We start from the raw sequence: 72,089 nt of genomic DNA on the forward strand, positions 1-72,089 counted from the left end.
CAGGCATCAAATGTAATACATGTATTTGGATTGAAAAGTGGCCAATGAAAAAAGAAATGGTACAGATGAACGGAAGTACTCAAATTGGGGTTTTGTAATTATTGGAGTATCACTAGGATTTGTATTGGCACTACTGCTCTTCCTGATTTACACGCATGATCTAGATCAGGGGGTGCTTATTCAGCACCTAGGGAATTACACTGTCACGATCGGGATCCCTCTTAAAGGCGCGCCGACCCTTTCGTATTTTAGTTGATTATGTGCACCTGCCATCTGTTTTGTGTCTCATTATTTAAGCCTGGGGCTCCTGCTATTCCTGGCTCAGCATTGGAAGATGGACACCCAGACGCCCGCCTACCAGCGGGTCTAGAAGAGACCCGAAGGCATAGGCTTCCCCATGGCGTCCTAAGCGTGCAAGTCTGAGGCTCAGAGCGCCTGGCCTCGTTACTTTCTTTTAACTTCTTGTTCCTGTACCAGATCCCGTTCCGGCTTTTAACATTTAAAAATTTGAAAAAATTCAAGTTGAGTGCTCAACTGGGAACAAAAACTAACAGGCGTGCATGTCTGTTCAGAGCCAGGAAAGGAAACCTGGGCTTAGTATGGTTAGCAAGCTTGTCGTAGTTGCAGGTAATAAAATATAGGAGGTGAAATAAACACCGTAGTAGTAGCAGCAAAGAATTTAAGAGTGTGCAAAAATGAATGCGGCAAATGTTTAAAGCAGATAGGTGCAGGTATATTTACACAAAAACAATATTTTGTACAATTTAGAATACTACACTATAAAATAAGTATGTAAAGGACCTGCTCTTAAAGCAGTGTCTTACATTCACAGGCTAAGAGAACTGAATTGCTTTGGCTTTGAACAGTAAGGAGATGCGTTTCAACCATTCAAACTCCTCAAAGGCATTGCAGCGTCACCCCATAGATGTCACGAAACAGTTCTTTCCAGGCCCTATGCAGACGACACGATCCGGAATTGTGAAGAAACACTAGGGAAAAAGTCATGCAGGAGAGGGGATGGAGACAGGGGGCGTGTCCAAGGGGTGCAGGTGTCCAGGGAGAGTGAATCCGGGGCGAACAATCCAGGAGTAAATCCAAATGGGTAATTCAAGGCAGAAGGTAGTGTCCAAGGCCAGGGGATCCATCCAGGAATTAAAACCATGAACTGGGTCAGAACCGGCAGGGCAGGGCAGGGCGGGGCGGGGTGGGGCAGGGCAGGGCAGGGCAGGGCAGGGAATCAGGAACCGAAGGTTAAAAGCATAACGGAGCCAGACACAGCAGGACACTGGGCTCTCACGAAGCGGAATTCAATTCTGCATCTGGCTTTTAGGGGGGAACAGAAATAGTGAACAGGTGCAGGCAATGGGAGGAAACAAGGAAGGGCTGGAGCGCCCTTAAGAGGAGGGGTTTGCGATCGTGACAATAGACTTCAGAATAAACCATGAAAGGCAAATCAGAACATAAAAGTTTAAAACTAAAATGAACTGTAACCTAAACGGAGAGGGGAAAGCAATCTTTAAAAACCAACGTGTGTGTGGGACCCACTGCTTTACACAAAGGTTTATCTGGTGAAAAACAAAATATAAGAGATATAAGGCATTTAGTATGGAGTAAAATTGAACACAGTAGTTAAATCTCCATATACTTTGGCATTGCAAAAATTGAGATTACAAATGTATTACTACAAATCTGCTCTGTATCCTAATAACAATGCACAATAAAGTAAAATCATTCTGGAGATATAGACGGCTTCTTTAGAATAATTTGTTTCCTTAAAGCACAGAAAACTTGAGAAGCCTATTAAATAGACTGGTAATTGGTTTTGACTCACTAAATTGTATTGCATAAATCAAAGAATGGAAGCAATAGAAAAGGGCAGCATTCCTGCGTGTCTGCGTTATCAGTTTTGGTGTCACCTTTTGTGTGCAGTATATAATAGAAGAAAATTGGCCACCTGATTTGGCAGCACTTAAAGCAACAAAGCAAGAATATATTGTACACCAGGGGTTCAGAAGATAAGAGTACATATTACAGAGTAGCTTAAATGTATATTTTCCAAATTATTAACCCCATCTAACACTTTCTGAGTAAAGATGTATTGATACACTGCAATAAAAGACATGAAATATGTCACAGCTCTTAACGAAAGTTCTTTTTAAAAGAATTGGTGATTACTCTATGGTCAGCTGGGTACTTTGAATTCTGTCTACCTCCTAATAGCATGATGGCTAGACTAAGGAGTGTCTGCTGATTGTGTCTGTGTGTACTGTATGTGTACCCTGTGATGCATCAGCATTCCCTGAGAAACCAGGTTGCATTTAGCAGTGGTTTGGGTTGTAGATGTGTAACTGGAGGGCAATGAGTTCAGTGGGCATTTCTGTCACAATCTTGGGTAAACTAATTAACGTGGGTTGATTCACAAATGTAAGTCTAAAATTGTCAGCCACATACATTAATCAGTTTTCTATAGTCAAAACACAAGAATTAAAATCAGGGGATGTTGTGTTAAAATTGCTCCATACACTAGCTAGGCCTCATTTAGAATATTATGTACAGTACATTGTTGGTCATGACAATGCAGTGGATTACTTCAGTGAAACATGAACCAGAGGACTAGTGGAAACTACATGGAAGGTGTGTTTAAATCGGAAAACAGGAGGCACCCCTTTACCCAAAAGATTTTGGCAGTATGAATACCGATACCCTGGTTTCCTTCAGGAAATGGCTGGATGAGATCCTTGAATCAACTACCCACCTTATCTTTATACTGCCTAATTATCTACCTATCTAGTAACTACTATTACTCACAAAAAGGAAGATTACAACCAAGATTTTCCTATTTGAAGTCCCTCTTTTGGCTCTGTGTCCGATGAATTATTGGATGGATTAATCTTATTATATTAAGGTAGGACGGAAATAAATGGATATTCTCATATGGAGTTTTACACAGGCATACTGTCTGTGGAATTGTACAACCAGGTGTGGTATAATGCAGGGAGTGTCTGGTGTGGGGGGCCGAGCCCCGGATCAAGTAAGACGTGTTGCCGTGGAAACCACACCTAACGTGAATAAGTGAATGAACGGCAGATGTAGAAGTGGTTTAAAGGGGGAAAGATCCAGCAGGACTCGGGCCTTGCTGTGGCTGCAGTGGTGAGAGAACAAATGCGGAGGCATCACACTAAAGCTATCCCTTTGAAGGAGAATGCATGGGTATTTTTTTTGATTAAGCAGTTCGTGTACATCACCAATTTACCATGAAACACTGCTACGGAACCTCAACCTGAGTGGTCTATGCAGGAACATCTTTGGTTAAACTTATAGTCCAAAATGAATGACCTGCTTTGAATGGGAGGGACTCACCTGGTGTCACCTATTTATTCATGATGGAGGACAATTTGGGGGGGAAACTTTTTTACATAGGCTAAGCATAGGAGGCTAATGGACATGAAAAGCAAAAGCATCACTTTCTACTGTATATAGTAGTGTTATCTGTCTTCTCGGCAGCACGGGCATTCAGATTAAAATAAATGTGAGTCACTTCTTTGCCTCCCTGAGCCTCCGTAGGTATAAATCAGCTTTTATTTTGCACAGCCCCTCCCCCTGTTTTGGTTTTCCTTGAAACCCCTGAGTGCTGTCTCCTGATAACCTGTTTCATGAAGTAACACTGCCATTTTAACCTTTTCACGTTTTCACTGATTTCACGAGAAGTTGAGAAAAGAAGTTTTGAAAGTCACAGGGAGGCAGCAGTTTTTAGAGGGCTTGAGGATAATGAGAAAAAGAGCAGTTTCACTTCCCGCTAAAGCTGGGCACACAACCAGCTCAACACAACACAGCATGTTTGCTTATGTCTTTATGAATGCTTCCATATACATCTGTATGTTAATTCTAAATATCTGCTATATATTTGTTTGTACTTTTCATTTTCTTTGGGTTATTTTTAGGGTTTAAATAAACATGCAGTGCTGCTGTAAATGCTGTATAAAATCATTTAATTTCTTGATCAAGGGCACTGTGTGCCTGTCTTTCTGTGCCAGGGGAGAGAGGTTGTTGCTGCCGAGTTTCATTTTTGTTATTTTACTTATTCATGACCCTCAGGAGTAAAAGCAGAATGAAAATGGATGGAAATGAACCTAAATTTGCTTATTACATGAAAACTGACTTTTCTCTTTCCACCCAAGTATGTTTGACTGAAGTTCTTTCTTCTAACTGAAGGCCACTATTTTTCCTGATTAGTCCTGCTTTTGCTATAACCATAAATGGCTAAATGCATGTCTTGCAATTCCACTTTGCCCTTGTCTAAGATTTGTCTTACAAATTTTTAAGAAAGTCTATCTGTACTTTGTCACTCCACTTAGTCTTTGCTCACTGCAAGAAATTCTGTTTCACCTAAACATGACAATTTCAAAATCTTCTCCTGAACTAAGCCTAAAATCCCTTTCCTCCCAAGAAAATGACTTGAACTGAAATTATCTGTGTCATTGAAAACTTAGAGAATAAGCATTAAAATAAAAATATAATCAGAAGAACTGTTTACATTCAAAGACAAAGTGATAATCTCAAAGGGGAAAATAGGCTTTGTAGAAATGGCAAAGTCAGTAATCTTATTCACTTTGAAGGTGTATTATTCAGAGCAAAATTGCCACAGTATAGACTGCAGTATTCACTGAAAACTCAAGCACTACCAACATTATGAGGGCTTGCTGACAAAATGGCACTTTACACATAAGACTGAAACTGAGTTAACACTTAAGGAAAACCACAATTTTCCATACTGTAGATTTTGAGACAATTGTCAGTAGCTTAACACACCATGAGCAGCTCCTTATGTCTTTTTGAAGGTTTCTGTTCTGGCATTTACAGTGAAGTTAAAGGTGTGGTTTACTCATCTGAGGGTGAGACAGCTTAATGCTCATCTAGTTACCCACAAGGGCATGCCTACCTGTCATTCTGCATTTCGGAGCAGGTCCAAGGACAGATGCAATCGCAAAGTGACCTGTCCTTTAACCTGCAGTAACAAGGCTGTCTGCAGTGCCAAAGATCTAGGATTGATTCTTACTTCAGGCCCTCTACTTTCCAAATGTGGATGTACTTCAGTGGTTATTGAATTATCCCATCGCCCAATTCAGGGCCAGATGGGGTTTCTACTGTGAATATTTGTGTTGTAAAATGTTGTACTATACCATTCTAACAATTGAAATAGGAAAGTTTCAAATTTCTATTGACTATTTGTACTGTTTTAAATGATAACAGTCAGGTGAAGGTTCAGGGGAGAAGTGGCAGCTCCTCCTCTTCCTCAGTTTTTCAATTACCTCTCTCTACATTTAAATCCTGCCCACACTCACGATCAGGTCTACAACTTCGAGTTCCCTCCTTCGCCTTTGTCTTTTTTCCTCATTGCCTTTGTATCCAGGTTCCCTCTGGGGGTATGTGAAGCCCACATCCCCAAACTCAGCATGGCCGCGTCACCTCGACCCCTCCTGGGGAGGTTCTCACAGAGTGAGTCGGAGGGGACCCCCAGCCACATTGTTCTCAGCAGCTCTAACCTACTAATTCTTCTCCTCTTGGTCCCCTGAGTGCCCAGCTCCCAGTCGCTAGCCGGCGCCTCCCAAAGCGCCTCCCAGCGAGGCAAGGGAGTCTTCTTCTTCCCTTTCTATCCCATGATGCCCTGGCAGTCCAGCTCCCAATGACTCTCAATCAGGGGTGTTTATGTTTCCAGGCCCCGGAAGCTGCCGAGCCAGCAAACCCGAGCAGCACTCATGTTCCCAGTGTGGTTTGGGTACCACTTTACTAACCCCTGCTTCTTCCCAAGAATTACATCCAGTATGTCGTTGTAACGAACAGTTCTTTCCGGACCCTATGCGGACGACACAATCCGACGAAGTGGGGAAACACTGGGGAAACGTCATGCAGGAATACGGGGCTGAAGACAGGGGGGCGTGTCCAAGGTGCGCTGGTGCACGGGGGAGGTGTGGCCGAGGCGAACAATCCAAAAGAGTAGTCCTTAGAGAGAATCCAAAACACAAGGGTAAGTCCAAAACCAGGAGATCCATCAAAACGCGGAATTAAAACCAGAGGCCGGATCGGAACCGGCGGACAGGGAACAGGAACGGGAACCGAGATTAAAACCTTAACCGGACCAGGCGCTTCCAGGTCCCGGACTCGCACGGTACGGAAACCAGATGCAGAGCCCGGATGAGCGTCAACACCTGGCTTTTAAGGTGGGCTGGGAATAGGAAACAGGTGCACAGAATAAAGTCTCAAGTGAAAGGGCTGGAGCACCCTTAAGGAGGGGGGACTATAATCATGACAGTCGTGAAAGTCAAGTTAATAGCCTATGCCAAGACCTGTTTCACATCTTTCAGCTGAGGTGTCCTCTAGATCCATAGGACCTGCCATTCTGGTATTTACAAATGTGTTTTCATAAACATTAGACATTTAATATAATTAACATCCGCATTCTGTATGTCATTTATTTCAAATGTTCTTCATCCACACCCGTGGTATAGGAGGGTAATGCTCAAACCTCTATAAATACACAACAGATATATTTTTATAGTTTAATTTACTGATAGGTTTACTTTCATAGACTTGTCTGTGCCCAGGCACATTTCATTAGAATTTTGTGGTTATTGCAATTTTATTTCCATTTCCCACAAACAGCTTTCATAAGCAAATGCTTTGTGTGTTTCCATGACACACTTTTCACAGTTTTTACTCCAGGCATTTTCATCTCCAGGGGCACTATTCACACTACACTTCAAAGATACTTTTATTATTAATGATATTTTATTGTCCTGCTCTGTGATGGACTGGCATCACATAAAATGTGTAGTCTTGAATTCCACCCCTGTGCTTCTGGGATAAGCTCCAGGTTGCAACAACCTTTGCCAAGAATAAACAGCTTTCTAATAATGGATGGATTTTATTAACCTGCAAAATAAATATTTTGCATCCTGAAAGTTAATGGCAATATAGCATATTGCAAATCACACAAATGTGGACATTTAGGATGTGGTAACAAACATCAAAAGAACATAATAGACACCCCAATCTGCTTTTTAGGGTAAAATAGCTAAGGTAACCAAATCCAGCTACTGTAAGTGCTTACATTTCCACCTAAATGTGCCTAAGCACAAAAAATAGCAAGGCTTGTGTGTCCTCAAATAAAGATCAAAACTGATATAACAACTTCTTGGCTTGGTTTGTTTTCAATACTGGCATTCTCATGCAAGAGCCAGTATACTGGTGTCTTTTTCTGTAACCTTTTTCCCACCTTTGCAAATAATATTGTAACACATACGGCCGACATTGCAGGTGTTGCGAGCTGGTCTACCAGCGCGGTGATGTCACCGCCCTTCCCTGCGAATAGCAGGGACCTCAGCCGCCGGGCTGATGGGAGATTTCCCTTGAGCTCAACTGGCTGGGTCCCTGTTGAGTGACGACGGAGGCCCGGGTTTGAGTCCCCAGCGATGGGGGACCGACCTGAGGCGGGAGAGGCGAGGGTGCATACCCACGTGAACCCGAGAGCGCTACGGTATTAACCATTTTTACCATCTGCTCCTTTGAAAAATTCCACCATTCTGTCAGTCTAAACAGAAAGTTAGAATACAGGCAAGATTTCATAAGCCCAGTTCCAGAGGGCATTGGTTTTGCAGGTTTTCATTCAAGCACAACTCTTTATGATTTCATCAGACTATTTATTGGCTTAATTGCAACCGTTAAGTAGATTGTTCTAGTTCTTAAGGTTTGTAATTTAAAGATTCAAAAGTGCAGGATTTCAGTACTGGGTGTGGGGAACACCTTTTTCACAGTACAGGACAGAAAAGATCCAGCCATACCAAAAGATTTGAGCTTACAAGGAAAGAATAGTCACTGTTACACCTTATTATATACAGATGCACAATGAAAACAGTGTTCTAAATTGAACATCAACAGTTTATTTGGGCATGTATAGTGCTATTTATGTTTTAAATAGTGAGCAAATTGTTGAATGCATGAATAGTGTTGTCTTTTAGGATAACAAATGACTGAGCCGGGCACTGTGATTTCATAAAAATACTAGGTGTTCAGTGTTTGGCTTTTGAATTTACTTAGAACTGCCAACATGAATTGAAAATGAACCTGAAATAGCCACTCAGAAATGCTGTAATTAGAGATGAATTAACTAAAATTAATTGCAAACTGACAAACATGTTTTCAATAAAGCACTAAAAGCAAAAAATAAGATCATTTCCCAGCTGAGTAACCAAGTGAAAGTAGTCTGTAGTCAGCACTATTGAAAGTAACAAGTTATAGGCTTATTCCATGCTGAAAAGAGAAGAAAGAAAACATTTCAGCCGTGGAGCCTTCTTTAGGTGTGAGGGTTTTATTCAAGCACAACTCTTTATGATTTAATCGACTAATTATTGGCTTAATTGCAGCAGTTAAACAGATTTTTCTAGTTCTTCAGGTTTGTAATTTAAAGATTCAAAAGTGCAGGATCTTCTCACACCTGAAGAAGGCTCCACGGCCAAAACATTGTGTTTTCTTTCTTCTCTTTTTAGCATGGAATAAACCTATTACTTGCTCCTTTGTTGCCTACACATGCTGATGCAGCTACCCACCTGAATCATTGAAAGCAGTCCGTTTAGGATATCTGCTAGACAATGAGATGTTAGGTTTCCACCCTGAATGTCCCTTTGGACTCCCTTTGGAATTTCACCGGAACCACGCCCCCCCCGAGCAACAGTGCATCGTCAACATGCCCCCCTGTTCGTCTACCAGCCCCGAGTCTTCTTTCCCCCTGTTACGACCCCAAGTGTCTAGGGGTAAAGGGGTGTAATTTAGGATAATTCGTGGAAGCAGGTGGGTTCTGGTGAGGGACTTAGAAAGCATGACAACAAGGGTCAGTGCAAAAGTGATGATTTTAAGCTGAATAAGTGACTGGCTCACAATAGGACACAATAACACACAGGGGTAAGGAACTAGAGAAGTGACAAAGAAAAGAAAACAAACAAAATGCTGGAGCTGGTAATAAAGTGAGGGAAAGCTGACCTAACTACTGAAGAAAACCCGAAACACACAGTCTTTGGCGTCTTCAGCACCCTAGCTACCCTTCATTGACTACCCTAAACTATACAAGACAAACGGCACTTACCCGTACTAATAAGTGTTACTAATACAAAATCAACTAGGTGTGTAGAATGTACCCAACAACCTAAACTAACCCTACACACAAAAGTTCACACAAAAACACAAGTGAATTAGGAATACAAATAAGGGAAAATGACAGGAATCAACAGGAACAAAAGAACACAAAGGTTGGACATATAACACGTTAGGACAAGGTAATGGCAAAACAAGGATAAACACACAAACAAACTAAAGTACAAAGAGACAAACAGAAACCAACAAAACAACAAAAACGAAGCTATATGAAAACACACACACACAAAGCAAAACAACAAACCAACAAAGTCGAAGCAAAATCAAAAGCAAAGTGAAGTGATAACCAAAGCCAAGCAGGACCGAAGTCAAATGAAAGGCCTCTTTCTTCTGAAAACCTCCATGTTATATACTGAATAAGATGGACTCTGATTAAGTGAGAGGCTGATTGATGATTATGTCATATGGAAACAGGGGTGCAATGATGGACCATTGGGGGAGGGAGAACAATCAAAGGTCAGCAGTGTGGAACATAACAACAAAACACAGACCACACACTGGGATGTAACACTCCCGTGTTTATTGCTTATTATTTATTGCTCCCTTCCGGATTCTGCCGTCTGCATAGGGTCCTGATTAACGCTTTGTGACAGATCACACCAAGATGACGTGCAAAGATAGTAGAGAGTAACCCTAAAAGAACTGCAGCTGAAATTGCTGCCAAATGTGCTTCCACCAAAAATTGAGTTAATGGATCAGAATACTTATCATCATATTTAAATTATTTCTTGTTAGTCTATACTGACATTTACTGTAACTTATCTTACACTTCGAAGTCATCTGTCTGAGCATTCAGATTCTGTTTAAAACATTAGATTTTAAAAAGTCTGTATGCATCGTTTTGAAATTTTAGGAAGAGTTTGAATATTTGCTTTAGCACCTGCAATCATTCATTTCATGACACCTTTTTATTATATGGGTCAGCTGCTTCATGCAGTACATTTACAGTTGAAAAAGACTGCAGAACATATATTTTTAGAAATTCTGTTAATACAAGAAATAGATATTAAACATCATATAAACATCAAAAATCAAAAAAGAAAAGTGAAAAACATTTTCAGTCCTATTTTTCAGCTGAAATGGAGACTTTAATTGAACGTAATGATCGATGAGACACACTGTCCTAATTTTCCAGTGCAGTCTTTCAGAAGGTCTCACCTGTCCAGCTGACATATGGTATTCATATTTTTAGCAGGTACCATTTCCAAACCTAAAGAGCTTTCGGGGAAATTAAGAGATTAATTTAAAGGGTAATCAAGTCATTGCAGTCACAAATTTGTTTTATCTGCGGGAGACAGAAGGAAACAGAATGGCTGTAAAACACATCACTGCAATGATATTTAAACACCTGCCAGCAGAACCTATCAGTTCTCTCAGCTTTTGAAAAGTGGGCACATCAAAATGACTTATAGCAGAAGCTGGGAAAAAAAGCTGGCAGTACTGGAAGGGACATTTCTATGCAAATGTCGTTCATTGACCCGTGTGATTGACTATAAATAAATATCTTTAAAATCTTTTAAAATGCTTAGAAGCTTGTAATGTGCTTGTCACAGCTGATTGTCAGCTCTGTAGGTAAACAATATGACACATTGGAATATCAGTGTGTTAGGACTGTTTTAACACATGGGTGGAGGGCAGGAGCCAGCAGGTCTTTAGGTTGGAAACAGGACACCTTAAATAAATTCTCTTGATGTGAGTGTCATTGTGTTCTTGTCAGAAGTAGGCAATGTATTTTTTTATTATTCCCTTGTCTCGGGAGCTCAGCATCTAACAGTGCACAAATACTTCCTGACATCAAGCCACTTCCTTGTCTAATAAAAAGGGAATTACTTGTCAGGACATATTTTAGCACCAGTATTACAGCTAGTGATGAGACAACACAGAAATAATTGTTTTGCATAATATGGTTTCAAGAGAGAATAACAATTTCCCTCAAGTCATATGTCAAAATGATTTTCCCAATTTACAGTAATAAGATGTGAAATGTGGTCCAGACAACACACCGCATTTGATGGAGGACTTGACAGTACAATTTTTCCTAATCTAAAAATAAATTAAAGATGTTTTTTAGGTACCATGCAGTAAAAAAAAAACATCTGAAGTTCAGTTATCACAAAACTTTTATGGCAAATATGTTTCAGAATAACCTACTACTAATATGACGGCATCAGTGGCTATTATTCCTTCCAGCACTCAAAGAATAGTGTTGTATTTAGTAACTACTGTATGTTTTACTACTTTTACTTTTGCTTATGTGGCAGATATGTTGGCCTGTGTTCCTTCTAATCACAAAGAATTCCAAAGCTTTTTTTTTTCTTCAAAGCAAAATGTCACACATTTGTCTACTGCCCCCCAGAAATGAACAGTGCATGGATTGACAAATTGGTGAGCTGTTGAGGTATAAGACACACAAAAAATATTGCAATCTCTAAGGAATGTAGTATTCCTAAAAGACTGAACACACTTTGATTATGCAGATCTTCAGATCCTGCACAATTGTCTGCTATAACATTGCCCAGGGTGTGTAAATACAAGTGACAGAGCCATCCATTCATGACTGTTATTTTCATGTTAGCTTGTTGAGGACTGTTTGCAGATGGATTCTTTGGTTGGCAGGTAGTGTACTGGCTGTTGCAACTGCTGCCTGAAGGCAGCTACAGAGGTGAGTAATCCTGATCCATCTGCATTCATGGACACTGTCATGATTGCATATACGATTGCAATATATTGTATATGTTTACAGTGCCAACCATATTATCGCAGAAGAGCTAGTCCTGGTAGCCTGAAGCATACTCAGGATTGGACAATTACTGTGGCACAGTCTTTCTGGTTAGGAATTTGCAACTAGTTAAAAACAGAACAATTATCATTTGTTCACTTGTGGAGTTCAGGTGTTCACATATGGGATGTTCACATGTGAAAACGTAAGACAATAGGTTTTTAATTCACTTTATTTCGTCATGCAGTTTCTTAGTGGGGCAGTAAACCTACTATTTTCTTAGGTTTGTAAAATGGGTGGTGGACTTTTTGTGGTGTCAAATATCTTCAAAAATCTTCCTGTAAATATTAAAAAGCTACTAGTATTACAAAAAACAGTCTCCTTTTGTATCTGTTAAATGCAAAAGTGTTTTATTTTGCTAGTTCACTAAGTCCAAACACAAAGCAAAGCACCTAACAAAACTGCAAAGCAGAACACAGCTACAACTATTCCAGAAAAAATCTTTGTCATTGTAATTAATTGCAAGTGAGAATATCACTATATTATATCGAATAATCAACACAAAATACAGTATAATTTAGAGATAGTGGAATACTAAACATTTCCTCTGCATATTTTTCCATCCAAGTAGATTAATAATAAATCGATTCATTAATGCTGATTGTGTAGCAATCCTGTCTAGTATTTGACTGTCCCACTTAACATTTCTGAGGTAATACTCTGGGATTAACATCACTTTATTAACCCTTTACAATTTCTTGCATTAGGAATTATCTGCATTTTGTAGCAGAATATAAAGAAATGTCCTTAAAAACAGGTACGTCATGTAGTTTTTATAAGGATACCTGCAAATTACTGTGTACAAAAATCATTTTGTGCCAGCATGTTCAGCATTAGAAAATATACCTGTAACTATCATGCTGGAGTCGTTGTAGGGAAGGGTTTATTAGGTGGTCTCAGAATAAGACTTAAGTTTGAATTATACCACAAATTAAATGAATTAGAAAGGCTGCAGACAGTTGTCTATAGATAGGGCTTATTATCATCATCCCACCACAAATAAATTAATTAATTCCTTTAGGGAGGACAGCACACGTTTGACACAGATCTAGGAAAATCAGCTTTTACAAATCCTGTAGCCATCAAAGAGGACAGGGGGATGAGATAAACTATTTCATTTCTATTATAATTCTAGTTTTCCCAAGCAATTTGCTGCTGACAGTGGTTGAGGTTAAATAAAAGAAGACACTCTCAGCTTGCATTACAGGCAGGTTCTTTATTCCAAATCACAACCCACATTACAAACAAATCACTTGGACACAGTGAAGGCTTGCAGAGAGAAGCAATGGAAGTCTAATAAAAGGAAATGGACTGACCATTCTGAGCTTAGCTACATGACTAGTGTGGCAGAAGAAATCCTGCTGGTTATGATATTTCCCAATTTCAAACCAAAGTTGCAGACCTACAGTGTGTAATAAAACACTACAAAGAAGTCTTTTGTAGCAGAAGAGTAACTTTATTTTTAACCGTTTAGTTATTTTTTGCTTCAGAGATGATTTTAGACAGGATTCTAGGAACAGCTCTCATGTGTTAGCTCATGTAAACCTCCTAGTTGAGCTTTACTTTGTGTGTATTGCCCCTTTTGTTTCTTTTCTTCCATATTTTTGCCAGTGCTCTGAGTTGATCTATGACAAGGGTGCGCTGGAGCGTTTCATTCCAGCAGACTTCATGGCTCAAACTAAACTAATCAATTTCTCAGCACCTGGAACACTTTTGATATTACCATTAAAGTAGGCGTGTTGTCAATTTAGCACAGATAATTTAAAATGATCGCAGCTCGTGCTTCCCATCTTAATTGAACTAATTCAATTGCTAAGTTGATCCAAACTCATGTTGTCCAAGCCTTTACATATTGTCAAATTAAGGGTGACCAATATGTTTCCTTATCTACAGCATCAGAATTGACCACCCTAATCTATACCAAACATGTTTGATTACACTTACCTGTATGTGCTTAGGTCTATAGCTAGAAAGTGAGCAACACGTGAGCAACACTGCAAAATTCCCTGTGCTTGCTATAAATAAATTTTAGAATCCCCTATATTTTTCCAATTTGGAAAAAAAAAAACAGACATGAACTAGCTTGGATCAACTGAGATACTTCAGCCCAAAGACTTAAAAAGCCTGATCAAAGCCTGTAAGCAGTCATCTTTGGTCACAGACTAAGACTAAGCATCAGATATTCAAAAGCAAAAATAATTTTTACCACCCTAATTGGTGAAAATGGCCCTGTCCAGTCCTAGTGAAAGGTTTTTTGAGAATTTGCTTCCTTAAAATATTTGTTTTTGTTTTGTTATCAAGCAATAATGAATTATGTGGTTCTTTTTTGTATTCATGAGCATGAACACAAAATCAGATCATCTAAAAGACTGGGAATTAATGTTCTGCTACACCTAACCTCTTGTTTTGTGTATCTAATGTACTTTTCCAAGATGGTATTGTAAAAATGTAAAAGATAAATCAGTAATTAAGGTAATAGTCTGAAAAAGCATTTTAAATTCCAGCACCTATTCTGAGGTGTTACCTTGTCTTACAATAAGCTCAAATTGATAACCAAAAGTCCTGTAACATAATTAATAGCTTTGTTTAATTTTTTCTGGTCAGTAGAAAAATAAATCTTCTACTGAAGATATATTTCCAGGTCTTTGTATTTGCTGTAATGAACTTTGGATAAAGTAAATTACTTAAATTTAGTTTTAAATTTCATCCATTAGATAAAAAATCATTTGTTGCTTTTCAGTTATCTAAAGCTAAATTGTGAAATTCATGTTTGGGACGAAAGTTAAATACAAATAAATTGTGTATTATCTGTGTTGATATAATCATCACTATAATGATAAAATGAATTGCTAAAATCCCAGATCTTTGCCTTTGAGGATAATTTCAGACAATTTACCTCTTCTAAATTTTAACTATTGCAGAATACCGAAGAATACCGTAAATGAGAATACATTTTAGGCCAGTGTAGGGATAGGGTTAGAAAACCCATTAAATGTTGACTCCGGTTATAATTTTGGTTTCACTTTAAATGAAAAACATTAAGAGAGTTTGCCCAGTAGAACAGGTTTACTTTCAGCTTTTGATCTGACTCAGTTTTGGGATACAATTAATGAACAGTGCAATATGCAATACAAGCGGCCAAAAGTCTCTGGAAAAAACATTGAAAAGCAAATTATTACTCATCCTAAAGCTGACTTGGGCCCCAAAATCCAGTGCTCACCTTAAAAATTGTGTAAGTAGTGTGTGAATGCTTACCCTAAACCTACCTGGGGTGTCAACTGAGCATTTCCACGAACTCTATCTGAAGTTCTCTGGGCATAGGATTTTGACATATTCCCTAAACCAAAAGGAATGAGTGGGACGTAATCCAGACCATTGATCAAAGCTCTTGCAATTAAATTAGATTTAGTAATGCTTGGTGATGACTTTTGATCCCACTTGAGTTTCAGGAAACAACTACACAGCGGTGAACCGCATAATCCAGGCCCCAGAGAGTTTCTGAAAAAAAAAATGTTCAGATAGGACTACAAAACAACTCGTCCTAAACCTGATTTGGGCCCCATAATTCAGTGCTGAGCTTTTCTAAGTAGCGTGTGAATGCTAACCCTAACCCTAGCTGGGTTGTCAACTGAGCATTTCCCCGATCTACAGTATATCTGAACTTCTCTGGACAGAGGATTTTGACATGTTCCCCAAAGCTAACGGTACGAGTGGGACACAATCAAGACCATTGATCAAAGCACTTGCAATTCATTGAGACTTAGTAATGCTTGATGACATCTTTGTATCCAACTGAATCAGTTTCGGAATATAATTTCCACGCGGTGCACCGTGCCAACCAGGCCCCAGAGAGTTTCTGAAAAAAATTTCAGATAGTCCTACAAAACCACATGTACTAAACCTGACCTGGGCCCCAGAATCTAGCGCTGACCTTAAAAGTTGTCTAAGAAGTGTGTGAATGCTAACCTTAACCCTTCCTGGGGTGTCAACTGAATTTTACCGCAATCTATATCTGATTCTCTCTGGGCATCGGATTTTGACATGTTTCACACACTAGGGAGCGCTTCTTGACCTCTTGGCTCAGATCAGGAAGTACATGGCCTGACCGCGGCTTGACGACTGGGTTGGATGAAAGAAGGCATCGGGAGGATCAGAGGAGAGGAGTGTGACAGCGGAGCAGACCAGAAGGAAATGACCTGGAGGAGAGAAGTTGATGGCCATGAGTTCCTCTGTTGGAGTTTCCGAGATGTCGGCTGCTGAGGGAGATGCTGTTACGGAGGCGACTGGGAATCCTGCTTCCAGAGAAGTACAGATGAGGGACACAATACGTTTTATCCTGAAGGATCGTGAGAAGAAGGACTTGTTGGACAGATGGACTTTTGGAAAAGGTATATTGTTTACATTTTTGGATTTGAAGATGATGGATGTTTCCAGCTAAAGGGGTTTGGGATGTTACTTTTGCTTCTGTTGAACTTTGTGTTTTGGTTTGGAGGAAATTGGAGACTTGTAAGAATGTGGAACCATTGAATATATTTTTTGAGCCACTTTTTGATAGAGAATCTTTGTTTATTCAGTTATTTAATCATTTTGTTCTGGAGGACGAGATCTTGTTTTTTCTAAACAGATGTGTTGATGTCCAAGGTCCGGGTATCAGGATTTTAGACACAGAAGAGATCTGGACAGGCAAGAGGTCATTTTTAGTTAGTCTCCGGCCCAATGCTGCGCAGTTCAGGGGGTGTTACACCCACCAGTGTCCTTTTCTATAGGACTGAATCGGGGTTATTTGTATTATTTGGGTCAGCCGACAGGGTGTCGGAAGTGTGGGCACAAGGGCACATAGCTAAGGATTGTGTTGACATGGTGTGTTGTCGGTGTGGAAAGGTGGGGCATGGGGTCAATGAATGTACCGTGGTAATGACCTTTAATCTTAATGGGAATAATGATCATTTGTACAACAAACGCCCGAAGAGAGATAGGTCTTTTGCAGCAGTTGTTACCACAGTAGCAGCATTGGGAAGTACGGAGTTGTGTGCAGGTCAGCCTATAAGGGTAAAGGTTAGGAGACCAGAAGAGGGACTTACCATGATGGCAGATGTGGAGGGACCAGTTCTGAGCTTCCTGTCAGCTGGGGGGACAAGGAGATGGAGGAGGATGGACAGTCACCTGCGATGGAATGGACTATCCCAGAAGAGGAAACAAAAGTGGAAGGATTCAGCTAGTAGTGATTCAGAGACTGTGAAACGGCTGAAAGGAAGTGTGGAAAGTGACCTTGGGCTGACAAGTAGTAACTGATTTTCATGATTATCAGTTCCTGGAGGTGGGGAGGAGGAATGTAGTACTAAGGGAGAGTCAGTGATGGGGTCAAAGCTTGGTGGTGAGAGTGTGAGTGGAAGGGAAGAGGGGGGGACTCAAAGTAAAGGACCTGGGGAGGGTGGAGGGAAGAAAGTGGATACTGGAGGGAGGAAAAAGGAAGGTGAAAGTGTGGGAGAGTCTTTGGAGGGGTCAAAGCCTGGTGGTGTGGGTGTGGGTGTGGGTGTGAGTGGAGGGAAAGATGGGGATCCAGGAGGTAGGAAAATGGAGTCAAGTTTTGATTCGGGTATGAGTGTAGGAGTAGGGGGGATGGGGGAGATGGGGGGGGGGGGGAGTGTGTGGAAACTGGAGGTGGGATGGTTGAAGGTAGAGATGTGGAGGAGTCTGTGTCAGGGTTTTAGCCCAGAGGTGCATGTGTGGGCGTGAGTGTGAGTGAGAAGACTGGTGCTGGGGGGGTGAAAGAGAAGGGGACGAGTGAGAGTGAATCAGATAAGGAGAGTACACGAGGGAGGAGACGTGTGAAGGCGGATGCTTGTAAGTTGTTGTTTCTGGCAGAATTTATTACACTCTGTGAGTTGGAGCCTGGGAAGAACCCACATTTCCTGAAAAATTTGGATGTGGGTGATTTGGAGGTCAAGTATCTGGCGGTAGTGTTGCATGCTAGGTGGAAGGGGGGCAATTTTCTGTGTTTGTATGTCACTGGATATGCTGTGGAATGATTGGAGGAGTATGTTACTGAGGTTGTGGAAAGAGCGAGGCAATTTGTGCCGGGAAAGGTGGAGGAGGGGAAGGGGAAGTAAACTCTGTGACTGCTTTGTTTTGGACAGGGATATTTGTGTGGTGTTTGGAATAGGGGAGGGATGGGGTTTACAATGGGTTAGGAATGGGTTTGGGAATGTTTGGTGCTTGTTTGTAGGATTTGTTTATCAATAGTTTTTGGATGCGGTGGGAAGAAGTTGGTTTTGAGGATTGAGGTAGGAGGTCTTTTTTTGAATGATGGGCGGAGTTATGGTAATGAGGCAATTCTTGTGTTTTGAGACTTATTTTTGATAGTTTTGTGTTAATTGTTTAATGATGGGATAATGCTCTGTGAATTATTTTGGGGTCTTTTGTGTTTTTGTGTAATGATGGGATAATGTTTGGGTTTGCGGATTGTTTTGGATGGTTGTGTATTATTGTTTAATGCGGGACAGTGTTTGATTTCGTGTGTTTCATTTTGACAAAGTTTAGTTGAGTTCAGTTTTTAAAATTGTATTTTGTTTTGTTTATTGAAATGTGTTAATTGACGATTGTGTGACTATTGCTTTGTTTAATTTGTTTTGATACAATAAATACATTTTAAAAAAATGAGTGGGAAACAATCAAGACAATTTGATCAAAGCTCTTGCAATTAAATGAGATTCAGTAATGCTTGGTGACAACTTTGGATCCCACCGAGTCAGTTTTGGGATACAAAGACTGTGCGGTACACCACACCATCCAGGCCCCAGAGAGTTTCTGACCAATAAAATTCAGATAGGACTACAAAATAATCAGTTTTGGGACAAGCAGTCAAAAGTCTCCAAAAAATGTTGACGATAGGAACAAGTTAACACTCGTCCTAAAGCTAACTTGGCCTCCAAAGTCTAGCACTGAGCGTAAACAATTCTAAGTTGTGGAGAAATGTTAACTAAGTGGGGTTTAATTGAGCAGTTTCACAATCTGCCACTGAAATCCTCCAATCAGAAGTTTTGAAACTGTTGCTATAACCTCAAAATATGCATCTGAAACAATCCAAACCATTCATGAAAGCTCGAGGAAATGCATCTTTTATCATTTTTTAACCTTTTCGATCTGCTGAAAATCATAGACATAAAATGGAATTTAACTTTTCAGATGATTGATATTTAAACAGTTTAGGGGTTAGGGTTAGAAGAACCATTAAATGCTGACTGCAGTTATACTTTTAGTTGCACTTTAAATGACAAAATGAAGAGTGTTTACACATTAGAACAGGTTTTCTTACTGCTTTTGATCTGGCTTAGTTTTGGGATACAGTTAATCACTGCAATATTCAATACCAGCAGTGAAAATTCTCCAAACAAAAAGTTGCAAATAGGAGCAAATTAACACTCATCCTAAAACTCTCTTGGGCCCCAAAATCCAGAACTGGGCATAAACATTTTCTAAGTAGCGTTAGAGTGCTAACCCTAACCCTACAATATCTTCAGAAATGAAGTGGGAATTTAAATGTAATCAAAATTATTTTAAGAAGAATTCTTAACAAAATCATAAGTGACACTTGCATTCCTTGTATCCATTAGTTATTTTGTTATTAACTGAGTGCTGAAACCATTTTGTTTCTTCAGTGTTTTGAGACCTGAAATCTGTCTTTCTTTGGTTGTGGAGAAAAGTGGGAATGTCTGGTTATATATTGACTGATGTTGGGAATTTTAAAGGGTACACTTCCAGCTTTTAGAGCGGAATAATAAAATACCCCTGGTTATTATGAACCATTAGTGAAGTGATGTGAGAGATGTTAGTTGACACAAGATATATGGGTCCCATCTAATCCATTTGTGCTGTGCACAGGAGTGGTGTGTTTTGTCCATATTTTTATATTGCGATGTTTATGTGAGCCTTTTAAAAGATGCTGTGGAGGCTTTGGTCCAGTGAAATACCAGTCCTTTTTGAAAACAGTGAAAAGCCCCTTTCTTACAGAACTATTGTGTAACCATGGTAGCTGGGGTGGAGCTGTAACATGGTTCATATACAGGAAAGAGAAAAATAACACCTTTGACATGAACAACTAATTTACAGCAGCTATTTGTATTTGTTAGCAGTATTAACAAGATGCAGATAATGTTTTATTTTTTGTAAGTTTTGAGTTTCTAAAAATTATTTGCATTGTTAGATGCAATCTTATGATTTTCTCATTTGTTGTAGAAATATCTTTACCCGAAATGCGGCAAACATTAATACAGATGTTTTGGGGAGGAGGTCCAATGATAACACCAAAGTGTTCTGAGGTCAGATAAATGGATGGAGCGATGGGACAATTTCTCTTTCTAGCAAGGACTCTGTTCTGCACTATTCAGGAAACACAATAACACACATTAATGTGGACAAAAACATCAGAGAGAACTGGACTTGTTTCTAAATATAATGGACTGGAAAAGCATGAAAAGATAGAGGTTGCAATGTTCATAGCAGAACTGAGCTGGGAAGGGTGGAATCATATATCACCATAGTATAAAAGATCTTTATAAGTTGGCATCTTCTGATCTTGAACATGCCCTCGAGCTTAGTAAAGAATCCTATTATTTTTTTGTGTGTAGGTGTATATCTGTCATCTTCTGCAAAGAAAGCTAGTCACAGGAGTTTGCCTGTCAGACAGACTTACCTAAAAAAGACTGGTAATGCATTACCCTCCTGTCAAGTTCAATGTCCATGGCAAATCAACTGTCAGGGAGCTCAGAGAGATCTTCACCAAGTTGCTAAATGAATATGACTTTTAGCTAGAAAACATGCTCTGAGAACTCTGCTCACCCAGTCTCCTTAATATAGGACATCAGAAAAGGTTTGCACAGCTTGATGTTAAGGTTTATCCCTAACTTGCTGAACAATAAACCAGTAACACACAAGCATAGAACTAAGTAACTGAAACAGACAACAGTTAAAAAAATACACAAAGATATTAGATTTTATTATTGTGAAAACATTCTGGAAGTACAGTATGTTAAATGATCATACAAGTACAGAATTTGAAGTAGAAGTATCTTTCTGAAGTGGTGTACCAATAGTTAAAGTGATCACACATTCCTTATCATCACTACTGTAGTCATCACATGATTAAGTTCAAAATTGTAAATCTTGGCACAGAAATGTATTGATAGCTAATACAATGAAAATGTACCAGTGGGGGCGGGGTTTGATTCTCAATGATCTTTACAAATCCCTTTTGCTTTCTAACCATAGCAGGGTCACTTGTCATAGAAAAGCTTTTCCCGATGACAACTCTTCCCTCCTCAAAATGCTTCTGTGTGTCTCAAATAGGCGGGCCAATAGAGGTAATTCTTTTATTGTCTTAAAGATTGTCTTTACGGGGTCAGTTGATTAAACAAATGATGGGCAACAATTAAACAAAATAACTAAACAACTGAGAAAAGCTTCTTTTATATAGTTCCCATCTGTGAAGGGTTGTCAGTGGGCTATTTCGTAACGTTCCTCAGTGGGGAAGGTCCTTCTTGTCACGATCGTAAACCCCTCCTCTTAAGGACGCTCCAACCTTTCCTTGTTTATTCTTTATCTCCTGCCTCCGGTTCCTGCCACTGTCCTATAAAAGCCAGACGTTCCTGCCAATCTGGGCTTAGCTTTGGAAGATGGACGTCCAGAAGCCTGCCTACCTGCAAGTCTTGGAGTGACTCGATGGCATAGGCTTCACAACGGCGTCCTGACCATCTAGGTCCGGGACCGGGAGCGCATGACCATCATAACCACCTTTTATTCCCCCGACCCTTCGCCGGATCCTGCTCCGGCTTTTAACTTCGTTCGTATGTGTCAGGATGGATCACCCGGCTTAGGACATTGGCTTTCCTAGGGTATTCTAATGGACTCCCTTGGACTTGTTTGCCCTGGACAGACCCCCTGAACACCTGCGCATCTTGGACATGCCCCCTGTTATTTTTCCAGCCATTATCCTAGTCTTTATTCCCCGTGTTTTCTCACTCCCTTCTAGATTGTGCTGTCTGCATAGGGTCCTGAAAGACACTTTGTGACACTTCTGTGAAGTCCAGCCCAAGTATATTAATCATCTTTAATATACCTTTACTGCCTGGAGTGGGGACAACCACAAGGCCAGGATGCCCAGAGGCTTATTTTCTCCCATCGGAAGTTTATGTTTTCCTCTCCACCAGGCTCACATGGTCTTGTTACAGTGCCAACCTCTCTACTGCCCAACAACTGCCCAACAGATCAGTCTTCTCCTTCAAGCCAGCACCTCTATTCCCTCATTAGAGCCACCTTTTCTTTCACAGTGCAGCTGTTGCTCTCGCTATACTTGTTTAAAACACAAGAACAACAAAACACCCAGCTCACAGCAATAGTTTACAAAGCTGCTCCTCCAAAAAATGTAGGTATCTTGTCCCTTGGCATCAAACGCTTACAGTGCAGGATACGCAACACTTTTGTTCCCTACCTTTGCCACAGCTCTCAGCATCTATCCCCACTGATAAATTCTGCATGCTTTTCTAAGTGAAGCATTTCCTGACTCAAGTCAGAAATGGGACATCTTCCATTCCGTAAGCTACGTGTAGATGAGTCATGCCAAAGACTTTACACTTACAGTATGTTGTCTCTCTATCAAATACATTAGGATCTAACCGAACAACCAAAAAGAAGTTAATAACAGAAGTTTGGGAGGAAGATGAGATCCTAAACTTTTCACTCACCTACAGTACGTATTTAAGTCTCATACCCAGGTCTTTGAGTGTCTCTCTCTCTCACCCCTCCCCCTTCCCACCTACACCCTCGCAGCAGACTCCCTAGTTCAGTTTTCACAATAGTAAGGTGGAGGTTTGGGCGGCCTATCCGTACAGGTAGGCTGCTATTCCCTTGGCTAGTCCAATAACGCCAAATACTCTGATAAAATTGTATCCTTCTGTTGTATTCATTAGGATCTAACTAAACTACTGAAGAAGACTATTTTACAAACTAGCCTTTTCACAATTTAAGTGTATAGGATGCTATTTTAAAGATTTTGTACTTTGCATTTTTAGTATTGTGATTAGTCACTGTACATTTGAACCTGGATATTTTTTTCCTTCTGAATGAACATCTATGGGATGTTATTATATTTTTTTCCGGATACAATGTAAAATGACAGTGTTCATCTAATCTATTTTCAATGACAAATTATTAGCTAAAAATGACTTTTACCTCCTTGACTTCACTCTTCACAATCACAGAGGATGCTCTTTCATGTACTGTAGTTAGTGCAGACCCCAGACCTTTGCTTGCTTACTCTGTACACTAAGACCATTTTAGAGTACTACTTTTGAACTAACTTTAAAATTAGTGAGAATTAATGCAAGTGCTTTGGCACCAGTGCAATTTTCCTCTCAGGCAGAAGATTCTGACACTCTGACACACTGATACTCTAATTCAGTGTTGGTGTAGATACTCACAGGACTTACTAAGTGCTTAAGCGGTGGCTGAACAACTGACAATCCTTGGTTAAGTGCCATCAACAGTTGTTGTCATTTGTGCTGCTACTGGTCAAAACAACATGATTGAGGTTGTTTCCCATTTGGGGGGCTTTTGCTCTGTATTTGGAATTTTGCTGGGTTTCAGCTTTTCTTTAAGAAATGCAATGCAAGTCCTTTTACTTGTTGAGTCCTCTGGTAGCAGTACATAACAGTACATTGAAGAAGTTCAAGTAGGTACAGTAGCTGCGTCAGCATGCATAGGCTGCAAAGTAATGGGTTTATTCCACACTGAAATGAAAAGCAAAAATGCTTTGGATATGGAAGCTTCTTCAGGAGACTCACCGTCTTTTCTTTTACTTTCAGCATGGAATAAACCTTTACCTGTTCCATAACACTACATTGCCATTTTGAAAGTTACACACCTGCACTAACTGCATGAAGTGAGCTCTTAGGGAGAGTTAAAATGTTAGAGATAAGGTGATCCTGATGCAGTGATCCAGTGAATGTGTGTACATTTAATCCCTTGTCAGTGTATCAGGATCAAATATTGCTGATGTTAATAAAAGCAATGTAGGATTTCAAATTAAAACCTTTTTTTTCCCTTTCAATATTGGAAAGAATACAGTTTGAATTGATATATTTCATTACATCCAGTAAATCAACGCTTATTACATCATACTTTGAGACTTGAAATTAAAACTGTTCAAAATGTGAACATATTACCTCCCACATAATTATCTGAAACCTACTTCTTTGCTGTAGAATCAAGCAAACCAGACAACTTTAGAAACTGCAAGTTTTTTTTTTGGACAGTTTAATTAAAGAAATCTGCTTTTCTTGTTTTTTCTTACTTTAGTCTGATGTACCAAGCCAAAGAACATTTGATTCTCTATTGGACTGGGGTGTGAAGCTGTCTTTGTGAGATTGAGCTGTGTAATAATTACAATTAACAGCAAATAAAACAACAACAACAAAACTGTCAGCTGCACACAAAGAAAAAATGTGGTATTCCAGCAATTAAAAGTCTTTTTGTAAAGTCAGGATGTTTCATATTTTGCTTAATCACTGCCTTCGGGTAACTACGGAATTGTATAAACTAGCAAGTTTAATTGCTTTTTCTGTATTTCCTAATTCCTTTCAGACAATTTATGTGCATGTTTAAAAACCAAATGCTTGTTTGAAATGTGACTAATTCTAAAGTATATTCTCTATCTTTTCATTTCACCACGTTGACATACTAGTACAGCAAGTACTATTCGCTCCCCAGTCGGAGATTACAAAGAAGTCAAAAAAAGAACAGAGGGCTTAAAAAACTGCTTGAAAGAGTATAGAGCAATTGAGCATGACTTACAACATAGAAAAGCCACAGGCCGGTCATTGCAATACAGTGATCATGGTTTATTTTTACTCTGAACATACCGCATGCAGGTGAACAATGCAGGTGCTCCTTCTAAAAAAACAATTGAAGTTCAAGAAGGGGAAAATTAAAGCACACAGCACCACACAGTTACATTCTAGTATCAAATTGATCACATTGTAGAGCTCAGCAGGTTAAACAGAAACCAAATTGAGCCCATGAACCTTGCCGAGCCTCTGTTCTGCCCTCGTAAGCATCAAACTCCAAGTGGATGAAATTCATCCTGCCCCTTTCTGCACACAGCTTAGAGGTGCACACTGGAAGGAATGTGAATCAGTTACTGAAGTGCTCTTATCAATCAAGAAATGGCCTGCTCTGTGTCACTGAATGGCAGTCTCACACAGAACTGGGCAAGATAATCCTGCTCACCTAAACAACCGAAGATTACAGTTTATGTGGTATTCTGCCACTAAGGATAGAAAGCCTGTCATCAGGAAAAAAAGGATTTTTACATTTTGCAGCAGTGTTACACAGAACCTTTACCAAATAGTAAAATCCATCTGTAAATCTGCTCATGTTTTTCCTACAGAAAAGCTAAGTTAGTTTCCTCCTAGAATAAGGACTGATAAATGTTATATCACACACAGCATTCCAGCCTTAAACGCACCTGACTTTAACAATGGGGTCCATAGTGTTGGGAAAAATCAATTTTCTTTCCCTACACTCTTTGTACAGTATAATAATCAGATTCAGCTGCACTGCACATGTACTGTATTGTACATACAAGGCATGTATTGTCCTAGCAGCACCGACAATAACAGAGAAATGTTTTTTTTAACAGAAACTCAAGAAGATGGTCAAATCCTAATCTCGACTGCTTCTACTCTCCTATATATATACTGTATATGCTCCTGAGATATGTCTTTCTGCCTTTGTGCACTTCTTTCACACCCATCTCACCACGCCATCTACTCTCAGGCAGCTCCCTAGCTCATTCCTCGTGAACGTGCGTGTGTGGAGGTGGGGGAACAGTCAGACTGCCATTCCCTCAGCTAGGTGAGATATGCTAAAAAACTTCAAATGGCTTTCAATAATCTATCTCAATTATTAGGATCTGATCAAACACAATGTGATGTGGAGTATGTAAAAAAAAGAAATAACCTAAGATATAAACTACTAACTAGGGGCCATAAAAACAGATCCGTAAATATTATTTTTTGCATGTTACTTAAGAAGAAGATTTCAAAAAGAAGATGTTGAGTATTAATCTATGTGAAACTCCATCTGTAGGGCAGTTTCTTATGTGAAATAAAATAAATGTGGGGGAAACTTGGGAAGTTTAGAGGTTACGTTTTCACCATTAATATTTGTGAAGAGATACAGTAAGTAGCTTTCATGTAGCAGTGATGTTACCTGTTTGTGCAGCTCTGCTAAAGGTTTTCTCAAAATTGTTTTAGTTTACGTGTGCTCAAGCACAACAATAAATTCCCATGCACTCACTGGCCAAAATATTAGGACATGTCATATCAATCCAATAGGCTCTGCTAGAAACTGAACAATACGTGGTTGGTTTGGAGAGTAGGAGTTCAATCAGATCTCTCAACCAGAGCAATCCCCAGATTGTTACTCTGATGTGAATGACAGTATGTTTAAAATATTCAATAAGCATGAACACAAAGGATTGTGGAAGTCTCGAACAAGCTCCCAAAACATGGAACAACATGGAGCTATGTTGTAGAAGCTGACTGATTTATTATGATTCAATCAATCACTGGACATGATCCTTGGATCAGTTAACTACTAGCAACCAACTGAGCTTAATGGGATGAATGATCTCCTCTCATTTGTCTTATCTTTCTTTCGCTGAAAACCTAGAGGAACTGGCGGAACATGTATTTAAATCTTTCACACCACTGTCCTCTTCGCTGCCTCGTGTGAATGTATAGTGATGTCATGTCATTTTCCAAACCGTTTTATACCACACGGTGTCGCGGGAAGCCGGAGCCTACAGGGCAAGTAACGAGCGCAAGGCAGGGTGCACCCTGGACGCGGCGCCAGTCCATCTCCGTGAACGTTAGTAATAATCTCAAAAAGTCACAAACAAGGGGAGCCAATTGGCCTTTCTAGCCCATTTGGTAATTATTTGCTAATTAATCCGAAGACCTCAGCTTGCTGTTTCTTGTAAGAAACTTCACCAACATTGCTGGATAGCCTGTTCCGCACTCTCACATAGTGCATAAAGAGCCTCTCAGAAAAAGACAAAGAAGTTCAGGGAAGCAGCGCTGGTGCACAAATAGGATATCGATTTTGATTTGGAAAATGTTTTAACTCCTTGTGATATAAAATGCTATGTCTGTCAAGCATGCGCAATCCAGACCTGTTGGTTTTGGCGGGGGTGCCTAATTTTTTGTCCAATCAATGGATAAAAATGAAACATGTTAACATACCTGTAAAAATCTTTTTTGTGTGATTTTCTTTGTCATTGAATATAATAGTTGAAAACCTGATTTCAATAAAACATTGTTTAACTTACTGTAGGTGTGGTGCCATGTCATTTTCTCAGCTGTGTTACAATATATGGCACTGATATATTATTGCATTAATATATTATATTGCAACCTTAGTGCCAGACACAAAGGAGCTGGTTTCAGCAGACTGGTCAGTCACTAGTATGTGCTGACAAATTTGCCTGTGATCAAATTGCTAGTCTTCCACAGACTATAACAATCCATCCCATATTGCAACACTTCTTCATGAATGAATGGAGAATAGAAATACTATACCAGTCTGTGTATTTCAGTAAAACAAACTTTGGCTGTCATAAGGACTGTACATTGCACCTGTATTACTATCTAGCATAGTGAGAGCAATCAATCATGAATGGGTGGTTTGAAAAGAAGACACAATTGACTTGTTATTTAGTATCCTTAGCAACATGAATTACGTGAATGCAGAGAAAGTTTTGTACCTTTTAAATCCCACTTCAGTTCTTCAGTTTAATGTATGCATTATCACTTCAAAACTGTTTTAGTAAGCTTCATCCTGGTGTGCAATTCACTGATCATTTTCATTCGTGTGAACTTCAGGTTCTAGCAACATGACAGAACCTTTGCAGCTGGTTGCAGTGATGTAATGTGGTAGCAACTGGTTTCTGAGACATCACGTTTAGCTCTGTGAGAGTTAGGTGTTCATTATTCTTTATAAGGAGTACAAAATGTGTCTGGTTTTGCCATGATTATAATTATCGAAATGACGTGAAACACACTGTGATGTTGACATAACATGCAGCAAACTGAAGTACAGTAAATTAAAGATGCCAAATCTAAATTCTTGCTTTAGACTTCTGTAACAACAGTACTTTCAAAACAGGTGTTGCACATCACCAGCAAGGTGAGCCAGCAAACAACATGGAAGACAATATTCACAATTCCAGAATATTTCACAGAAGCACTGAAATAAAAAGAGGCAAAGATTTTACGTTAATCATGCTTGTCTCTCCTGAAGTGGCTGTCATACAGATTGCTCATGATTAGTTTTCTGAGCATTAAGGAATATCCTCTTTAATGCTCATAATGCTCCACCAGGGGGCAGACTATAATACTCTAGCACTTGTTTATTCAGTCTGTTAAGATTTGTTTTGAAACTGCATTGCCCAGTGTGGTGGTTTCCTGCAGGAACATAAGATGCTCCTGATGTATTTTATTACAAGTAATCAGCTACAAAGATAATAACTTGTACAGTATCTCTAAAATTTAGACAAAATGCTAAAACTTATATACCTGTATATGTTATATGTTATTATATGTCAGTGCCTTGCAAAAGTATTGAGAGTCTTGCAAATGTTTTACTTTTCAATGCTATAAAGCTTACAGTTATGATACTTTGAAGTTTAAAACGTTAGTACTAGTTATACAATCAATTTACTTCATAAATGCGAAACAAAAAAAGAACAAAGTAAACAGATAATAATATGAAAGAAAAACAGGAAAGTCGTAATGGCACAAGTATTCACACATGTTTCTGTGGCTAAACTTAATTGATTTAGTTGCACAAAATGACCTTAATGAGCCACACAATTAGATGAGTAGCCTCTGTGTGTGAGAATAGTGGTCCACATGATTTTAGAATAAATACTCCTTTCTCTGCAAGATCCCTCAGGTAGTGAATTTCAAGCACATATTTAACCAAGAAGACCAAAGAGCTTTCCAAGAAAGGCAGGGTTCAAGCTGAATAAAGGCACAGATGAGGAGAAGTGTATAAAAAATATTCCAAAGACCCTTTATAAGTCGTCGTTGAGCATGATGAAATCAATCAGCATTTATGAAATAATTGAAGCCTTGCTTGATCTAAGAAGTTTCATCAGTGGAATATATGGATTTGTTTCTAGTCACAGGTTTGATATTTTATTTCATTCACAAAATACCACAGTTAAAGCTCCGACATGTTAAAGAGCTGGGACCAAACAGAAAAATTTACAAAACAAAATGAACAAAATTAATCTTATTTTTAAGCCAATTAAGGGGTTGAATGTGTAACTGAAGGGCTCAGCTGAAACCACTGTCCTAGTTGAGCAACCAAGCAGGAAGGAAACTGGAGAGGGATGGCAATAAGAAACAACTTTGAAAGAGCTACAGAGCTTCAAAGCAGGCTTGTAAGGAATATACAAAAACATCTCTAATTCCACATGTTGTTTGAAATAAAGCACCTAAGTGATACTACAAACATGTGGTCTTGTGGCCAGACAGGACGAAATTGGAGCTTTTGGAGAATGGTGGAGGCAGAATTGTGTTATATTTCTCCAGGAACTGGTAAGATTGTCAAGATGATGTAGACATTCTGTATGGCAGAATGAGTAAAGTACCTCAAACTTTATGGGAAACACTACATCAGACCTAAAATTGGACAAAAATTAACCTTTTAGCATGACAAAGGCCAAAGTCAGAGTTACACTGGAGTGGCTTAAGAATAAGACATTGAATGTCCTTGAATGAGCCAGTCAAAATTCCGACTTGAATCATACTGAGAATCTGTGGAAAGAATTAAAATCTCCATTAGCGATTTCCAAGCAATAGGATAAGACAGAAATTGAGCAAACCTGCCAAGAAAAATGTGAATAATTGCACCAAGCCATTGAGAAAAGTAGAAAAGTTTAGATTTATCAAAGAAACCTGGCTGAAATTGCTGTTAAAGGTGTTTCAACCAAAGTTCACAGGTCTAAATAATTAAAAATACTTTATTTCAGTTTATCTTCATTAGTTTATGTTGACATTTACTGTAACTTCTGTAATTGTACCCAAAGACGTTTTCAGTTTGAATAATCACGTATTAAATGAAGTACTGTATTAAAATAAAAAAAATTATGTATCGTTTAGTAACAACAAAATGTGACATAGAAGGAAGGTTATATGAATATACTGTAAGACAAGGTATTTTCCTATCATATCTCAAGTCATATAATATCATATCAGCAGTTTATCCATCAGTAAATAAACTGATAGCATGCACAATTATTTCAATCTACCACATTTTAAGCACAGCTTTCTTCATGACAGGAACACAACCTAATCACTTATCTTTGCAGAACACTGAGTCTCTCAGGAGCTAATTAACATCTTGTCATGGAACAAATGAAGTCTAAATGAAAACTTAACAATCGTGACAGTTTCATTTAGCATTTTATTTTTGGCTTTCTTTGCATGAAAACACGTTCGTTACATAACTGAAAAAAATGACAGTTTTGGGTGATACAATCCAAAGATTTATTTTTAAACAGTTCAACACGACTTTCAAGCCAGATAATGTTAATGATGTGCCAATTACAGATGATAGATTGTGTTAATATATTGTTTATCCTGTAAAAAGAAGATGTTCATAAATAAGATGCTCATTGATTATGCCAATATTCTCTGTGCATTTAAAACCAAGAACAGAATGTCCATTTTGGCCCAAAAGGTTGTGGAAATGTGGAACAAGCTACTTAGGCTGCTGTTTATGCTGATGTTGACGTTTCTTTCAAGAAACAGCCGGACAAGATCATTGGATCAATTGGCAACTAAGTACAGTAGCAAACAAGCTACAGAGAAATTATGGCTTGACAGCCTCCTTTCATTTGTAACTATTCTTATGTCCTTGTGTTTCTGAACTTTTGAAAAAATAATTAACATCATTCATGAAGGATACCATGCCACTGATTTCTTTCTGGCAGCAATAAGAAATACTTCAACATTAACAATCAGCTACAGTATATGTACGATAAAGTGAAAGCACATGTGGGAATCAGCTAATAACAGAGAACACCTCTGGCCAGCTTAGTGCTCCAGACATGAGAGTCTGTTATGTTTACCTCTAGGAAGCTTTCGGATGAAAAAACTGTGTTCCAACCATGGCTCAAATGCAGGATGAACTCAGTTAAAATAATAGAGAAAACCCTGTTGTGTCTTCTGTTCAGAAATCACACGAGGCTTTTCCACAAGTCCCAGGTTAGTGTAACAGCACGGGAACTATTTCTAACATTCACTCTAAGCAGGTATTTACTGTATAGACCGGCCCCCACACTTATCATTTTCACCCAAAAATGTTAAACCCTGTATTTAAAGTAGTCCCAGTATTTGTAGTGTATATTTCCATGCTGTTGTGAATTAAGCTGATTTTGCCCCCAATCAAGTTGATTTTGTTAAGGTGAAGTGAAATGTAAGAAGTGCCTCTTAGAGGTTTTGTAGGGAAGTAAATGTAATATACTTGTCATACAATATATCTTTAATATGAATACAACCTGTTACATTCATAAAGCTTTGATAAAGGCCTTTGCATAGAAAAGGCTTATGACTATAAATGCACTTTTCTCTCAACATGGCAGTGTAATAATGAAAGTGGAATTAGAAAACTGGGAAGCAAACAGTGTAAATAGACATAAAATTAATTATCTTCTGGCGTATCAAAACAAAATGGGGATTTTGTTTTACTCTGCTAAGATGAAGAAAAAAACATTAGAAACTCTACAAATTCAGTAGTACTTGCTCTTTTATGCACCTTCAGTATGTTCTATGGCATATGATAAAAGTAACAAATAATGTAAATGTAATTATATAATATATACAGACATTCACTTTGATAAGAAAAGTAATTTCTTCAGCAAAGATTTATTTCCTAAAAGAGCAAATGTGGCACTTGAGCTTTCAGCCTAATTGCCACGGTGTATGATGCAGGTTTAGTCTCTGAGGAAGCTCTTGCTCTGAGATTGTGAGATTGGCTTCTCCCTGAAAAGTGTCATGAAAATAACTTGAATTAAATTTTGAAAATACTAATTTCATTTCAATGAAGAGGGTCCATACCACTCTGTAATTACCGCTAAATATTTACTGTCTCCCCCCTCACCCTCTAAAGGAAAGTACAGCATATCCAGTAACTGTTGAGAAAAAGAACCAATCATTTCTAAATTCTGTCTTCCCTTTTGGTTTGCCCATTGCATCGTGAGCACACTCTTGATTTCTCTTTTTATGGTTGCATATAGAGAGATTCACAAGAAAATAACTAATTAACTTCTCTGAACATGCCTAGTGAAGAACAGCAGAGATAAATATACTTCACCTACCATTCAGAAATAGATACTTCCGAAAGATGCTGAATCTCTAATGCACGTACTTACTGTTGTGTGCATTGTCCTGCATTGCAAGGGGCTTAGGAAAAATGTGGTCTTAGTATCCTCAGCCTCTGGTCTACATGCATAGTCCTATAAATGTGTGAAATAATAGCAGAGCTTCAAGATGGCAACAAAATCTCTAAAAATTGCTAAAGATGAGAAACTCTGCATAAAGGAATTCAGGAAATAGGGAATTATTTTTGAGATTCTTTTCTTCTGCTGTTTTTTATGTTCCTTGAGTAGATATTGACATAAACCTCCTCTCTTGTTTAATTGTTTTAGTACTTGCCTTGACATCTTTGTAATGAAGCTTTAAAACGATTAAATATTAAAATGCTGTTGTCATTTCTGGAGCACCTGGATTCGAGCGCCTTGGAACAAATTCAGAGACCTAATTTTACAATGAACTCAGTAATGAAAAGGTTAAGGAATTGAATTTGGCTGGGTTCCATGAGAACTGCTGCAACTTAATTTTAAAAATTAAAGATTACATTGTCCTTATTTGCATACTATAATAAGACTGATTCCAACTAATTTGTATGAATCCAAGCATGCAAGATCTAATTAAATCTCCTACAATTTGTATAAAATGATAGAGGGCCTAATTTTTGTTTAATGAGACTTGATGGCTAAATTCCGTTATGCTACTGTAGGTAATGGGCTTACAAATGCCACTTATTATGTTAGTTTTATTGCTCAAAATGATAAATCTGCATAAACAGTATATGTTTATTTTACTTGCATAAAAAGGACATTTGATGGGTGATGAAAATTCAATTCTAAAATCCAGTTATGTGCCTTTCAGCTCATATTAATGAGTCAAAATATATAAGTAGGGTAATTGCAACACTGTTCTAAGATTATCCTCAGCTCCAGAATGTCATTTGCATTTCAGGATTGAATAATATACGGTAGGTACTGTGCAAAAAAATCATTATTCATTTTAGACAATCAGTGTCAAACTACTTAAAACAGCAAAAGTCACACAATATTCTTTGTCTCTAAAGGCCAGAAATGCTGCTACAGTATGTACAGTATCTGTATTGCCAGATTTTCTCTGGGCCAATTATTTTTTTTAGTTCCCAGCTTTATAAGAGACATTGTCATTCATGAAGTTTTGACTTTTGCTACGGTGCTCCAATCTTGTTAGGAAGCACAACCAGTGGATACAGTGTAGTACATGCGATATTTAACCATTTATTTTGATTAACCGCTTGTTAAGGCACAAAATAAACATATGACTAAAACAGGCAAAGTAGTAAAAACATAAGATTACAAACAAGGAGAGGCAATTCAAGACGTCTGCCCCATCGTATTAAGTGATTGATCTCAGGATCTTCCATCTGTGATAAGAAAGAAACGTTTTCCTGGTAAGGGTTAGAGTAACCTGAAGGCTATCCCAGAACATATGATGTAAGGTGGGACGGCGGCCTGGACTGGACATCCAGTTCATCGCAGGGCACACACGGGGACTGTACCAAAACATCGAATAACTAAGTTAGTAGCAATTTGGAGGTGGGGAGGAAATTAGAGCGCCCAGAAAACCAGAAAACATTGAAACCTGTATGAACACAGGTAGAACATGGACACTCCACACAGATGGTATTTCACTTCAGAAACCAAAGCCAGGACACCTGGGAAGCAACTGTGCTAATTGCCTTGGCCACCGTGTTGCCCATTAAGTGATCATGCTCTAAATAAATAAAACATTTGATTGCAGGGGGGGGAGATCAGATAATCAGGTCCTCGTTTCTAATAAAATAAGTTGCCTCTAACTCTTTTTTTTTATTTCTTACATGAATACCAGCACCTTGGTTTGATTTTTGGTGCCCTTTGCCACCTACCCTTCTTAAGCTCAGCAGGTGCCCACGTTGATTCCCCTGTCATTTTCAGATGTGGTATAACCTCTCCTAAAACACTAGAAATTGAGAAACAGCCAGTGGTCACCGTCTTAGTGTAAAATTGCCCTTTAGGCTCTCTGTTATGGACTCTATGTTTTGCTGTTGAGTCTGACCTTCTCCACTGAGCTGGTCCCACAGCTCCCAGGTCTGAAAGAAATCAGAGTATCCATTAGCACAGATGTAAGTGTGGGCACTAGGAATAAGGCAAAAGCTGAAAGATAGAGAGATGCAGAACTACAGCATGGGAATAAATAAGGGGTGTAAAAGTCTATACTTGGCACAATGTTATTAAAAGACTAAGCATGATTTAAACAAAAAATAGTAGATTTACTATTTGCTAAAAAATAAGTGTTCCTCATAATGTAATTCATTTTTTTAAATGTCCAGGAAACTGGATGATTTACTCAGACTCACAAAAGAATAGTAAAATGAGACTCGACAGTGTAAAGATTATATTTCTAAAACAGGGCACCACCCATCGTTCAGGCAGCAGATGCCAATGCTCACTGGCTTTCATTTAGTTTTCTTCATTTTTACTCAAATTAATTTTTGCTTGCCATCTTAATTGGAGGTATAATGTGCACCGTTGGTCATAAAACAAAAAAAACAACAACTGCCAACGTGATTTCAAGTGAGGCCCTTTCTGAATAAGTTGCCATATTAATTTTAAGTCTCCAAAAACACAGGGGAAGTGCTAGTTGGTCTGCATAAAAACAGACCAGTTCTGTCTGTCATTATTTACTACCAATATACCTGCGTGATTACTGAATGAATCATTTGTTTTATTATCATTTGGAAGATGCCTCACAAGATACCTAATTAAGTGCCGACTGTGAAGACAGGAAGGTCTGGACACCTCATGTGCCCTCTCTCAGCATGACCCAAGTGGCAGCTCATTTAGTACAGGCTGGCATTTCTGCAACATTGTAGAGACATTTCACTTTCTTGCTCCCTTAGCATGCCTCCCTGGGCAGCAGCATCAAGTGTTTGAGTCATAGGCGAAGAGTGTATGTGTACGATGATGGCCTCAAGGCTGTCACTGCGAGACGTGAGAAGTTAAACTCAGGTAAAATTGATTTAAAAAAAATCACACTGCACCTTGTTTCGCCACTCTGCTCTGCCCCCCCTCCCTGCCCCCAGTCCTTCTGGCCCACAGCTTCTGCCAAAGGGCTGCGCAAGCTGACAGAACCTCACGGTGCTGTTACATTATACATTAAAACACTTTGAAGAACAGAGCAAAGCTAAGACATTTGAAGCACAACCTTGAAATTCGCACTTGTAGTGTCAGTTTTTATTAGAAAAAAAAAACATGAGCAATCAGACATTGCCTGTCTTTAAAAAACTGCCTGCTTATACTTATGTCGTATTTTCATTTCCTTATCAACAACACAAATAGGATTTTAGAGTCAGTGGCTTTTAGAAACTGACACTAAAGGTGATCAGAAATATTGTTGACATAGATTTGTAAATAACTTTTTTACTATAAGGTGAGTAGGCACAGTGTCTCTAAACTTTGGTTAACAAATCTGTCTTCTGTCTATTCAGAAGGCATGTCTTATTTGGAACCTGATGTACCTGGTTAGATACAGTTGTCCATCACTGCAGATTCTGTGAGGCGCTTTGGAGAACATGCACTGAATACACTGACTCAGGCTGATAAGCCCAAGGAAAAACTGACACATTTCACATGGCTTTTATATGTGTTCCTCATCGCAATCGCAGGTGCTATAATGGTATCTCTTTAAGACAAAAAGAAAAAAAAAAGATTGCAGAGTTAGTCTACTCAGTTACACAGTAATTGTAATTACCACAGTAATCATGAACAAATGTAAAGCTGCACACAATGAAGCTCAATAAAAACTTAACTCTTAGTCATAGAACAAAAGCTTGGTTATTATTGTAAATACAGTATCATAACACATGAAGCCCTTGTGTAAAAGCATGACCATGAGGTATTAAATTTCCCTAAAGTAATTGAACCAGGAAAATTATTCCCATAACCTGGAGATGCTGGGGTTCCTCCACTTTTAGGGTATTTTGCAGATGGTCATAAAATAAACAAGCAAAATCTTACAGCCCTATTAATCCTAAAAACACTATAGGTCTGACAAAAATAAGAAAATTGAAACTATGATAATAGTAAACTTAACTTTATTTATAAGAATATTGCTTGGCAAATAATTAATTACATAGCCTTTGCGTTACATCTTCAGGAGAAGATAACATTAAAACTATCTTAAAGATCAGTGTTCATACAGTACTTTTCATTCAAAGTGTTCCAGTGCTGTTTTTAGTTGGTAACCAGAAAGTTTAAAGAAAACTATATAAAACTGTTAGATTCTGACTTTTCAAAATGCTGCAGTTTTTCCCATTTTTCCAGCTTCTTGCTTTCCTTTTGTTGATTGTTTCTAAATTTATGATATGTTGTAGCTTCTTAGCTAATGAGATCTCATTTGATGGTTCTCTGCTTCATTAAACAGACCTGGTTTGAGACACTTCAATTCAATCACATATTCAAAAACATGAGGAGTCATTACTATCTAGGCTATGAATGTCAGTTTCATAGCATACTACAGTATATCTGCATAAAAGAATGCACATATTTTTAATTATCAGTACAAAAAAGAGTACTTTCATTAAGGATTGACCTGCATGTGTGCAGCATTATACAATATACACTTATTTAATGATATAATGTTTGTGACATATAACTTAAATATTTTATATGAACTTACTTGCAGTTTATGCACTCATTGATCACAAAAGCTTATTCTAGAAATTTTTCTTTCCATTAGATTCAACCAGCCATTTTGAACCAGTCATTGAAATAGAAAGAGAAAACCCACTGGGGCCCTAGAGACACATACCTTTTTCAGAGAGCTTGTAAATAATGGAGACTCATGGACAGTGCTAATGGTTTTCCTGCCAGACAAAACCTCTTTGTCTTCAGAAACCACATCCACTGTGATGTGAATTTTCAGTTTAAAAAAAAAAACCAAGACTTCTGTTATTAATATTTGAAAGAAAACAAAATACTGTATAAGGCAGGGTGACATTGCAGTTAGGTATGCTGTCTCCCAGCTCTTCGGCCCTGGGATTGATTATGAGCTGGGGAATCTTCTGTATGGAGCTTGCAAGGTGTTTTATTTGTGTTTTATGGCTTTTTACTGGTTGTTTTGGTTTCTTGCAACATTTCAATGACATGCTGGCTAGGTTAATTTGTGTCTCTAAATCATGGCTGTTCCCTGCATTGGCCGACTTAAATAAACAAGCTCTTAACCTTTTAACAATTTCAGGTTTTAGCATCTTTAGAGATAATGTTAGAATTATTAATTACTTTCTAATTTTGTAAATAGGATTCTCTTCATTGAGTGCTTGAGAGAACACCAAATTTAATTAATCTGGATCCAATTAAATTTTAATTACTTTTTAATTTTCTCATTGAACAACAGTCATGGACTACTGGACCAAAAACAATTTGAATTGATTCTTAACAGGGTAATTTTGATTACCTAGATGTTAACTCCTGCATTCCCACGCAATTAAAATTGAGCTTTACCTATGGTAAAAAGCTAGACCACAATATGGGTAATAATACTGACTCTTATTTTATTAATAAAACAATCAGAATCCTTTTTCTTTATTACTGCCCTTATTACCACAACAGGAAACTTGAAACATGACAGGTTAAAAATGTTTGCAGTGGTGGTATTTTGTCTTTGAGAGTGGATCATTACTACAACTGCCAAATGACACCAAAGGCTCTTTTAATCCGTTCTACCCCATAATCACAATCTGATTTCATTTTAGAATTTGACAAAATTGTCATTACACTGCCTGAAACTGCCATGAAGAAAGGTTTCCCAAGAACAGGGTTTAAAATTCTTCGACAGTTTCTCCCATCCTGTACAATTCAGCATTATTACCGCCTGTGTCAGCGACCCAGGGGAATAAATACCTCCAGTCCACAACTATCATCTGTAATAGAAACATAATTTCAAGCAAGCTTAATCATTGTAGAGCTCTGTTTGAGATGGAACTATATTTCATGCTAAAATATTTTCATGTAAAGGAAACAGACTAAGGAATTTAATAAATCATGGTAATGTCAGTGCAATTTTCTTTCAGGTTTTAAGTAATTGTTTCTGAAAGCATGTATAGTGCTTCCAAGCTTAAATTGCATACTCTTCATAACAAACAACCCTGCTCTCCAACATTGAAGTTTCTAAGAAAAGATGTATTGCTCCCCTTAACAGTGATCCAGTTTAAATGGCTTTTATTACAATTGGCTTAAACTGGTTATATATCTTCTGACTAAGAGTCTAAGCCTTGAGATGTTAAGGTGTGTGTGTGTGGTATTGCATTTTGAATAGCTTAAGTCTATGAAAGCCGATTATCTTGAAATTAAATTACACAGCAAATCACATACTGTTCCCAGAGGATTTAATGTTGCTTTCCTTCAAAAACATTTCCATATGCCCATAAGGAAAATTATTTCTGTTTGTCCCAGTCTGAAAAACAACCCAAAATACATTCTCAGTATACTGTAGATTTTCTGCAACAGTTCATAGACAAGAAATGAGAAATGCTTCTTAATGATGCAAGTTCATTTCCCAGTGTTGATCCTGCTGGAAGCTCCTCTTAATTAGCACCCAGCTCTCCGAATGTTCTTAGCAATATATTTTTTTATGATTTAAGGAAAAAAAGAAAACTAAAGTACTTCAGTTCGAAAGAATAACCAATTTATTTTTGTAGCGGAGTAACCAATATTGTTCAAGGTCTCTAAGAAACACAAATGTAAGGAGATTTTGTTTCACTTTTTCTTTCTCAAATACTGTATACCTTTCTTCCAAAGAGTGTGCTTTGTTTTTGTACAAGTACAACTACAGGTGTGAATAACTATGGAATTCAGGTAAGAGTTATTTTGTCTGTGTGGAAAAAGCAGAGCCAAACTAAACTAGGTGTGACTTTTAGAATTTCCGCAATGACTAAAAGATTTCTATTAACCAAATGTAATATGAAGATAATATTCGACAGGCACTGTGATGTGGCAGTTGGTATTGCTGCTTCACAGCTCTTCGGACCATTATTCACCATTAGAATCTCACCATTGATTCTCTGTAGGTTAGGGGTGTGGTACTGTACATCTGATCCTTAATGGCTGCTGATTAAGCAGGTTTTATAGAGATCTCTTTAAATCTCCAGATTGTTAAGAACAAGCTTCAACTTGTCCAATCATAAAATGAATTAGATCAATTAAAAAATGGCTCAGAAGTCTTATGGCCGTCCAGAGTGCATTTGTGCACCAATGCTTTGGTCTCTTTCCATTAGAATGTAGAGAGTGTGCATCCTCCTCATTTTAGCAGTTTGTAACATCGTTTTTTTCTCAGATATGGTCATTGTAGCTCTGAGGTTCCATTTTCTATCCAAAACACAAATAAAAAGCCAATAAAATGCATCACTATTTGCAAAGTACTTGTGTGGCAATAAATTAATAATCTCACCACTATGTAGAGAATGTGATACACCCTTTAAGCCTTTGAAAAGTGAATTGCCATTCAAAGTGTTTTTTCCCTTTTAGTTTAATATTTTTTTGCAAAGATTTGCAAAGATTTGTGATTCAGTTCTGTATACGTAAATAGATTCATTTGGTTTTTAAATACAAATTTTAGCCACTGATGACACAAAAGTATTTATTAATGTGACAACCAAGTAGTATGGCTGTCAGTTACCAATAACCTGTACCAGGACCTCAAAGCTGAGCATTCAGATCGAAAACAGCTGCATAAAACATAGACAAGGGTATTGTAGGGCTTTTTTGATTAATTGCATCCATACTTCCCTTAACTTCAATAGACTGTTGCTGAACTCTGTAGTACAGTTTCCCAAGGGATTTGCAGGCTTTATTCTAGTGAGAAGTTTTTTTTTTTGTAATTAAGAAGTACTAAAAGAACTGAACCTAGAAAAATATTGCAATGGCTCTTTGTATAGTTTTTTTTATTCATATTTTGCTGCTACAATTTGGTATTTACAAGAGAGCTCTCTAAATGTTTAAAGTGACACTTAAATGACAAAAATATTCTCCGTCGAGTTAATAAAATTTTTATGTTGCCAATGATACTGTATTGCATACGGCCGACATTACTGGTTGTGCGAGCCGGCTTACCAGCACGGTGACGTCACCGCCCTTCCCTGTGAATAGCAGGGACTGCAGCCATCGGGCTGTCAGGAGATTTCCCTTTAACTCAGCTGGCTGGGTCCCTGTTGAGTGACGCCCAAGGCCCGGGTTCGAGTCCCCAGCGGTGGGGGGGCTGACCTGAGGCGGCAGCAGCGAGGGTGCATACCCACGTGAACCCGAGAGCGCAAAAATATTATCAATATATTAGCACGTTTAGTATAGTGCAAAATTCCACAATACCGTTATACACAAAGGAAATTGAAATAAATACATGAATTGAAATGAAAACAAACACAAATAAGGACAGGTCTACATCACAAACTGTTAGCCTACTGTTGCTTTGCCAAGCCAGAAACCTCTTTTCTTTGATGCAAGTCTAATCTGGGCATGAAATCCTAGTCGGCAATGAACGGCAAGTGAATATGCAATAAATGTGATCGCTTTCTCTGAAAGCTGCTCTTGTAGATCGTTAGCAATCTCGTCCACTCGAGTATTTCTAGTGAGACTGATGTTTGCAAAAGCAGACTCTGGCTCTGGACACACTACTTTACTGACTTTTAACAGGCACCACTTTAGAAAATTGCCTTCACAGAATGGTCTCCCTGATTTAGCTGTTTCTTCAGCCGTGATAAAACTTGCCTTGACCACAGTTACGTGTTACTAGCAAGATGACGTTTTTTCTACTACTAGATTCATGGTGATATCTGTGTAAACGTAGCCAATCTAATTCGTTTTAGTCCAGAGGGGAGGGGAGGACGTTAATACTCAGTTGTTGCATGATGCGATTGGAGCCGAGGACTCGTGGGAATTGGAGTTCCTGCTGGAACTCATACAGTAGACCGAAAGAAGTCTTGCAAGGGCCGGATTAAAACTGATGGTGGGCCGAATGCGGTCCGCGGGTCATGAGTTTGGCACATGTGTCCTAGGCCATGGACGCTAGGTATGAATGAAGATGTCTGGATCTAGTGCTGACAGATTACATGTGCTTGCACTCATGGGGCAGGGGTTCCTGGGGGGACAGCCAAATGGAGAATAGGAGGGAGGAGAGAGACAAAACAGGAACCCAGATATTAAACATTGAAGAGCACTTGGGGTTTTTAGGAAATCACGTGACTCAATCATTCTTTTTTTGTAATTCCAAAACAAAAACTAACCTACCTGCATTAATTATGTAACATGTAAATAACCTTATCTACAGTACAGTATGTGTTCAATGATCTGTGGGTATAAAACTTTAAAATGTTGTCTGTTGCATTTTCATTGTGCATTTTCATCAGTATATTTTTATTTTGTACTCCACACTTTGGAATTATCAAATATCTCCATGTGACAATATGAGATACCTGGATACTTTTCTTTGTGCCCAAAAGATGTCAACTGGAGGATCAGGGTATCTTTCACTGACAGAATTGCAAGCCTGTAGATGTTGCTATTGCACAAAAACCCATGATGGTTCTGGGCCACTTATTCCAGCTCTGCTCCCAAAGCACTCAATCTGTGTTGTGCTGCTTCTTAGTGAATCCTGGTCATAATAAACTAGTTATATGATGACTCAGACTCAGACAAGTGACATTTGGTAAAGACAGTTCAGCCTGCACTCTCAGTAATTACCTTTTCTACTTAAGTCACTTGAAAGCCTGCTTACCTCTTTTTAAAATATAAATGTACCTGTCCCTGGAGGTTATACTGAGGGCAGTGAAGCATTAGACAAGGCTTTGAGGAAAGCAATTATACAAACAGAACTGAAGAGTTTAGAAAGTAGGTTGAAAGTATTTATAGAACTTGATATAGAAAGAAATTAAATGTTTTAAAAATCCTAAAATAGGTAGAAAGAGTCAAAGCGTAGTGGTGTTTCAGAGATCACAAAATAGGATTATAGAATCAAAAAGAGAAATGTGACAGATTATGTTGTTTTACTGTAGAGTACTTTACTTATGAGATATAATACAGTATGTAGCAGATCTACAGACTCAGGTTAGGATTCTTCCAAAACAAATTAGATATAGGTTTAATTTTTGATTGATTCTCTTGGAAGGACAATGCACTTACAATGTAAGTATTTATGGGCATAAGAATTTTGAATATTGGACCCACAAATTCCATGAATTTAACAACTGCATTTAGTGGTTAATCACAAAGGTTTGGAATTGGTAAACCAAAATTAATTTAGAAATTAATAAATTCCCTTTTCATGCTCTAGAGAATAATACGGTGGCTATCATAGGTTTTCACCCCCTGGACCTTTTCACATTTTACTGTGTTACGATATACTGTAGAATCAAAATGTATTAATATGGGATTTTTACTGTTGATTGACACAAAACACTCTGTAATGTCTAAGTCAAAACAAAATTCTACAGATCCTTCTAAATTAATTATAAATATAAACCAGAAAATAAGTGATTGCATGAGTATTCAACCCCTTTACCATGACACACCAAAACAGGCTCTGGTGCAACCAAAGATCTTTAGAAGTCACATAAATTCATAAATGGAGTCCACTTGTGAGCAATTGGAGTATTTCACATGAGTTCAGGATAAATATGCCTGTCTCTGGAAGATCCCACAGGGAGTTGATAAGTATAGCTACCAACAAAACTATATCATGAAGACAAAGGAATTTTCAAAGTAAATTGTGGGATAGGGTTAGCAAAAAGCACCACTCAGAGGAATGGTATAACAAAATTTCCAAAGCATTACATATCCTCCTAAACACAGTAAAGTCCATTATTAAGAAATATAGAAAATATGGCACAACTGTGAAATAGTGAAGAACAGAGTATGAGTTTCCAAGAGAGAAGAGCACTAGCCAGGGAGGCCACAAAGAGTCCCATGAGAACTCTAGAGGAATTCCAGTCTTCCATGGCTTCATTGTAGAAACCATGCATTTGACAACTGCCTCACAAATTTGGGCTTCATGGGAGAGTGACAAAAAATCACGTCAAATCTCGACTACACTTTTCCAGAAGGCATATGGGAGACTCTGAGACAAAATGAAAGAAGATTCTATGGTTGGATGAGACCAAAATTGACCTTTTGGACTCAATGGTAGGCATTATGTTTGGCACAAGCATAATGTTGAACATCATACTGAGAGCACCATCGCTACTGTGAACGATGATTGTGTGCTTGGCTGCATCAGGGCCTGGAACAGCTGTGAAGAAGGAAAATGGATGCAGCAAAGTACAGAGAAATTCTGGAGGAAAACATGCTGCAGTCTGATAGAGTCATGGGATTTGGGAGCAGCTTCATGTTCCAGTAGGACAGTGACCCAAAACAAACAGCCAAAGCCATGCTGTAGGAGTTAAAAAACAAAAAACATCCATGTTCTGGAGTGGTCCATTCAAAGCCCCGACCTCAATCCAGTCAAGAATCAATAGTAAGATTCTTGAAAATTGCTGTTCACCAACAGTTCCCATCCACCCTGAGCGAGTTTGAGCACAGTTTCCAAGAAGAATGGGTAAAAATTGTAGTGTCCAAACGTTTCAAAGCTAGTAGAGACTTATTCAAGAAGACTTACTGTATGGCTGTGATTTCTGTCAAACACGCCTCTACCAAATATTGTATCATTACCTATGCAGTCAGATAGACATTATACAGTGTTTTATGTCAATCAATAGCAAACACTCATGGTTAAATACATTCTGATTCCATCTTTACATTATAAAATGTAAAAAAGTCCAGGGGGTAAATTTTGATAGCCACTATAAGTTTAGTCAAGTCTAGGCAAGTCTAAACAAAACGTGATTGCTTAATGCGAAAATACATTGTAAGGCAAGCTTGACTTGTTAAGCCTTCTAAAATTTAAATCACCTCAAAGTTATTTCAGAAAATAAATGCCACGATCATTAAGTAAAAACCTTCAGTAAACCAATGAACGAATGGAGCATTGTTTCGGAATACTTTTGCATGATGCCATGCAGCAAATATTATATGTTGCTCCATTCCCTGATGGAAAAAGCAGCTGGGTTCTTATACTATTAAGTGTACACAGCCAATGTTCAGGAGAGCAAAAAAAACCCATTAGAATCTATTTACGTAGACTGAAGGCAAACATGGAATTAGCCCTCAAGGACACAGAGCTATTAAAACTCCATTATTTACCTACTTGATAAAACAGAGTGCAAATGAACCTACCTGTAAACATTTAAAATCACTGTAGCAGAAGTTGCAGCAATTGATTTTTAACGTTCAAGTTATTTTTATAGAAGCATTCATCTGAACTGACAGGACTGCTCAGTAAAGTCAAACCGTATTTATTTTTCATGTTCCTCTTTTGTTGTAACGCGTTGGTTTTGTTCTCTCTCTATGTGCCTTTCCATTTAAGGATATTTTTCTAGCAAATTTTAAAAATTCAGTTTCGCTCTCTAAAGAGACATTGCCTTTTGCCGGTTGGAAACCGGCGTTTGGACGGTAAGTACGCAAAAATGAATGCAACCTGAACAAGATGCAGTGATCCTGTATGAGGAATTTGCTTCTACACAGACATTGTGATGGGTGAAAATGGAAGATGAAAGCTCTGCCCTCTGACACTGTTGTGTAAGAGCAACATTTGGTCTATGTGGACAGACCTTCCAAAGTGATTGTGTATCCAGGTAAGCTTTGAAGCTTTGGGTAAAGCAGTACTGAGTCAATGATTTCTGGCGTTTCTGTTTCTGTGATCTATTTTCATGTAACTGTGGGTCACAGCATGGGTTAGAGGCAGGTGTGACCAACCTGAGCATCTTATCCTGGCATGTGTGCCACCATCTAGAGTGAGTTGAAGAATTGCAAGACACAACTGTTCACAGGGGAGATTTCTACCACAAAGATGGGCTTGGAGAATGCAAGGAGCTGTCATTTAGTACCCCTCTCTAGAAAACCCTAAGAACACATCATTTAAGGTATACTTCTATACCACAAGTTATTCATGTCACTGAACTGGATATCTCACTCAAAAAAGGATTGCACTAAAAATTAGTACTTAAACTATAGCCCCAGAGAACAAACTTCTTAGTCAAATCAAACAGGGTAACATTGTAGAATTATAGAATTACTTAAGGGGCCCAGAATCAACTCATTAATATTCACTGCATTATAATTACAAATGTGCAATTTCCAAGTACATAGTCTATATACAGTATATATTAATTATTACCACAATTAAGTTATTTGTATGTTTTATTTAAACCCCTTGGAATTTGTGATCACTACTGCAGAAACCTAAAATAGAAAATAAATGAACAAGTAACACTATCAGTATCTATAGCAGCAAGACCTGTCCTCAAATGAATTAATCTAGCTTGACTCAGAGGAGACTGCTGGCATTTTCTTTCTAATATAACAACATTTTGAATTTGAAAGTGCTGTAGACAGCCCACACTTCTGCAGGGGAGAAAAATTACAGCATACATAGAATAGACTGAACACAAAATGTGGTCAGAATGTCATAACAGACATGCAGTATTGTGGTGAGCAGAGCTTACACAATATGTTTCACTAAATAGTAAACAACAATTTGGCTGGTGATCACTTGAAGTGAAGCCCTTGTCCCCCAGCCGAAGAGGATGTTATACACTCTTGGATCAGCAGGCCCTTAAACACCAGATGCAGGTTTTTAAAACCTTATTCAAAACCTTTGTTGATCTTAATGAATAATTCAGCGGACGCAAGATCCATTTATCATCTATAAAGGACAAATGAGATGAAAACCAATACTTCACAATCTTAGTAATCACGTAGGTCCGAGTGTGGCCAAACACCTGAACTAGATATTTTTTTTTTTTGTGAACTGTGGGGGATTGCAGAGAACCAAGATTTTGATGGACTCTGGATCTTACTAGGCATTAGAAAATCAGACCAGCCTTTCCTAGTCCAAGTCCTTATAACACCATTATTTTCTGATATTTTATCTGAATTTTATCTGAGCTTTTTCAGAATTTCAGTTGAGAATTTCATTTGGACTAATTATTAAACAGACCTGTGTAATTGTCTTCAGTGTGCTCTTTAACTATTACATGTTTTTCTTTTAACAATTTTTAAATGGTGCTCATTCAACATGAACAGGTGAGCTGTAGAATTTTGGAAAAGTAAAGAAGAACTAAGAGAAATAAATGAATGAAATATGATTTCATATATATATATTTAAATATATATATTAATTTTGTGGAGTAACCAAAAAGTTGTGTTTCTCTTTGAGTGTGTAAACACACGAGAATGAGGCAACACTCTGAGATGGTGTGTTTGGGAACTGCAAGTGGTTTGAGTTATTGTAAGTTTGACGGACAAAAAATAAACAAACATAAAAACATCTTAGAGTGGCAGAGCAAAAGATCAGTGTTGTAGTGTCAATAATTCATGCCATGGATGAGGCAACTATACACATTGAGGTACACACTGAAATAAGTTTTGTTTCTAATATTAATATTAATAATAATAACATTCTCTTACGTCACGTGTATGGGGAGAAGAAGGCAATGTGCCACAAAATTGATATATTTATGTAGAAAATTTGGGAAAAACTGTATTATGTAACAGAATGGTGATGGTCTGCTATCATGGAGAATCGCCTATTTTTGGAGACTTTTTTTTCTTTGGTAAAAACAAACCTCACATGTATGTCCTTAAGAATCATTTTAAGCATGGTATTTCTCACTTTTACCTTAACTGCTTTACTGCTGTGAATTGTGCACTAAAAGAGGAAGGTTAGAAATATATCCATGGCAACCCTTCTTCCATCAGAAAACATTCTGACCCTCATTTCCACAAATACATACAGTATGTAGCGGGTATTATGTCCACAAGGTCTCATGCAGCCATTCCATCCTAATCCTCTCACTGATGGAAAAGGATATCATTTCAGTGTCCGGCAATAATGACAGGGAACATCGGCACAACTGAGACTACTTAAAGCAAGTCATGATGATGAACCAGATAGAGAGGTCAATTTACACATTTGAGAAGCTTGTAAAGGGATTACATTTGTAAATTTATATAACTCAGGATTCTCTTGTGTGTCAAAGGGGGCAAATGCATTGTGTAGCACCTCTATAGGCCTGTTACACTGAGATAAGACTAATGCTTGACATTCTCAGGCTGCAACAGCATTGAGATCATTATTTTACACCTCAAGGATTCACTTTTAATATTCAGTGTAGATGGAATTCATGAGCAGATAAAGAGAGCTGTAGACAAGCAGTGAATAAACTATTCTGAAATGCCATTCCCTTGGTGACCTTTGAATGAGGCACCCAATCTGTGTGCATCTGTGCAATTATAAAAACTGGGATTCACTGAAATGATCTTGACTGAAAGTTGAGCTCAGCATGGGTTATCAAAAATTGCTTTACTTACATTCTTGGCAAACAAAAATTCTACATGATTAACCAGGTCCATAGAATTATGATTTATTACGTTTATTACGTTGTTAAATATGATGAAATGAATAGACAGACTATGGCTTATTTCTGAACTTAAAAAAAAACTCAGACAAGATTTGAAAATTAGAATGCCCCTTTTTACCAGACAAAACTAAAAGCATTGAACACATTTCTACTACATGTGTTTTAAAAGTGTATTATGCATAATTATTTTTTCAAAATATTCAAGATAAAATATACTGTATGTCTTTAACACACAAAATCACTGCAGTCTAAACAATGAAGTAAAGAATTTCAGTTCCCTGCATGCAGTCTGCAGAGGTTGCAGATGCAGAGGAAAGTTCAGGGATGACATTCACAGCTGCAGATTAGCAATATACTGTATGTGGTAGACTACAGTTTGTGTAGTCTACCACCAGGGTAGTCTACTACTCTGGATGCCCCATTGTCTCAGCATGCAATTGTCCAACCACACTCATCTCTGCTTTTCCTGACAGCCTTATGAAACAGATGGTTGAAATGCTTCCTTCATATATCAAGGAAACTAACCATGCCCTCCAACTTTTCAATGATTTCCAATTTCAGGGTCCAGAATGCTACATTGTTACCATGGATATCACGTCTCTCTACACTGTCATTCCCCACAGTGATGGTCTTAAAGCCCTCAAGCACATGCTAGAGAAACATAAAGTGCTTGATCCACCCACCCAGTGCAGGGGTGCCCAACCAGTCGATCGCGATCGACCAGTCAATCCCGGAGTGCTTGCCAGGCGATCGATCACAAGAATGTTTGGCAAAAAATAAATGGGCTATTTGACTGTTTCTTCAGATCTTCAGATTCAGATCTGTGCATGTAATGTCATACACTTTACTGCCCTTGTGTGTGTTTAACGCTTGTGGAATGGGTATTAAAAGTCTCTTTCCTGAGTGCTGGCTGACACTGAAAAAAAGACTACAGTAGCTCCGTAAATAAAGAGTGTTGTGTGTGCTACCCAAGAACGGTCTCTTGGTTATTGCCACACGAACCCCAGTTTCACTACAGTGCATAGTGGAGCAAAACAGACTGGCCGTGACACATTCTCCAACAGTTTGATAAGTTTAATTGCCTATTTGATAGTTGAACTGTTTGAGCAAAAATGATTAAACAAAGAGAGTGAAAACTTACCATTACCACAAGCATGATTTTTTTTGGACTTTTCACATTAAAATCTGCAATGCTAGCCTCTACTTGAAAAAGGGAAAAATAGAACAACATTTCAAAACTGCACTCAAAATGTATGATGTGGACATTCCTGCTAATAATAAGTTACGGAAAAGAAAAGTGGAAAAATTAAGATCTCAACTAGCAACAGTCGGTTTTCACGAGGCCTAATACAAAAGGGAAAGCGGCAATCATCGCATCGTTCCGTGTGAGCTACTTCCTGGCTAAACACAAAAAGTCATTCAAGGATCAAGAAGTAATTTAAAAAAAGCATTTGCCGAGGCTGCTGACCTGTTGTTTGGAGTTTTCAAAAACAAACATTTTTGGTGAGGTTCAGGCAACTGTTGCCTGAAATCAAAGAGTTTCTCAAGTCGTCTAAACATGGTGAATATGCTCTTTTAGAGGATGACCAGAGACTTTTGGATTTCGCGTTCCTCACAGACTTGACTGAACCGCTGGATGAGCTGAATGTCGAGCTGCAGGAACAAAATAAAAATGTCATCGACATGATCAGCAGTGTCAACGCTTTAAAAAAAAAGTGTTCTCAAGTAAGCTTCTCAGTGCCAGTGCTCACATTAAGGTAGGATATTCTTTTTTCTAAAATGGGAAAGATTACTTGTTCACTGTAGCATGAGTCATCTTGCTTATATTTGCTGTCATTTTAGTGATGGGTATCGTTATTGTACTGATGTGCCCACAGTCTGTTTTTCCTTTATCAGAGCTTCAAATTCACATTGGTAGATTGCGCTGGACTGGCAAATTAAAAAATAGGTCTTGAATTAAAAAAGGTTGGACACCTCTGCTCGATTGTGTCTTGTGGAATTGTTGAATTGTTTCTCACACTCAATGTCTTAATAACCTTTTTTTATCAGCAGGTTAGTGGATTTGCCATGGGCACCAGGGCAGGACCTAGCTATGCCAATATTTTTGTCTGCTCAGTAGAAGAATGCTTCTTTGCTTCCTATACTGGCTTTATCCCTGGCCTCTACAAGCAATACATCGATGAAAAACTAATTATGTCATGCTTTGCATTGTGTTTTGCATGCAGTGCAGAGGGAATACACTGCCCTCCAAAAGTATTGAGCAGTTAAGCCTCAACTATGATTTTCACTGTGGACTCTAATCTAAAAACAATCATTTCTTATGAAAAAAAAACATGACTGGTAAGTACAACTCCTAAGAATTTTATTTTATAATGAAGTAATTTCAGTTCTACCCTCTTGAGTCAATTAAACAACTACCATCTACCAGTCACACTGTGACATCAGTGTTTGGTGGCTGTGGATGGAGAAGATGTATAGTGAAGACAGCCTTCAGGACTAGTGATGGTTTTCATTTTTTGCTTGATTCATTTAGTATAAAATATGATGGTGACAAGTGTGAAAATCTGATGGCACAATTGTTTGCTCATTGTAAGTAAGGGTAAGGAGGGGCATGAAGTGAGTTTTCCAGGAAGATTTTACAGAAAGGATTGGGAGAGCAGGTTATTAACGGTAACTGACTGTTTTTTGACATTCTGTATGAGGAGAAATAGTAAGTTAGTTTTAATTCTGTGAACATGATGGAGAAATGTTTGATGGATTTTCAGGAGCAAAGGCAGAAAGGCATATTAGGAAACTTTTGTTAGGTTTCTCAGATAACACTGAATTGTTATCTTATCTAACAACAATAGAACTGTAATTGTTAAATTGTATAAAGAAACAATGGGTGAGAAAGATGTAATTACGTGGGCAATTATGTGGCTCTGTGCAAAAGACCTATGTAAAAGTTTCTGATAAAGAGGGGATTTGGATTGGTTCCTGGAGATTTTGAAAAATTATAATTTAAATTGCATGTGAATGCTACAGTCTGTGGTGAGTGGTGACACATCTTCCGTCTCACATTGTACTAGAGCAGGGGCTGCAGGATGCATGCCATTATTGGCAGGCAAAGGGGATATTTAATGGTACATGCAATGAAAGCAGCACGTGCAATACAATTCTACTAAGCCACAAAGAAACTAAGTTAAAAAACAATAGAAACTATGCCTGACTGCAATGCACTTCTGTGTTCCATTGGTGTAAACTTGGTTTATTTGCTGCATTATTTTTAGAGGGGTTAGCCTATTGTTTTCAGAGAAAAGCTCACAATCGCAAAGATAATATTTTTAATATTAAAGTGTTAAGTCTCGTCACGGTCGTCATCCCTCCTCTAGAGGGCGCTCCGACATTTTATTATTAGTTTCATTATTACGTGCACCTGTCTCCTGTTTAACCTGTCACTACAGTGTATAAGATATGGGCCTCCTAAGCTCTGCGCTCAGCATCTGTTCTCTCATGCTTTATTAGCTACTGACTTTTCCCTCTTTCTCACACTTGAAGAAGGCTCCACAGCGGAAACGCTGTGTTTCGTTTCTTCTCTTTTCAGCATGGAATAAACCTTTACTTGTCCCCTTACTAAATATTAACTCCATTGGATTGGTTCATAGCAGTATTGGAAGTTCAGGAGAGTGATGTCTCCTTCCTTCTTTGGATATGCATGTAATTTTATTTATTAAATACTTTTGTAAAATGAAAACTGTTGCTGAAATATATTGCCAGGAAGTATTTAAATAAACACTAAGTTTTGAACAATTACAATATGTAATTGAGGTGCAGGCCTTGCTAATACAAAATGTAAATAGAAAGTGACCCATCCTTTCATTTTCTAATTGCTTCATCCAATTTATGGATCACTAGGGAGTTTATCCTGGAGAACAACAGACGCAAGATAGGATACAACCTGGATGGGACACCAGTCTATCACAGGGCACACACAGACACCTGCAAACACTCACACCTGGGCCCAATTTTGTCAGAAGCCAATTAACCTACCACTAGCAGCATGTGTAGGCTGCAAAGAAACAGTTAAAGGTTTATTCCATACCAAAAGAAGAAAAAAACCTTTACCTCTTGACACCTGAAGAAGGCTCCACAACCGAAACACTGCGTCTCTTTTCTTTTCCTTTCAGGAGTAAACCTTTACCTGTTCCTTCACACCCACAGAAACTGATGTACAAAAATGTTCGTTCTAAACGTGCTGATTTGAGTACCTTCTTTAATGCTAAGGAATAAAGTTTAATATCTGGAAATATCTTGTAAATCCTCCTGATACATACGTATTCTAATAAGCAACTCGCCTAGGTCATCAGAAGCCTTCCTTCCTTACATACAGTAACCCTAAACAAACACTCCCCCAGCTGCTATCCAACTTCTCCAATGGCCTTCAGATCACACCATGAATTCCTCTTCTCACCTCTTCCACACTTTCATAATTCTGCATTGGTGGTTTGGGTTCCCGCTTGGTTCTTTTGGGGGTCCTGGTCTCCTTGTTTTGTGGCCGGGAGGTCATCCCTCAGCCAAGTGTGTTAAGCCAAAATTGTGCTCCATAATCCTTTCATGGCGCCTTAATCTTGGTTGTTGCCATTCCTTGTGAAATGGAGTTTATAACGAAAGATTGGGAGGGATGACAACAACCAAGTCCAACCAGACTCAGTTGTAAGTAATTAGTAATAGCTCCTGACATCCATTCCTTTCCCAAAACACTATAAATACCTATGAGATCCCTATCTCTCTCTCCTGACATCCATTCCTTTCCCAAAACACTATAAATACCTACGAGATCCCTATCTCTCTCTCTTATATGTCTTTTGCATCCCACCTCCACCTCTGCAGCTGCCCCTTTGTCACCCTGCATGGGGGTCCTGGTCTCCTGGTCCTCTGGCCAGGAGGTCAGCCCTCAGCCAAGCGGGTTAAGCCAAAATTTTGCTCCATAATCCTTTCATGACGCTTTAATCTTGGGTGTTGTCATTCCTAGTGAATGCTCCAGAATGCTAAATTTAACTCAGCCATATTGAGCGTCAGTTGGTGTTTAATGCACCATGTGCTCATTTGCATTTCAATGTGTAAATGCAAAAATCTGCAATGGTTTCATAATAGCCTTGCCAATATCAATGAAGAGTAACCACTAAAGAAAAAATAGGTCAGAGTGTATAATATAAACATGTTCTGTATATAATCAAAAATAAAATACCGTATGTTCCAATTTGGATCTGAACTTATTTCTATTTTAAAGTGAAACGTACAGTACCTGTTTTTATCTTAATCAGGAATTTCAGCCTTGTACTTTTAGAAGCTCTGTGCACTAGGTAATATCGTTTTAATGTATTAAATTTTTAACTGCAAGCTCTATATACAGTATAATGATTTTTTCAGTGTTTCTTTGTTATTTGATGTAGCATGAAATGATTTAAAGCACTTTCAATGCTGATACTGTGAAGATACTGTGAAAGTGACCTATCGAAAGGTTGATTGTATTGGTATTACAATACTAAGGATTTTTTGTGTAAATATTGAAAGTTATTTTAAACATTTTAATATCTGTATTAAGTTCTTCTTTATCCTCACAGTAACTTACTCAAAGTAGTGCCTAATGTCAGCATCAGTCCAGGCTCTTTTATGTCAAACCCCTTCTTTAACCCCATTTTGCTACATTTTAACAACACTTAAAATATGCAAGGAGTCATTAGCAAAGTAGGAACATACATATTTGTTGAAAAATATATCTATTTACTCTGATTCATTTTTAAGACCAAAAACTAACATGAAAAGCAAGCTGCTGAGAACTTATTATAAATTTGATAAATTTAATTTAATCTGCCAAAAAAATCCAGATGTTTTCTTTTTTCCTTTTTCAGTTCACTTTATGAATTTGTGAAAACCATCTTCACTTTTTCAAATTATATCTGAAATTTGTTTGACCTAATCTATTAATCTGAAAGAATAAAATCTTTACAATGTACATAATGTACATCTGAAGTAATCAAACACTTATATTACTTAAATCAGCCAAAATATGACTATACATTTTTCTATAACTGCTAGAATTGTTAGGTCACAAACCCAATCATTTTCAGAAGGCTTTCACTTTCCTTAAAGCAACTTGTCATAACTCATGATGGCACCTAAGGTCCTATAAGCACAGACTGGAGGGCCAAATGTCTTGAGTCGTAGACTGATATGAATTCAATATATGATCAACTTACTATAAATGTAACCTCAGTTCTAGTCAAATTTAGGACATTTTGGGGTTAAATCTGAAATCATGAACCTGGCACAATGGCTTAGTGTTTTACCCTGTCTGCCTAAATTTACCTGAAACACCTTTATCAATACTTCAAATAATATGCAAATGCAGCATATTTTCCCGAGTTTAGTCACTTCAGTGTTTAATACCTGCAGGTTTCAGTTAATCACGGTGGAGTTCAGGGCTGAAGGTGTATTGTAGAATGTAGTTTGATGTTTCATGTCTTGACACTTCTGTCTCCAACTAACCCCTCTTTCTCATACCCTTTTACTGTTCCTAGCTGTGTTTTGTACACCAGCTGCTGGTCATCATGTGGAGGTTTCTGCTTAATGAGTGGTCTATCGATCTGGTTTCTACTCAAATTAGACTGATATCTAAAGTAGCAAAGTGAAGTAGATATACTGTACCTACAGCTGTATAAACATTGCAGTGTCCATTTTATCTGATGTGGAGGGATCACAGTTGTTGAGCTGTGGTCAGACATCTGAGGGCAGCACATTAACACTCCAGAAACTGAAAAAGAATCATTGTGCATTCAGTGTGTGTTGATAGAAAAAACAGTGTTACCTGTAGTGCGCTGATTTCTCTCACTTTAAGGAGAACTCATGAAGATGGAACGCATCTACTCCCAGAGATATTAGATCAGTAATGTCTTGGGTGAAACAGGCAGTATGATTATTCTGTGGAACTGAAAACTCAAATCAGTTTTTACAAAGAAGTGAGTTACACTGACTGTTGCTGTGTCAAGTTGTTGAGATATGAAAGATGGTTTAAGGTTTAAAATTTGACTGATGGCCAAATGAGATCCGTCAGTGGGAAAGAGAAAGGTTAGGAAATATTTAGGGAGGGGAGGGTAGAAACACTGGTTTGATCTGGTCATGGCCAGACAGCACATTCCCACCTGCTAGGAAGAATAATGTTTATGACGTGGATCCTCCACACTGATGTTCTCTTAGAGGAGCATCCCGCTATCCAACCCAGATACTCTTTCTAAGTAAAGGTGCTTTCATTAAATAAGCATTACAATTGTCTACAATTAAAGACATTCAGTGGGCGATGGCAAACAAAAATATATGTAACAAAAATATTTTTTGAGTCAAATACTGTACATTGATCTGCTAATCTAGTACCAGTGGTACTCATACTGCATGAGATGTACAGTACTTGCCCACTGTTAACAATATGCAGCATTTTAGTGTCAGGAAACATACTGTTTAATATGTTAATAATATGTAAAATAAAATATTTTTTCCTACTTTTGTTTTTGGTGTATTATACCAAAACAAATGCCAAGAACTTTCATTTTGATGTCTGTCTCTCCTTTTTAACTATTCTTTGCATGTGATTCCTCATTTTAACAAAAAAAATATAGGGCTTCAGAATTTCTGGTCCTTAAGTCTTAGTTTTTAATTTACAGTACATGATTTTCTTTAATCTGAATTTTCTGCTCAGGAACATTTCAAAGTACAGCATGATATGAATTTCTTTTTATAGATGTGAAAAGTCTTTAAGCCTGTGAATCTACTTAAGACCATTTTTATTACTTCTTTGCTTGAATGCAAGTTGAGAATAATAAAAGAAAATTAAATATGTCTGTTTGAAATCCAACACAACTACAAAACAAGGTTTCCATCTGATATTAATTTGACATTTCAAAAGAAATGGAATTGTGTTGAAAGGCTGAGAGGCTTTAAAAATACAACAAATATGCATTGGAACTAATATCATTTGTATAGCTCTAAAGGTACATATATTTAAAAGAACTTGCAATGTTTACTTTAGTTACTGGGTGATCTGTCAAGTGTAAGAGGATGGTAAGTAGAGAAAAGGTGGCAGTTAATGTCAAAATACATTCCCATACATGACTCCAGGAAGCTGTGGGAACTACCTGCAATACTCTGTCACCCGGCCAATTCGTGGAAGACAATTGGTTGGGCGACTTTTAAAACAAATTATCAGAAGGTGCAGTAGGGTGTCTTAAACAGCAACATTGAGAGGCAGCTTTAGGTAAAACAGACACACTAAACAGCAGTAAGATACAGAGGTGGTGCTCTTTTATCTACAGTGCAAGGGAAATAAGCCAACACCACACAAAAGAAGAAAAGCCTATGTTCCTCTTTAAGCTACTAACTAGACTTCAAGGGTTCCTCACTATCAGTAGCACTCCCCTAAAAACTCATGTTCTGAAAATTTGCTCAGTCAGTTGCTTCCTTGCTTCTCTCCCTCTGGAGCAATTTGAATATCAGAGAATTCGCCCTATGTTTCCTGATGGCAGATGTTGACTGATGGCGGAATCACCAGCTTCCTGGTTTTTGAAAGTATCACCGAAACAAATATCTTCCATCAGTAGGTCACGTGAGGACTGAGGATGGCAGGTCACTTCCCACAGCTTCCTGGAGAATGTAGATCAGGTAAATCATCTTTAAATACACTGCCTTCTCACAAACACATAAGCTACGTGGCTGTACTCACAAATACGTACTGTACCCGACTTTATAGCGCTCAGATTTTTGTTCTGTGATTTTGATTATTATTGTCTCTTCACTGTACACACATGCATATATACAGTACATACAGTACATTGAACACGTTATGGCACCTTTAACCCTGGTGTATAACACCAGCTCATGTCAATCACTTGGTAATGTCAATGTCAATGTCAAGTCAATCACTTCCTTTTCTTATGAAAAATTAGATTAAGCAGGGACAAAAAGGGAACGTGCAAATCAGTCTATAAATTGTGCAATGTGTGCTCCCCTAAACAAAAAAGTAACACTGCAAAAATCCTTGTCTACTTCCAAGTGATCACATCTGGTGATGAGGAAAAGGATAGGTTTCCAACTTTGCCCTGGCTGACTTGTGCTAAAAGATCATTTTAGAGGATTTCACAATGCTAATGTTCTGAAAAATCAATCTTTATGATGAACATACAGGAGACTGGGGCCATTGCATGCAGATACTGTACATGATTTCATCGTGGACAATAAACATACAGACATCTGTAATGTGTGTGTTAGGAAGGTATACAAATTATTTAAAAAAATTCTCCCAATTGTGCAGCACCTTTAAACTTAACATGAATATCGGTTCTCCAGGTGAATCCATTACCTATGTTGAACATCATACAAATAAGTGAGCAATGAAGCAACATGACATGCAATATGATTGGCTTGCGTGCAGAGAAAATGACAGGGATGCTTTCTTGCATGAAACGCTATTGATTTTTAAGTGATTTTCCCTCACTGTAGAGCACTATGTTTTTCTCTAGATCTGCAGCTAACCAACAGCCTGCATCCACTTGTGCAAAAAAAGCTCGCTTCTCACTGAGATTTTCATTCCATGCATGAAGCACAAAAGGCTCATTATTATGTAACATCTGATAAGGCATATGCTTAAGGGCCAGATACATGTTGGTTTAAAGATTCTGAGTTCATCAATTGCCGCTAGAAAAGGAAACCTTACTGAGGATAAGCAACGTCGAACGTTGATTAAACAAAGTGTAGGGCAAACACAATAGCAGACCAGTTTAATTAAGCCAATTACACCTGCTGAAAACAATACAGCAGATTTATATTACCTGTGCCATGTGAATGGTACAAATCTAATCCTATTGTTACATTGCAATTGAAAGGCAAAAAGCCTCTAATGGAGGTGCTTCAGCTGCAGGGATTTGGTTATCTCGACAAAGGCAGTCAGCCAATGAACTAAAACACAAACCATCACAACATAAAAAATACTACACTGGTGAGGTCATTCAAGTCAAAAATGTTTCTGTAGATAATGCAAATAGCTCAGTTGTATGTTCTGATCATTAAGGGGAACGGGTTAAGTTTTTTGGACTAAGACTGGGAACAAAATGATGCATATGCAATTGTCCAGTGTATCATGGAGAACCTCCAACTGGACTTTATCCAGTAAAAGATACAATTAATTTAAGAAGCATTGGATCCCCATAATATAAGGAACATAAGTTTTGGAAATAATTTTCTTATTTTTGGAAATGATTATTATCTTATTGTTTCTTGCATAACTTACTCACTGAAGTCGCACTACGGCACATGTTGCAGAGGAACAACCACCAGAGGTGATTGGGATGCTTTTGATGTGGTTAAAAGTATGTGGGGATGTGTTATGATGCACTTGAAGAACTTGTGCTCTCTTGAGAAGCATCCCCAGTGGGATTTGGAGATATACTGTCACACCACATAGAAGTTGACCAATTAGAGGGCACAGTCATAGGTCAATTGGCAGATATCTCCAGGATACTCAATACTTCACTTGGAAGTGAAGGGGGATGTGACTGTGCTGATTTCTGACTAGCTCTGTCATTTCCTCAGCCAGGCAAGTTATCGCCAGAGTACTTAGCATGCTGTGCCCATATCCGTCACCTTATTTTGACATTATTAGAATTTGACTGAACAACTGAAGATAGTGTGGAGTTGTGATTGGGGGTTCAAATGCAGGGCTGATAGTGTAGAAATCTGACTCTGGATTAGGATCATTAATACAGAACTGGCTTGAGTACAGATACCTGGTGAATGTCACATGTCAGAAATAACTGTTGTACATGACACCTCAGAAAGGCAGGGAGAACATTATCAGGAATAGCCACTGTGCCATATAGTATGCTGGTAAAGATCACTCTGAGCCAGCAGCCATATCACTCCGCAACTCACAACTGGCAACCCATTGAAGCTAAGCAGGTGTGAGCCTGGTCAGTACCTGGGTGGGAGACCTCCTGGAAAAAACTAAGGTTGCTGCTCGAAGAGGTGTTAGTGGGGCCAGCATGGGGTGCTCATGCTGTGGGTCCTGATGCCGCAGTAAAATGACAGGTACATTATACTGTAAAAAGGCGCCGTCCTTTGGATGAGACATACAGAGAGACTGACTCTCTGTTGTCATTAAAAATCCCAGGGCGTTTCTTGAAATGAGTAGGGGTGTAACCCCAGTGTCCTGGCCAAATTTACCACTCATGGCCTCCTAATAATCACCATGTCACGATTGTAGTCCCTCCCCCTTAAGGGCGCTCCGGCTCTTTCACTTTTGAGTTGATTTTGTGCACCTGCTCCCAGTTCCTGCCTCCTTAAAAGCCAGACATTCACTCTGTTCCTCTGCATTGGTTCCCATACCAAGCGAGTCTCGGATCTGAGGGCCTGATCCCATTACCCCCTTGTTCCCCCCGACCCTCCACCGGATCCCACTCCGGTTTTTAATCCTGTTTGTCTTTGTCTCGGATGGACTGCCTGGCCTTGGACTTTTGCCTCGTCTTGGATTTCCCTTTGAATTCCGTTTTGGATTGTTTGCCCCGGACTCACCCCCCTCAACACCTGCGCACCTTGGACACACCCTCTGTTTTCATTCCCGACTCCTGCATGCTTTTTTCCCTGTGTTTTTCTCACTCTGCCCCAGATTGTCTCGTCTGCATAGGGTCTGGAAAGAACGCTTTCATTACACCCCATCTATAAATTGGCTTCATCACTCTGTTCTCCTCCCCACTGATAGCTGATGTGTGGTGAGTGTTCTGGTGCATTATGGCTGCCTTCACATTATGCAGGTGGGGGCTGCACACTGGTGGTGGTGGAGGGGGAGTCCCCATTATCTGTAAAGTACTTTGAGTGAAGTGTCCAGAAAAGTGCTATAAAGTATAAGTGTAAGCAATTATTATTATTAATTACGCATAACACCCCATTCACGGTAATAACATAGGGATATCATGGCTGTATCTGGACTATAAAACTCTCTGTAACACTGCTGAACGTTCAGGGCACTGTGTCCTTGGATGTGTCTTCTCCCAGTGATCTCCAGAAATAGTCTATTTCATTAGAAAATAAATCGCATCTCAAACATTCACTGAACCGTCTCCTTGCATACTGTACCTACAGTAGAATGTCAATTATTTTTGCTTTTCTTTTATATAATAAATGCATTTGACACTTTTGAACTATAAGCCTCATTCATTTTTGTGTCTGGACTTGAGAAAAATAAATTAGGGCAGATTGAGGGAAAATTCAGTTTCATCTACTGTATAAGGGATAAGAACATCTGCATCATCATAATAGCATCTGGAAACTATGATCATCAGTGGCCCAGCTGACATATTCCTTTTCATATGGTCTTTGAATTCTTCATAACTGAGTTTTAAGAGGTAAAAGGTCATGAGTGAAGACATTCTTTGATTTTATGTCTTTGTTTTCCTACAACTGTTGCATTATAAACATGACCCTGTTTGCACTCTGTAAGGATTAAGGACCTTTGCATAAATATGTTGTCCTAGTCTTGTCCTAACCTTTTCTAGTCTTTGTATACATTCAACAAAAATGTATTTTGAATATATTTTGATAAATCTAATAAAGAGGCCCAGCCATGTGACCAGTCTATCTACAGTACTTCTGAAGAAGATAATCACATGCATCAGAATTGTTTACATAGTGCAACAAGATTCAGATCCATATTTTTACTGGTTTTTAGTACATCTTCACATAGGTAATCTTCATCATGTGTTTTCATTTCCACATTTGCTATAGATCCATTTGAGCTTTGGTCCTACTGTATGTTTTTCTGTAACCCAGTGTACCAGTGAGATATAATGTAATATCCAAAGGAACAAGTAATAGGTTTATTCCATGGTGAAAAAAAGAAGAAAGAAAACACAACGTTTCGGCCGTGGAGCCTTCTTCAGGTGTGAGCATTGACCATCTCTTATTAAAGCAGTGCTATATAACATTTTTCTGTTGCTACATTTTTCCAAACTTATATTTAGGTATGTAATTGTTTATTAATTAGTGTTATTACGAATCGAGGAAATATCATTTAAGAATGCATGGCCATGTGCTCACAATGTTTATGTGAATGTCTTCTTTGTAGTTCAGTCCTGAAAATAGTTTTGAAATCCATACGGTAATGCCAGAGAAAAGACGACTTGTGAATATTTTTATTCACACCTGAAGAAGGCTCCACGGCCGAAACGTTGTGTTTTCTTTCTTGTTTAATTCAGCATGGAATAAACCTCTTACTTGTTCCTTTGCAGCCTACGCATCCTGACGCAGCTCCCCACCTGAAATAATGTAATATGTGCAACTTGCCATGAATGGTGTTAATAGAAAACATAACCTACTTTTTATATACTGAGTTTTCTTCAGAAGAATCATTCACGTTTTTTAGCAAATCCAAGATGAAAGCGACACGACAAGGCCCTCTACAGTATTTGCTTTTAGAGTAGAACAGTTTTCTAAATTCCACAAATTATGTAAAAAATGTAACATGTCTGCCAAACCATGTAACTTGTGTATTTTCATGTGGAAATTTCCCTTTTATGTCTTTTCATAACCCTTTACAATCAGACTGAATTTCAGGAAGGTTTGTCAGGGAGTTGTTTTAATAATACTGGATGAAAAAAATCAGGTAATATCAGATTAGAATTCCAGTACTTCATTACTTGGCTCTCCAACAATAATAAAGATGTTGAAATAGTCGAGGAAGGTTTTTTAGTGCTTTACTGGTAATAGTGGTAGTTCTTAGGAATACATTTCTGCCTTCACTACATAGAAATTGCTATCTGGCACAAAATAATATTCTTTGGTGCTGTTAAACTGATATGGCCTAACTTTCACAAAGCCATCTTGAATCCTTGAAAACATTCACATACTCATTTGGTCATTAAGAAGTACATGCTAATTAAGACATATAAAATGTTTACACCTCATTGTGATTTACTGAAGAAAAAATTGGTTTACTTAATTAGTTTTTGAGAATCCTCCTTCAGACTTCTGTGGGGGGTGGGCAAAAAATGCAATAAAAAATATTCACAAGTTGTCTTTTCTCTGGCATTACCATATGGATTTCAAAACTATTTTCAGGGCTGAACTGCAAAGAAGACATTCACATAAAAAAACACTGTGAGTACATGGCCATACATTCTTAAATGATATTTCCTCAATTCTTAATAACACTAATTAATAACAAATTACATACCTAAATATAAGTTTGGAAAAATGTAACAACAGAAAAATGTTATATAGCACTGCTTTAATAAGAGAGGGTCAATCACTTAATCCAAATAGTAACAGTAAAAGAGGAATGAAGAATAACATCCCACTAATTGAAAAACAAGTCAGCAGCTAAATATATAAGGTTTACACTTAATAGAGTGCACAACAGGATCTTTTGTTTCAATTAAAACCCTAAGGAATTCTTGATTTCTTCAATAATTGTTTGGTGAAATAGACAGCAAAACAAACAGCCATACCCACTGGAGCAATAAAGAACAAGAAGTAATGTCTTCATTATGTCTATTGATTGTCCTGCCTTGTAGAAGGCTCTTCAAACGTAACCTGAAATTGAGTTCTGTAATGAAGCAGCATCTTACCTGTCAACAATGTCCTCTCTGGTTACTGTTGGAGTAGATGTGAAATAATTGCATACACAAGGTATGGCAGGAAACAGTTTTTAAACAACTGAGTAGGGAGCTGCATCAGCATGTGCAGGCTGCAAAGGAACAGGTAAAACTTTATTCCATGCTGAAAGGAAAAGCAAAGAGACACAGGATTTTAGCTGTGGAGCCCTTTCAGGTGTGGAAGAAGGCTCCACAGTTGAAATTCGGTCTCTTTTCTTTTCCTGTCAGCATGGAATAAACCCTTACCTGTTCCTCTGCAGCTTTTAAACAATAATGACCAGCAATTACAAAACAAACACGAAAAAACAGATTGAAAATGACAACACAAGCTTTCGCTGTGATCATTAACAAAGGACTCCTGCCTCACGGTGTCCTTAACCATAATGCCAAAGAAACAAACAGTTCTTCGTTGGCGCTGAATTCAAATGTTTGCGGAAGGTTCTCAGCCAAAATCACTTCAAAATTCACTTCTGAAAGTTTATTTTCTTCTTTATAAGGTCACTTATGAATATCAAAGTTCAGATTAGCATAATTTCATTCTTCTTATGAATTACAAGGTACAATTCTTCATGTTAAGATTAGCAAAAATGTGCATACCAAATGTTCTTATACCGAGGTATGAGTGTATTATTTTCTTTGTCATAGGTTGTGGATCTCAGCTCTTAGTAACTGGCTAGGGTGCCAGTCTGTAAGAACAGGACTTGTGTGGAGACCCTTCCTGAAATCTGGAAGAAGTCCAACTCAAACATGAAGACACGTTTAAGGATTCAGAAGCTGGAGAAAGCATATTCCAGCAATGAACCACCATACCACTGTCTTCGAGCAGACCACTATCTCCTGAAGAGTGCCTGACCCCACCTTGCAGGTTGCAGTAGGCAGCTAAATGCATGTCCACAGCACAGCACATGCCATCTTCATACACACTGCCTCAAGACGGGCCATCCCTGCCTCCCTACTCATTACCACACAGGAATTGGGAGCTGTTGCTCCTGTTGTCTCTCTCCCTGTTGTCGGGAAGCACCATCTACAAGGACCATGTCAAAACAAAATTCACCAATGTCAAGGCCACATAAAACTCTCCCAGATACACCTTTTATCCATCAATCAAGGAGAAGGAGAAATTGCACAGTACAGTATGTGTAATGCATTGGAATAGATAGGAAAGCAAGAGCAGACTGATATGCTGCTCTTCTGTTTCAGAACATGTCACTTTTGAAACCCACTGGAGGTGGACAACATTTGTGAATTTTGACGGCTCCGGGGACTAAAGAGCCTTACCTTCTAATCTTTGGGAAAGCATTAGAGAGATGGTAAATCGGAGATTCACAAAGCTTACATCATATGATTGGACATGGATTCATGATCGGATAAACAAGCTGCTCAGAACGAAGATTTAGTAATTTGTGAAACAAACAGTTTGTGTGACAGTATTTTTTGTTAATGAAAATGAAAAAAAATCTTTTCATGTTTATTTCTGTTTCTTTCTATCATTTAGATTGTATAATTAACATTAAGACAAAATAGAAACCATTGCCTCTCTCATAAAGCAAGCAAAGAATGACCTGTTAGAGCCATTTTCCACTAATGTATGGCAGAACCGGTCACATTCTTTAGCTCTCCATACATCAATTTGATACAAACAAGGACCCTATAACCAAATTTCCCACTACTTTTTGATGTTTCCATGAAAATGAAAATGTTTGCTAAAGTTCCCTTTTCTTTTTAGTTACACAGCCTAACCAAAGTGTGATGCTGATGGTCTAAATTAAAATTATCTGTTTATCTCACCATAATAAAATGATATTTCCTAATTTATTTGTACTTCAACTGACATTAGGACAAATTTAAATTTAAATGCATATGTAAACCTGAAAAAACACGTTGCATTCACAACAAGTTATGTTTTATATATGCAGCTAAATAATTTCGCTCTGTGAAAGAGCCCTACTCTTATTATTAATATTATTTTAATATTTATCATACTGTGATATATTAAATAATAATACAACTGTCAGAATACTATACATATTATAAGTTATTATTTGACATTCAGAAACTTATTTTTATATTCAGCTACCAAAAGTTTCCTTGAGGTACATGATTCCATATTAATATTCCATATTAAGTGGATTTAAAGACGTATAGTAAGGAAACAGATTAAATGAAACAGTTGTATCACTAACATCTAACGCACTACAAATGCCAACTAAAGGTATCAATCGTCTTTGGCCAGATAATCACACAGCTGAATTACACAGTGGCATCAGCAATACCATTTAACTCCCTGCCACAGTTCTTTTCAAATAGTTTGCAAACAACAAGCTTCTTCTTATTCTAACATTCAGAAATATTTATTCACAAAAATACTGTGAATGACAAATGCACCTTAAAGACCAGGGGAATAAAGATAGGAAGATGAATCAAGGTGCCTTTAAGATTTACATGTATGCTGAACAATTTAACTGTTAGATTGCAAGGTTCATTTCAATGTAATAGAATATCTGCCTTTAGACAATACAGACTGAGAATCAAGATTTTCACTAGCATGAATTTGGTGAATTACAAGTAATAAATTCAAGGTGTATTTCATTAATCCAGTTAGAGATGTCTAAGTTTTTTTTTTTTACTTTTATCAAATTATCTATACTGAAATAGGAAACAAAAAAATTATTTATATTTTTTTAATAAAAAGTTATTCCTTATTGTATCTAATAGTGGTTGCTCTAATAAGGATTGAAAGGTGATTAATAATAATGAATACTATAATAATTATTACTATAAAGATGTCCTAATATGCTTTCATAAAAATACTTGTTTAAAGCTAAAAACAAAACATTATTTGAACTTTATTTTACCTGGAAACTTGACAACAGGTCACATAACAATGGTTTAATAAAAGCTGTGCACTGAAAACTAGAGACTATAGACCTGAACTAGACTAGAGAACTGAACTGAAGTGAAACATTCTACTGTACAGTATATACCCCTCTCTTCACTTCTCAGGAATAGGCTCTGCTCTCCTATACTGTATCTACAGTATATCGGTTTGATGTGATAAACATCTGTACAGATAAAACTGGAAATGGGTGCAGTTTACATAACTACTGTATAGAGGATGTACTGTGCAATATATCATTGATTACTTGTCCCTGTAGTGGCCCACTCACTAGAAGGATTACAAAACCTAAAGATTTGTCTGGATTGAAACACTTTGTAATGTAATTTGATGTGATTTTTTTACATCATTCTCTTTGTGTTTTTCCAAGGCATGCATATTCTGCGATCTGATTTGAACACATTCCTTGGACTTGACCATTTCACAGAAATTGTGAGTAGTTTTTGGAATTTCATAAACTCAGCTTTTGTGTCCTGATTGAACTCTTACAATGAACATTCCATGTTGGTTGTCTATACAGTTCTTCTTTTTTTGTTATAGGTGCATTTGACAACCTTGATTTAGTACAATCATTCTGGACATTTTGGACTTTTCCCTTTCTTTCATTTATTTTGCTGGAAAATAGAAAGAAACAGAATTTACCTTTCATCTTATTTTCTTTTGTTCCATTTAGTTTTGAGACTCCTTCTAGAGAAGCTCAGGTTTTAACTTGTTCTGTTGTACATTTGTGCTGTAAAGCTGTTAGATTTGCTCTGAAATGGTTACACTTATTTCACATAAATGCTAAGGTGAAAAGATAACTTGAATGAAATGTCTGAAGAAGCATGCAGCAGTAAAGCACTGTTTCTATTATTCTACATCTGAAAAAAATTCCAATGAGAACAAAATAAAAAAAGAAAGTTTAAATGAATTCTTTACAAAATATCATGCTCCTCCATCATCAAAGACTTTTTTCCTTAATGTAATTTGCATTTTCTGAAACTAAGTAGGTTAAATAGATTCTGTTGGTTTGGAGTCCCAGGCAAGATTAACATTTTGAAACACTGGTTGCTAAGAAACCCCGGTGAACCACAGTCAACTGCCAGCAAGACAATTCCTGATAGTTTTTAATTATGCTGCCTGAATGTGATTATTTGTGGATAATTTTAAAAATAAATATGTGAGAGAGGGTTTAGTTTTCAAAATGTCACATATGCATATGTGCTCTGACACAAATATATAGTTTTCGCCTTCTGATAAGGCACTGCTATAATCAGTTCTAACACAGATTTCAGAATGAACCAATATACTGGATTTTTCTACCAGTGCATAAAGGAAACAACAGCATAAAAAGGAGTATTTCATGAGGCAATAAAAAGTGATCTAGTCACAAAACAACATATAAAAAACAGATAATCAGAAAATAAGCAGAAACTTCTTATGCAAGGAAGAAGCAAATACTCCTGTACTGACATCTGTAAATGTAAGCAGATGGCTGTTTTAGACTTTTCTGTCACTTACGCAGAAAATCCCCAAAAAGCATCAAGCTGCTGTCATCAAGATGTGAGAAACAAGATAACAAAAACTCATCTGCTTTGTGACGCTTGCTTCTCAATTTTAGCAAACAGGGTGGATAAATCCATAGAAGACAGATGTGGAGTCTTATGATGAGACAGTGTGTCAGAAGGGTATTCCCAGATCTGTGCATCACCACCGAAGATGTCTTAAGGACCTATGAATTAATCATACCAACATTTGAAGATATTATGTACTGTACTTAATTTTGCCAACATGGTTTGCCTTTTGGCCTTGAAATTAGCAATAACTTCTCTTAAACTAAATCATGTAAGAAAAGTAACAATATTAAAGAGCACTGTAAATGAAAAAATGTTTCAAGGTTGTTACCTGAAATAGTACACAATTTCTAAAGCAACTTTAAGCAATATTTTGCCATCCATCCATTTTCTAACTGCTTTATCCAATACAGGGTTGCAGGAGAAACTGAGCCTATTCCAATAAGCAATGGGTACAAGACAGGATACATGGGATGAGATGGGATGACAGTCAATCTTAGTGCAGGCACCCACAGACACATAGTCATACCAGGAATAATTTTCACAGACGCCAGTTAATCTACCTGTATGTCTTTGAATGGTAGGAAGAAACCCAGGTGAACTTGCCAGTGGCACTAGAATGGAACCCAGTATTTATTAGCAAATGATTCAGACACAAAATAATAGTTAATTGGCTCTGAATTAAATTGAGTAACTGGGAAAAGAGGTGGCAAATGACTGCAAATTCTGAAACCATGCAAGCCTGCCAGTTTGGTCAACAAACTGGACTTGCAATTACACAGAAGAAAATAAATGAATATCTTTAATGTTTTTGCAACACAATTAAAATTTATGGTTGCCCTAATAACCTGGTTACCTTTGTTAAGCAAGTAGCCAGGTTTTTGATCTGAACAATTGTTTTGTAATCAATGCAGTTCTGTCTGCAAACATAAATAGAAACAACTGAGCTTAAGTGTGATTGTATGATGTAGGAGTTGTGTGAATTTACTGGCACACTTTATCAATTGTAACAGTAACTTGCGTGAGCTTTTCTTGGCTCAAAAGAAAAGAATAACAAGCAGTCTGGACATGGATTTAAAAAACACAATATACAGTAAATTTACTAATACAGACAAACTGCATATTAAAATAGCAAAGTGGGCACATTAAACAATCTGCCTAGATACAAAATAGCAGATAATTTATCTGAGGGTTACCAAGATGATGTCACGATTCTAATCCCTCCTTTTAAGGGTGCGCCGGCTCTTTCATATTTTAGTTGATTTTGTGTACCTGCCTCCTACCCAGCTCCTCCTTATATAAGCCAGATGCTCACACTATTCTGGGCTCTGCATTGGAAGATGGATGCCCGGAGGCGCGGAAGCCTGCCTACCAACAAGTCGCCCTACTGTACATCCGGGGCATGAGGGCATAGACCTCCTATTGGCATCCTAAACCCCCTGAGTGCGGGGTTCAGAGCGGCTGGCCTCGCGATCCTGTTTTATTCCCCGTCCCTGTACTGGATACCATTCCGGTTTTTAAACCTTGTCTTGTCTTTGTCTTGTTTGGATTACCCGGCTCTAGACTTTTGAACTACACCCTGGATTTCCCTTTGGACTCCCTTGGACGTGTACACCAGGACCACATGCCCCCGAGCACCAGTGCACAGTGGTCACGTCCTCCTGTTCGTCAACCTGCCCAGTTCCTCGCCGTCTCCTCCCCGTGTTCATTTCACTTACTTCCGGATTATACCATCTGCATAGGGTCCTGACCAACACATCGTAACAGATGATGCAGATATCAGGATTGGGAAGATCAAATACTGTATATGAATTACGCTTTTAGTATAGCATCGTTTATAACTAACTCGTTAATCAGTCTAATGTAAATACTCAACATTCAGATACTCAGATAAGCAAATATTTGCACTCAAATAAATTAAATTGATGTCACCCATGTGTCAAGGATAGTAATTAAATTCTCCTGATCAATAATGTTAAATACTGAATTATATTTATCCATTAACAGTGGATATATAATTCCTGTGCAGAAAGAGAAAGAGATGGCTGACAAGGCCTGTCTAATATTTGTCCTATCCATTCTTTTCTGTCCCAATACCAATCCTGTCCTAGTGTGGTGTCAGAATATTAGGGAGAGAGAGAAGGTTCTGCTGTAACCTTGCGCTAGCAGTCAGCTCTCTTCAGTAGGACCTCCTGCTAAAGATCTTTAGCATTGAGCTGAATGAGGATAACGTTTGTGAAGAATACGTGGTAGTATTTGGTTGCAAGGTCTTGCTGCAGGCTAAGCCTTGGGCAGAATTTTGAAATACAGAATTGCATAGAAAAACATGATTGTGTAGGGTTGTCTCCTAACTCAGCACTTCAGCATAGCAGTAGTAGCAGTTGTCACGTGGTGTTGTTGTCAGCTGGCCAAGTTTTGAACAGAGAGAAGCAAGTTGAGAGAGAAACAAACGCTTTTTTAACAAACGTTTTGTAACTAAAGGAAATGCAATTGGTGATCCATCAAGATGTTACCAGGTGAAGTGCATTTCCTAGAGGTTCCCAATTGGGCGGTTATCTTTTGGATGACATGACCTTAAGACCACGGCCCAGATGAACCTATGGCTCTGCACTGAGAGTTACTGCTTATCAAGAAGATTAATCTTCCCTGCATTCCAAAACTCAGGAATCAATAGGCTTTTCTGTGGCCAAAGCCACAGAGAGAGCTTCACTAAAACATCACAGCAATACTTAATTATGTAGTTTATTAATAAACATTACTGCTACGATGACCACGAAATAGTACATTTTACATTCCAGAAGGACACAAAGATATCAAAGCTGACCCAGTTCCAGCAGAATTATCACTGGCATCCGGTACTTTAATAACTTCAATAAGGGAATCCTTGTTACTTTTGATTGACATAACCTGCAAGTCCATCAGTGTCTATCTGGGATGGCATGGGTGTAGGGGAGCTTGGGTGCTGTCAAAACACAAGCCGTAAAAACTGTGGTCACAGGTCACACATTTAATTAATATGCACCTGAGTGGTCACACAGCACCCCTGCAGAAAGGAAAGAGACACTTAAACCATGTTTAGTTACACTACATTAAAAATCACACTCCATCAATTGAGTTGGTGTGGTGTACCTATTAGGGAAGCAAGTATTTCACTGGGATGCCCAACCATTTAATTAATATGAACTTTTGACAGCAATTAGACACACTTGACATTGTGATAATGGCTTTATGCCTTGTGTTATTGATTAAATCTATGGAGTATCTCATAATCTTTTTCTGTAAAATTAAAACTGCCCTCAATTATTTAGGTGTACCGAGGAATGAACTTTTGCCTTTTCAGTCCCTGAAAATATAAATATTGCACAACGAGATATATAGTCTTATTTTTCTAAAACAATTGACAGGTACATCTAAATTAGGCTAAACAAGACAGATACTACAGTATATCTGCAAACTGCAGACAAAAGAATACCAAGGAGGATCAAATGAATGGGTTATAAAATCAAGGAATGGGGGAACACTTTCATTAAAGACCCGTCTTAAGCTTTTCTCCCTCTGTATATGCCCTCTCATTGTTCCGCTCTGCTGAAATTCACAATCATTGGCAAGTCTACCCAGCAGACCGTGTTAAATCTACTTTTTAATTTAAATCCAAGGATTCGTACCAATTTTCCTATTCAATTTAATAAACCAACTGACACATCCAGAATTTTGGCGTAATTATTTGGGGCTTTTTTACCCAATATGAAACCATCAGCAGAAATTCAGAAATTCATAGCTGTACCCCTCTCCTGGACACATACAGTACTCATTCCGTTACATGTACTTAGGTGTAAAATGTATATGTGGGATACTTATTTGGGCCACTTACTGTAAGTATACACAATAATATGTAGGCTGTAAATAATTAATTTTATCTTAATTTTATTAATTATTTTCACATCTCACTACTCTTTTTCTTCTTAACATTAATAAATCTAAGTAATTGCAATGTCTTTAATGATTGTGGTCAATCTCTGACTTTATAAGGATCCCAAAAATGTAATTTTGCTCCAGTTGCTCATTTCAGTATCTATACTGGTAGTTTGCTTGTTTTATAAGATAGCCTTCTCCTTTTACTGTTTAGCTACAAAGCATTCTTTGCCTGTACTATAGTCACAGATTATAAAAGACTAAAGAGCTGCATAGGACACCCAAGAGAATTCAAAAGGTAAACAGTGCTTATCTAATTTGCTCAAGTAAATACTGTAGTGTTTACAAGCATTAGAGCAATTTGTCTGTTTGGTCTGGAAAAACACTTTTATTTTCCAGCTCTGTTTTTTATAAGTAAGCATTTTTTGATATAGTGTAAGCTCTGTGTTATCAAGATAACAGATAAAACTTTGGTACATCTGTGTAGTGAGACACAATGGAAAAGTTTAAGACATTGACATTAAGTCACTCAATATAAAACTCACTCAAATTAGCACAAATAGCAAGATCCACAATTTAAAAATGAGATTATGTTTACTTATGTTTACTATACTTATGAAGTACAGTATTATGGTTCACTAAAAAATACTAGAGTTGCTCTACAGCTGTTGTAGAGTTGCTTATCTAGTCTTCAAATCAAGCCAAAAACTGGATTTACAAGTCCAATGTACTGTAGTTAACAACAAGTTGACAATGTACAGTAGCTAAAATTAACTTTCCAGAAAATGATTTATATGTTTATATCACAGATGTGTAAATTAGTGTATTCTTGACTCCTCTAGTTGCTAAACTGAGGCATGACTGTGGCTTGTTAACTCAAGTGTCCTGACTAAATTCCACTCTTGGATTATGTCCTCCCTAAAGTTCCATCTGGTGAAGTACTTTCTCACTCCATATTCTGATCTGCTGTGCATCACCCAGGTGAGTGATCCTTTGGGATGAAATACTATATATTGGTCTTTAACCAAACAGCAAATTGATTATAAAGGCATGGCTAAAGGAATAGGTTCTTTCTGAGGAGCAGATATAACCAGACTATAACTTATGGTAAAATATCTATC

At 37.9% G+C, this 72,089-nt stretch overlaps 1 long non-coding RNA gene across 2 annotated transcripts; it reads right to left on the minus strand.

Moving 5' to 3' along the window:
• Window positions 1-30,631: 30,631 nt before the first annotated feature.
• On the minus strand, window positions 30,632-37,332 carry LOC107077965 (uncharacterized). 2 transcript variants are annotated; one of them, XR_001478941.2, is made up of 5 exons: window positions 37,243-37,332; window positions 35,951-36,114; window positions 34,489-34,522; window positions 34,319-34,392; window positions 30,632-32,091 (listed from the first exon to the last, which is right to left on the minus strand). It is a non-coding gene; the product is annotated as an uncharacterized lncRNA (long non-coding RNA). The 2 variants fall into 2 exon arrangements; XR_001478942.1 differs by lacking the exon at window positions 30,632-32,091 and adding an exon at window positions 33,659-33,817.
• Window positions 37,333-72,089: the final 34,757 nt, after the last annotated feature.

The sequence above is a fragment of the Lepisosteus oculatus genome, chromosome 7, assembly GCF_040954835.1.
Source record: "Lepisosteus oculatus isolate fLepOcu1 chromosome 7, fLepOcu1.hap2, whole genome shotgun sequence".
Classification (NCBI taxonomy): Eukaryota; Metazoa; Chordata; class Actinopteri; order Semionotiformes; family Lepisosteidae; genus Lepisosteus; species Lepisosteus oculatus.